The 71,546-nt window shown below is 49.5% G+C and overlaps 2 protein-coding genes across 2 annotated transcripts in view; one reads left to right on the top strand and one right to left on the bottom strand.

Annotated features, from left to right (window-relative positions):
• Nucleotides 1–20,380, top strand: part of LOC145339725 (cold shock domain-containing protein C2-like) — a 26,236-nt gene extending 5,856 nt beyond the window's left edge. Inside the window, exons 2-4 of the mRNA XM_080184248.1 lie at nt 10,495–10,683; nt 14,598–14,720; nt 16,656–20,380. Coding sequence (XP_080040374.1) covers nt 10,517–10,683; nt 14,598–14,720; nt 16,656–16,818 — 453 coding nt within the window. The 5' untranslated portion in view covers nt 10,495–10,516 and the 3' untranslated portion in view covers nt 16,819–20,380. The remainder of the gene's footprint in view (nt 1–10,494; nt 10,684–14,597; nt 14,721–16,655) is intronic.
• Nucleotides 20,381–56,220: 35,840 nt separating this feature from the next.
• LOC145339726 (phosphomannomutase 1-like) lies at nt 56,221–71,251 on the bottom strand (the record flags this gene model as incomplete). Its single annotated transcript, XM_080184249.1, has 4 exons — nt 56,221–56,928; nt 67,474–67,589; nt 69,542–69,617; nt 71,115–71,251. Coding segments are annotated over 4 exons (437 nt in total), but the record flags the coding sequence as incomplete, so codon positions are not given.
• Nucleotides 71,252–71,546: the final 295 nt, after the last annotated feature.

The following is a 71,546-nucleotide window of genomic DNA, read 5'->3' as shown; positions in this document are numbered from 1 at the left end:
GTAGGGATTCTATGACTGGCCTTACACAATTCCAGTGAAACGGAATTGGAGATCTGGGAATTTTTTGATTAATTTTCCCTTCCTCAGTGGGTGCCAAGGCCAAACTTGACATCCCAAACCTCCTGCAGCAAAATCCGGAACTAGGTCGGAGATACGCTCCGGACCTGGACAGCTCTGCTGCTGATTGGATGAAACCACAGGGTCAACAGGACTGTCCGGAAAATTGACAGAGGGTTTTGTTCTAAACCCCTGCCAACCTTCTTGCTTCATCCTGCCCATTCTCCAGACTCAGCTTCACTGCTGGTGTTGAGTGTGGTGATCTCGAAACCACTCTTCAAATGCAGACGGCCTTTTGTCTAACTTCAGCCCGTATGTCTAAAATTTCAACCCTAACCCCTGCCCTCCCTGCCACAGTCCCAGTTACACCATCCCGAACCTCCGTTCCACCCATCACCTAGCCCCCTCCCCTCAAGTCACTGCCACCTGGGGCAACAGTGGTAATAATGTCCCTGGTCTAGTAATCCAGAGGCCCATGTTCATGCTCTGGGGATACGGTGGCGCAGAGTTTAGCACTGCTGCTTCACAGCTCCAGAGACCTGGGTTCGATTCCCAGCTTGGGTCACTGTCTGTGTGGAGTCTGCACGTTCTCCCCATGTCTGTGTGGGCTTCCTCCAGGATCTCCAGTTTCTTCCCACACTCCAAAGATCTGTGGGTTAGGTTGATTGGCCGTGCTAAGTTGCCCCGTAGCGTTCATAGCGAGGGGGATTGAATATAAAAGTAGGGAGGTCTTGCTGCAGCTGTATAGGGCATTGGTGAGGCCGCAGCTGGAGTACTGTGTGCAGTACTCCAGCTGCGCAAGGATATTTTGGCCTTGGAGGGAGTGCAGAGGAGGTTTACTAGGCTGATACCGGAGTTGAGGGGGTTGAGCTATGAGGAGAGGCTGAATAAATTAGGCTTGTACTCGTTAGAGTTTAGAAGAATGAGGGGAGATCTCATTGAGACGTATAAGATGATGAATGGGATGGATAGGATAGAGGTGGAGAGACTCTTCCCGCTCAAAAAAGACAGTAGGACTAGGGGGCACAGCCTCAAGATAAAGGGGAGGCGGTTTAGAACAGAGTTGAGGAGGAACTTCTTCACTCAAAGGGTGGTGAATATCTGGAATTCTCTGCCCGTTGAAGTGGTGGAGGCTGCCTCGCTAAATATTTTTAAGAAGCGGGTTGATGGGTTTTTGATAAGAGAGGGGATTAAGGGTTATGGGGAGAGGGCGGGAAAGTGGAACTGAGCCACGACAGATCAGCCATGATCTTATTGAATGGCGGGGCAGGCTCGAAGGGCCAGATGGTCTACTCCTGCTCCTATTTCTTATGTTCTTATGTTCTTATGTTCTGAGATGCGTAGGTTAGAGGGCTTAGCAAGGTAGATATATGGGGTGACACAGAGCGGGCCTGGGTGAGATTGTTAACGGTGCAGACTCGATAGGCTAAATGGCCTCCTTCTGCACCGTAGGGATTCTGTTATTCTATGACACTGGTTCAAATCACACTGGAGCAGCTGGTGGAATTTAAATTCTGTTAATAAATATGGAACCGAAAGCTAGTTTCGATAATGGTGACGACGAAATTGTTAACAATTGTCTTAACTCACCTAGTTCAAGAAATCTACCATCCTTACCCAGATGGGGTGACACGGTAGCACAATGGTTAGCACTGCTGCTTCACAGCTCCAGGGGCCTGGGTTTGATTCCCCGCTTGGGTCGCTGTCTGTGTTTGCACATTCTCCCCGTGTCTGCGTGGGTTTCCTCTGTGTGGTCCAATTTCCTCCCACAGTCCAAAGATGTGCGGGTTAGGTTGATTGGCCATGCTAAGAAATTGCCCCTTAGTGTCCTGAGATGTGTAGATTAGCAGGTAAAATAAATAAGGATATGGGGGTAGGGCCTGGGTGGGATTGTGGTCGGTGCAGACTCGATGGGCCAAATGGCCCCTTTCTGCACTGTAGGGTTTCTATGATTCTATGATACCCAGCCTGGCCTACATGTGACTCCTGACCCATAGCAATATGGGTGATTCTCAACTGACCCCGAAATGCCCAGCAAGCCTATCAGTTCAGGGGTAACTAGGGATGGGCAGTAAAGTTGGCCTTGCCAGCGATGCCCGCATCCATGAAAAAATATACGCAATCTCAGCCTGACTATATTTTAAAGATTTATTCTTGGATGTGGGCATTACTGGCAGGATGTACATTCGTTGCTTATTCCCAGTTGCCCGTGAGAAGGTAATGGCAGTTGCCCACCTGCATTGAGAAGGTGGTGGTGAGCCGCCTTCTGGAACCTCCGCAGACCATGTGGTGTAGGTACATCCACTGTGCTGTTAAGTAGGGAGTTCCAGGATGTGGACCCAGTGATGGTGAAGGAACGACGACATATTTCCAAGTCAGGTTGGTGAGTGACTCGGAGGGGAACTTGCAGGAAGTGTTGTTCCGAGGTGTCTGCTGCCCGTGTCTTCCTAGATGGTAGCGGTCCTAGGGTTGGAAGATGCCTTTGAAGGAACCTTGGTGAGTTGCTGCAGTGCGTCTTGTAAATGGTGCACACTGCTGCTACTGAGTGTCGGTGGTGGAGGGAGTGAATGTTTAAGGTGCTGGAGGAGGTGCCAATCAAGTGGGCTGCATCGTCCTGGATGTCGTTGAGATTTATGAGTGTTGTTGGAGAGTATTCCATCACACTCCTGACTTGAGCCTTGAAGATGGTGGACAGGCTTTGAGGAGTCAGGAGGTGAGTTACTCTCTGCAGATCTCCCAACCTCTGACCTTCTCTGGTAGCCGCAGTAAGAAATCTTACAACACCAGGTTAAAGTCCAACAGGTTTATTTGGTAGAAAAAGCCACTAGCTTTTGGAGCGCTGTTCCTTCATCGGGTGACCTGATGAAGAAACAGCGTTCTGAAAGCTAGTGGCTTATGCTACCAGATAAACCTGTTGGACTTTAACCTGGTGTTGGGAGACTTCTTACTGTGTTTACTCCAGTCCAACGCCAGCATCTCCACATCATGACTACCTTCTCTGGTAGCCACAGTGTTTATATGACTGGCCCAGTTCCGTTTCTCGTCAATGGTAACCCCAGGAAGTTGATAATGGGGGATTCGGAGATGGTAATACTATTGAATGTCAAGGGGCGATGGTTGGGTCCTTTCTTGTGATACCTGGCAGGTGACTGGCTGTGACCCATGTGTGATTCTTGTGGAGACAAGAGTGTCAGCAATCTTCTTTATTCATTCGTGGGACATGGGCATCGTTGGCTGGCCAGTATTTAGTGCTCATCCCTAGTTGCCCTTGGAGGGCAGTTGAGAGTCAACCACATTGCTGTAGATCTGGAGTCACATGTAAACCAGCTAAGGATGGCAGATTTCCTTCCCAAAAGGGCTTTAGTGAACCAGATGGGTTTTTCCTGACAATTGACGATGGATTCATGGTGATCAGTAGATTCTTAATTTCAGATATTTTTTACTGACTTCAATTTCCGTTATCTACTGTGGTGGGATTCGAACCTGGGTCCCCAGAACATTAGCTGAATTTCTGGATTAGTAGTCCATCGATAATACCACAGGGCCATTGTCTTCTCCTTTGGAGAATCCTCTTCTAAGGGAAGCTGTTTTGAGATTGCTCATCGCCAGGGGTTACGGGAGGAGCATTCCCAGCCAACTGTCCCTAAAAACCTACTCGCAGTCCTCTGAAGCTGACTATCTGAAGCAGGCAAGTCATTGACCACCCAAGGAAGGGCCTGTTTAGGATTGATGGCATGAGCACCTGTGTTTACCAACCCCAGTTTGAAGCAGTTTCCGACTCGTTAATGAGAATTTAGCCAAGTGGCAGATTTGAAGCCCATGTCTCTATCTCTCTCGCTTGCTCTGTCTCAGGGGTCACGACCTCTGGATAGGGTGTCAGCCATTTTGGACTGAAATGAAGAGAAACTTCTCTCACACAGAGTTGTCAATCTGCCCCACAAAGTTGTAGATGTCATTGAGTGTATTCAAGGCAGAAGTCGATTAGGTTCTTGTGAAGGTAGAGTTGAGCTAGAAGATCCACCATGATCTTATTGAACTGCGAAACAAGCTCCTATTTCTTATGTGTGTCTCTTTGTCTGTATGCTACTCTAGTATCTTTTTATCTGAAACATAGAAACTAGAAGCAGGACTAGACCACTCGGCCCTTCGAGTCTGCTTTGCCATTCATTATGATCATGGCTAACCATTGAATTCAATATCCTAATTTTGTCCCCCGCCTTCATCCTCGATATCCCTTCATCCCTTTAGCCCCAAGAGCGAAATCTAATTTCTCCTTCAAACCAGACAACGTTTTAGCCTCAACTACTTTCTGTGGGAGTGAATTCCACACATTCGCCACTCTCTGGGTGAAGAAATTTCTCCTCACCTCAGTTCTCAAAGATTTACCCCTTATCCTCAAACTCTGACCCCCTAGTTCTGGACTCCCCCACCATCAGGAACATTCTTTCTGAATCTACCCTGTCTAACCCTGTTAGAATTCTATAAGTTTCTATGAGATCCCCCCTCTCACTCTTCTAAACTCCAGTGAATATAATCCTAACCGACTCAGTCTCTCCTCATGTGACAGACCTGCCATCCCAGGAATCAGCCTGGTGAACCTTCACTGTGCTCCCTCTATAGCAAGGACACCCTTCCTCAGATAAGGAACACTTGGGACTCTCTCCCTAACAGCGCTATGGGTGTACCTACACCACAAGCATAGCAGCGGTTCAAGAAGGCGGCTCACCTTCCCAAGGGGCAGTTAGGGATGGGTAATAAATGCCGCCCTAGCCAGCGACACCCACATCCCATGAATGAATAAAAGAAAATCATTCTCTGTCCATCAAACTCTCTAATTGCCTCTCTCGCTCTCTCTGTGAAACCAAGTTGTTTTCTTTCCAGCTGTTTTGTGTTAAGAGAGCATCTGCACACAGTAGATTAGAAACCGGAGGGTTAAAGAGTTTAGCTGCTGCCAAGGTTAATCCCTCGATGGAGAGAGAGCCTGAGAGTCTGAGACTGCGGCATGGATTTGAATAAGCAGACGCAGTCCGGGAGGACCCTGGCACTGGCTCAGCCACCAGATCTCAGCTGTCCTGTCATCTGAAAACTTTGTCCTTTTGTCCTTCCTGAAAGATTCTTACTCTCCTCTCTCTCCTGATTTGCTCAATTCCTTGTGTTATTTTAAAATCCCATTTCCCTGTCTCTTTCCCAAATATGCTGTCTTTCTCTGTCCTCCATTCCTTGTGTTCCCTGTCTTTTACTGTGTCTCTCTTTCTGTCGTGTGTGTGTGTGTGTGTGTGTGTGTGTGTGTGTGTCTGTCTGTCTGTCTCTTTCTTTCTCTGTCTTATGTGTGTGTCTCTCTTTCTCTGTCCTGTGTGTGTATCTCTCTCTCTGCCCTGTGTGTATGTCTCTCTCTGTCTCTCTCTGTGCCCTGTGTGTGTATCTCCCTCTCTTTTTCTGTCCTGTGTGTGCATGTCTCTCTCTGTCTCCCTCTCTCTCTCCGTGCCTTGTGTGTATCTCTCTCTCTTTCTCTGTCCTGTATGTGCATGTCTCTCCCTGTCTCTCTCTCTCTCTTTGCCCTGTGTGTATCTCTCTCTCTTTCTCTGTCCTGTATGTGCATGTCTCTCTCTGTCTCTCTCTCTCTACCTTTGCCTGTGTGTGTCTCTCTCTCTTTCTCTGTTCTCTCTGCCTGGTGTTCTCTCTCTTTATCCTATTTGTACATCATTTTCTTTTTCTCTTTTCTGTGTGCTTCTCTCTTTTCCTGTCTTTTCTTTCTCTCTCTGTCCTTTGAGCTTGAACTTTCCTCCCCCATGTTGGAGGGCAACACTGAAAGCTTCACAGGCCCTGCCCACCACCTGCTACATCCCCTGAGCCAGGAAACATGGCGGGTTGTGACCTGGCACACACTTAAAGTGACATTGGTTTGGCCATTCTGATGTCAACTCCAAATACAATTTTCCTGTAGGTTGCTATTTTCATGAAAGTGAGTGGGTTCCTGGGAGCTGTGGGAACCATGCCAGGAAAGTAACTCCAGGAAACTTGGGGGAAGCCTGCTGTGGAGTTTGGAATCTTGATAAATCTGTTTAAAAGCTCCCGCCAACTACAACTGCCACAATTAGATGCTGCTTGAAAAGAGAAATATGTTTTCAATTCAGTAATTGGTCACAAGATTCTTTCCTTAAAAGATAAAAGACCATTAAATTGACCAGCACTGCACAAGGGTTGACATGCATTAGAGTACATTATCCATAGGATAAATTCCTCTTCTGCATTTTACAATATGAAGAATCATATATGAATCCATGCAGTGGATCCTGTGGTTTGATTTTCACAATAATATTATGTCCTGACAGTTGCTGAGCCTTTAGCGCACTCTTCCAGTATTCACTAGATACAGATCCAATGAACTATATAACACTAGTAAATCTTTGAAATGCTCACAAAACTGTCAAAATAAGCAAACAGTTGTTCAAAATTCCCATAGAAAAAAATGCCTTTTTCAAGCTCTTAAAACTTCCAATCTAACATAACCACCCATGCTCCCATTTAAAAAAGCTTTAATCCACTGAACATCTCCCATTCTGATGAAGGGTTATCTAGACGTGAAACGTTGACTCTATTCTCTCCCCGCAGATGCTGTCAGACCCGCTGAGATTTTCTGTTTTTAATCTCCCATTCTTGTCCAAATAAACAAACATTGAGAAATTACCTGAAAGAATGATAAACTTACAACAAGCTCATAAAACTGTCAAGCAAGCATAGCCAGCAGTCCCCTTTGCAGAACATTAAAATGTTTATCGATCTTTGAAGTGGTTTTTCATTTTTTTTTAAAGAACGCTTTTTGCTTATGTGAACAGAATTAGGAGAGCTTGAGTGAATTAAAACCCTTTTCAATTGGATTATGAATGGCTGTGTCTTATTGACAGTTTTATGAGCTTGTAAGAGGAATTTTTCCAAGGGAATTTTCATTGCCTGTTTGCTTATTTTGACAGTTTCAGGAGCATTTCAAATGCTTGCTGATGTTTTTTTGAGCCTCGTAGAACTAGATTGTATGCCCAGTGGATGCTGGAGCAGTAGGTATGGAGAGTGCGTTGGGGGGGTGATACTGGAAGGGGCATGGGGGTATGGAAAGTGTATGGATGGGCTATGGGGTAGAACAGGCATGGGATTATGGAGCGGGTATGGTGTGGGATGGGGGAGAAATGAGTGCTAGATTGAATTGAACCAGGCTGATGGCCCAGTGAAAAGGCAGACCTTATAACCTTCCCATTTCAGCATTGACCCATCTCCGTTGCTGACTTGGGTCTGTTTTGGGAGGTATTGGGCCCAGGTCCAGCCCACTCCAGCTTCTTCAGGATGAAAATTCCTGGAATGGGCTGGCTTTCAGAAGTTAGGAACCTGATGTTGGGAAATGCACGACTTGTGTTTCTAGAAACGTAGAATCGCTTCAGTGCAGAGTGGGGCCCATTCAACCCATCAGATCTGCACTGACTCTCCAAAAGAGCACCTTTCCCAGGCCCAAACCCCAGCCCTAGCCCTATCACTAAGGAAAGTTAGGCCTTTTATGACACCTTCTCTGTTCTTTATCCATTGCTCTCTGTGCATTCTTTCTGTCTGTCTTTTCTCACTCTATCTTCTATCTCTCTCTACCCTCTCTCTCTCTCTCTGTCTTTTCTCTCTCTCCATCTCCCTCTCTCTCTATCTGTCTTCTCTTTCTCTTTTTCCTCTCTCTCTCTTTTCTTTGACTCTTTCTCTCTCAGCTTTTTCTCTCTCTCTGTCTTCTCTCTCTCTGTTTATCTCTCGCTCTCTGTACATTCTCTCTCTGTTCTTTCTCTCTCTGTATTCTCATTTTCTATCTCTCTTCTCTCTCGCTGTCAGGTCTTTCTCTCTCTCCCTGTTCTTTCTCTCTCTCTCTGTCTTCTCATTTTCCCCTCTCTCTCTTCTCTCTTTGTCTCTCCCTGTCTTCTCTCTCTCTCTGTCTTCCCTTTCTCTGTCTCTCTCCTCACTCTTTTCTTTGTCTCTTTCTCTGTTCTTTCTCTCTCTCTGTTCTTTGTCTCTTGCTCTCTGTGTATTCTTTCTCTCTCTCTCTGTCTTTCTGTGTGTGTCTTCTCTCTCTCCCTATCTCTCTCTGTCTCTTGGCTTTTGTCACTCTCTCTTTCTGTGTGTCCTTTGTCTCTGTCTCTCTCTCTCTCTGTTATTTCTCTCAATTTCTCTCTGTCTTATCTGTGTGTGTGTGTGTGTGTGTGTCTTTTTTTTCTCTCTCTATTTTCTCTCTCTCTGTTTTCTCTCTGTCTCTGTCTGTCTGTCTCTCTTTCTGTCCCTCTCTCTCTCGTTCTCTGTCTTGTGTATGTGTGTGTGTCTCTCTCTCTCTTTTTCTCCATCTCCCCCTCTCTATCCTTTCTCTCTCTCTTCTCACTCTCTGGCCTTTGTTTCTATCTCTATCTCTGGATGGGATTCTCCCCCCCCCAAAAAATTTGAAGTGTCAAATTTGTGTAAGAACTGGAGTAAATTCCACTGCTTTTTTGCTGTGGGATTTTTCAAAATGAATCTTGCACACTCTGGGCATCAGAGTGCCCCAGCCTGAATCTCATTAACAATCAGTGGGCAGGGACTATTGCTACTGGAGTGGCCGGCAGCGTAACACTGAGTGTGGGCCACTGCACGGACACCGATCAGAATGGAGATCACTGGGCCAGCACAGCACATCGTACCCCATCGATGCCCCCCTCCCCCCCCCGCCCCTCCCCCCCACCCCCAACCTTGCAGGCCTGATCTGCCCGACTGAAGCAAAACTCAAAACAGCAAAATAAATGTAACCACGCAACCAAAATGTTATTTCCAGAGCAAGTTTTTTCAAGTCAAGGTTTATTTGTAAGTCACAAGTAGGCTTACATTAACGCTGTAATGAAGTTATTGTGAAAATCCCCCTAGTCGCCACACTCCGGCGCCTGTTCAGGTACCCTGGGGGAGAATTTAGCACGGCCTAACCAGTACGTCTTTCAGACTGTGGGAGGAAACTGGAGCACCCGGAGGAAACCCACACAGACACGGGGAAAAGGGGCAAACCACTGTGTCACCATGCTGCCGCTACGCTGCGTTCTGCAAAGAAATGAACCATCGAGGAAAGGATTTGCATCTAGTTTAGCAGTGCCCCACAGGGCTGGGGATCACTCTGCGTGTAACTGATTCTCCATGTGCTGACACGTGAGTCTACAGTGTGTCAGCATGACTGACACACTAGCAGCACGGTGGCACAGTGGTTAGCCCTGCTGCCTCACAGCTCCAGGGACCTGGGTTCGATTCCTGTCTTAGGTCACTGTCTATGTGGAATTTGCACATTCTTCTCGTGTCTGCATGGTTTTCCTCCAGGTGCTCTGGTTTCCTCCCACAGTCCAAAGATGTGCAGGTTAGGTTGACTGGCCATGCTAAAAAATTGCCCCTTAGAGTCCTGAGATGCGTATGTTAGCGGGATTAGTTGGTAAATATGTAGGGATAAGGGGGTAGGACTTAGGTGGGATTCTGGTCGGTGCAGACTCGATGGGCCAAATGGCCTCCTTCTGTAGGGTTTCTATATGCCCACTGGTCCATTGCCCTGCTGTGTTGGCACGATGATGCGATCACTCTTTCCCAGCTCGATGAGAGAGGCCGTGTTAAGGAGGCAGGTTGGGAGAATCCAAGGGGAAATGGATCTGCGCCAGGGTAGTGTACGTTTGCCAATGACAGGAAAACTGCAAAGGTCTTGTAGGCGGGGTATCGTTGGGGCCCAAGGAGAATGGGACCGGCAGGACGGGGGGTCGGGGAGGGGGCAATGGCACTCGAACGCCTCCTTGTGGTCAACTATGGGAGGGGACTGTTGGTCCACCACCCCCCAACTCCCTGAAGCCTGTCCACCATCTACAAGTCAGGAGTGTGACGGAACACTCCCCACTTGCCGGGATGGGTGCAGCTCCAACACTCAAGGAGCTCGACACCATCCAGGACGCAGGCGGCACAGTAGCACAGTGGGTTAGCGCTGCTGCTTCACAGCTCCAGGGACCAGGGTTCGATTCCCGGCTCGGGTCACTGTCTGTGCGGAGTTTGCACATTCTCCTCGTGTCTGCGTGGGTTTCCTCCGGGTGCGCCAGTTTCCTCCCACAGTCCAAAGATGTGCGGGTTAGGTTGATTGGCTGTGCTTAAAATTGCCCCTTAGTATCCTGAGGTGTGTAGGTTAGAGGGATTAGTGGGTATAATATGAAGGGATATGGGTGTAGGGCCCGGGTGGGATTGTGTTCGGTGCAGACTCGATGGGCCGAAGGGCCTCTTTCTGCACTGTAGGGTTTCTATGATTCTATGACAAAGCAGCCCCGCTCGATAGGCACCCCATCCACTACCTCAAACATGGGTTGGTCTGAAATTGGGGCAGGGAGGGAGACAGGAGCAAACTGGATCCTAATGTTGGTGCCTCTGACTCTCCCACAGACAGGAATCCTCACACAGCGCCATGTCGTCTGAGCAGGGGGAGACTTCACCCTCACAGCCACCCCACTCTCCAGTGTCGCCGCCTCTATCCTACTTCCGCGACAGCATCAAGACGTGGGAGCGGAACAGCTCTCTCCTGGCGGACCTACCCAGCCCTCTCCCCACCAAACGTACCCGCACCTACTCTGCGTAAGTATCCCGGGGGCCGCAGCGTTACTGACCAACAGCTCCCATCGGCCTGGGAGCTTCTCACACATTGAGGTTCTTGTTTATTCGATGCGTGTCGAGTAGTCTGTGCACCGAGCAGATAATATACCCAACAGGGGATTTGAATGTGTCATCACTATTCTGTGTTCAGTATTTTAGACTTTTAGCCAATTCTGTGTTACTACAGTTCTTTCACACTGACTACATTACAATTCGCAGTTTCTGTATTCCATTATTACACAAAACAAATGCAACTCATCGCGAGATGAACTCAACTTGCCCTTTATCAGTAACTTTACTTCACAGATTGTCTCCTTTATTTAAAACTCTTTTCCCCATTGGTCCATTTACAACTCCCTTTATTTCTCATCTCGTTTCCCCTATAGGCAGCACGGTGACACAGTGGGTTAGCACTGCTGTCTCACAGCGCCAGGGATCCGGGTTCGATTCCCGGGGGCACGGTGACACAGTGGGTTAGCACTGCTGCCTCACAGTGCCAGGGACCCGGGTTCGATTCCCGGTGGCACAGTGGGTTAGCACTGCTGCCTCACAGCTCCAGGGACCCAGGTTCGATTCCCCGGCAGCACAGTGGCGCAGTGGGTTAGCACTGCTGCCTCACAGCTCCAGGGACCCGGGTTTGATTCCCGGGGGCACGGTGACACAGTGGGTTAGCACTGCTGCCTCACAGCGCCAGGGACCCGGGTTTGATTCCCGGGGGCACGGTGACACAGTGGGTTAGCACTGCTGCCTCACAGCTCCAGGGACCCGGGTTCGATTCCCGGTGACACAGTGGATTAGCACGGCTGCCTCACAGCGCCAGGGACCCAGGTTCGATTCCGGCCTCAGGTCACTGTCTGTGTGGAGTCGGCACGTTCTCCCCGTGTCTGCGTGGGTTTCCTCTGGTTACTCTGGCTTCCTCCCACACTCCAAAGATGTGCAGGTTAGGCAGGATTGGCCATGATAAATTGATCCTAATGCCAGTGGGATTAGCAGGGTAAATACGTGGGGTTATGGGAATAAAGCCTGGGTGGGATTGTAGTCGGTACAGACTTGATGGGCCAAATGGCCTTCTTCTGTACTGTAGGGTTTCTATGATTGGTTCTTCCAGCACTTCAGCTAAATTATTTACTCCTTTGGAATCAACAGATCAGCTTGGCTCAGCACCAGGAGACCCGCGTGTAGACACCCAGACTGAGGCCTGAGACAAGCCTGTAATGGTGTCTCCAGCCTCGGAGAATCATAGAATCCCTACAGTGCAGAAGGAGGCCATTTGGCCCATCAAGTCTGTACTAACTCTGTGACAGAGCATCCTAACCAGCAACCACATATTTACCTTGCTAATCCCCCAAACCTGCACATCTTTTAAACACTAAGGGACAATTTACCATGGCCAATCCATCGAACCAGTACATCTTTCGACTATGGGAGGGAATCGGAGCAGAATCATAGAATCTGTACGGTGCAGAAGGAGGCCATTTGGCCCATCGAGTCTGCACCGACCACAATCCCACCCAGGCTCTATTCCCGCAACCCCACGTATTTACCCTGCTAATCCCTCTAACCTACACACCCCGGGACAATTTAGCACGGCCAGTCCACCTTACTTATACAGCTTTGGAATGTCGGAGGAAACCAGAGCACCCGGAGAAGACACGGGGAGAACATGCAGGTTCCGCACAGACAGTGACCCAAATCCGGGTCCCTGGCGCTGTGAGGCAGCAGTGCTAACCACTGTGCCATCAGTGCCAGAGGGACCTTAGGGTTCATGTCCTGAAAGCAGTAGTATCGGTAGATAAGGTGGTTAAGAAGGCATTTGGGATACTTCTCTTTGTTAGCCGAGGCATTGAATGTAAGAGCAGGGCAGTTATGATGAAGCTGTATAATACAGCTAGAATACAGTGTGCAGTTCTAATTGCCACACTATAGAAAGGAAATGAACATAGCCTTCCTCTGGTATGGCAACTAGAACTGCACACTGTATGTTCATATCCTTCCAATAGAGAGAGTGCAGAGGAGAGTCACCAGGATTCACTGGGGTGGAGCTTCTCAGCTATAAAGAGGGGGTTAGACTGGGGTTGCTTTGTTGTTTTCCTTACAGCGGGGAAGACTGAGGAGGGAGCTGATTGAGGTGTACAGAAATTGTCAGGGACATAGGTAGGACAGATAAGAGAAACTTTTCCTCTTAGTAGAGGGGTCAATAACCAGGGGGCATAGATTGAAGGTAAAGGGCAGGGGATTTGAGGTATAACTTTTTCACCCAGAGGGTGGTGGGAATCTGGAATTCACTGCCTGAAAGAGTGATAGAGGCAGGAACCCTCCAGATTTTAGAATCGCTTTGATGAGCACGTGAAACGCCGTTGCACACAAAGCTACAGACCAAGTGCTAGAAAATGGAGTCATGATACTGTGCTATTTTGCTATATTTTGTGTGTAAGGTGGGGAAGCTATAAGAGGCACAGTTTTGTTCCAAGAGTCAACCTGTCTGGGAAATCATAGAAGATAGGGGCAAGAGGTGGCCATTTGGCCCTTTGAGCCTGCTCGAAGCAGGCAGTTCGAGGATAACAACTGATTTTTAGATAGGAATTTGTTACTTTGTAGAGTTAATGGACCTTTTATTTATTTAAGTTCTCTTGTGATTTTAGTAAAGCTATGCAGACTCACGTGAGTTTTGGTTAGGTTGACGGACAGGGACAGAATCATGTGATTGATGGGAGGCACGAAGCTTGCAAAAAAAAGTTTCATTTTCATTTAAAACCAAGAGCACTTCCTGCCTAAAATGGTGGAAGACAACAGTGTCTCTGTCTTTCTCTCTCTCTCTCTCCCCAGAGGCTTTCGAAAAGCTCCAAGACTGTTCACCTAAGTCACAAGCAAATATGCCTGTGTTTTGCTAACTAAATCATAAAGAGGGATTTAAGTCTAAAAGAGAAATATTGGTTGTTTGGAACTATTAGTGATAACCTAGCAGTTAAGAATTGTATTTTGCCATGTTTAAGTATTGTTCATTTGTTAAATGTTAAGCTTAACTCATTTGTTACAGTTAAGCTGTGTTATTAAACAAAATTTGTCCTGCTAAAAGCTTCCTAGTTTGTCAGTAGAATCGTGCCTGGAGTGAAAGATCCTATCCTCACTCTAATACCAAAACAGAAAATTGTTGGGGTTGACTTTGACTCCATAACATACCCTGGGATTTCTGATCTGGTATCCTAACCATGGGGTTAGAATAGATGGGCGCTTAATTTCATTTGATTTGATTTATTATTGTCACATGTATTAGCATATAGTGAAAAGTATTGTTTCTTGCTCGCCATACAGACAAAGCATACCGTTCATAGCGAAGGAAATGTGAGAGTGCAGAATGTAGTGTTACAGTCATAGCTAGGGTGTAGAGAAAGATCAACTTAATGCAAGGCAGGCCCATTCAAAAGTCTGACAGCAGCAGGGAAGAAGTTGTTCTGAAGTCGGTTGGTGCGTGACCTCAGACTTTGATATCTTTTTCCCAACGGAAGAAGATGGAAGAGAGAATGCCCAGGGTGTGTGGGGTCCTTAATTATGCTGCTTTGCCGAGGTAGCAGGAAGTGTAGACAGAGTCAATGGATGGGAGGCTGGTTTGTGTGATGGATTCACAACCTTTTGTAGTTTCTTGTTGTCTTAGTCAGGGCAGGAGCCCAGACCAAGCTGTGATACAACCAGAAAGAATGCTTTCTGTGGTGCATCTGTAACAGTTGGTGAGAGTCATAGCTGACGTGCCAAATTTCCTTAGTCTTCTGAGAAAGTAGAGGCTTGATTGATGGCACAGATATAATGGGCTAAAAAGCCTCTTTCTATACTGTAAAATGACTCTTATTCCCAGGAACTTTATGTATTTGTGATGTTGACACTGGTCTTTCCTCTTCCAGCTCTGCACGGGCAACGCTCGGACCCCTGTCCAAGGGAAAATGCAAGTGTTTCTCCAGGTCACAGGGTCATGGGTTCATTACACCCATGGATGGGAAAGAGGACATCTTTGTACACATCTCCGAGTGAGTTAATATAGTGTCAGCTCTTCATATATTTCAACTTTGGGACGGAAGGTACTGGGGGTGGGGGAGGCGAGGGGGAGGGGGGAGACGGGAGGGCGGGGGGGGGGGTTCGGGGGGATGTGTAGTTTGTGGAGTACGTGGAGGGTTCATCAGCCTTGAGTTACACATTGTGAACAATTTATTCACATTGACGTGACTGAGAGGTTGTGACAGCTCCAGTAGGAGGCAGTCTTGAACAAGTTTCTCTTCCATGCCCCACCCACCCAACTACCCCATGGCCACAGTTTAACTCATTCCCACATGAAGCAAAAAGGCAGTTGCCCTCAACAGGCCCATGTACCATTTGTGCAATTAAGCAAAACGGTGGACAGAAATCTGGGAGAGGTGGTGGTATCATGGTATTGTCACTGGATGAGTAATCCAGAGACCCAGGACAATCCTCTGGGGACCCAGGTTCGAATCCCACCATGGCAGATGGTGAAATTTGAACCTGGAATTGGAAGTCCAACAATGATCATGAAACCATTGCTGTAAAACTCTTTCTAGAGGCAATTAGAATCCTCCGCCTGTTCTCCGTCTTCCTTGACTGTTCTTCGGTAAATTTTCCCTCCTCCCAGTATACTAGGAGTGAACTTGTCAAGTCAATCCTTCGAATTTGGACACAAGTTGGATGACACTTTGGGTTTCAGGCCTGGTCACTGGCCTCCCAAGTATTACATAGAACCCTACAGTGCAGAAAGAGGCCCTTCGGCCCATCGAGTCTGCACTGAATACAATCCCACCCAGGTCCTACCCCCATATCCCTACATATTATACCCACTAATCCCTCTAACCTCTGCTACCCTGGACACTAAGGGGCAATTTCTTAGCATGGCCAATCAACCTAACCCGCACATCTTTGGACTGTGGGAGGAAACCGGAGCACCCGGAGGGAAACCCACGCAGACACGAGGAGAATGTGCAAACTCCACACAGACAGTGACCCGAGCCGGGAATCGAACCCAGGACCCTGGAGCTGTGAAGCAGCAGTGCTAACCCACTGTGCCACCGTGCCACCCACAGCTAGGTTCTGTACCATGTATAGCCCATGTTGGGACGCTGCAGTTGGAGCGGGGTGAGTAGATACCCGATGGCCCCAGGATCCCGGGTGCCCCCACAGAAACCCCCTCCCCCGGTTGGTGGACACGCCCTGGTCCTTTACCTGAGTACGTCCCCCCCCCCCGCCCTGCCGAGGTGTGGGGACCAACACGAGAACATCTCTCTTTTCCTTCTCACTCTTCGTCTTCTCCCTCCTTCGCCGTCTCTCTTTCCTTTCTCCGCTCGCTAGTTTATAGCCTGGGCTGTTTGGACCCTCAGTTGATTCTCCAGCCGCCTTCCCTCTGCCTTTTTGTTTTCATATTGCCACCATCATTCCCACTGCAAGTATCAAACCATACGTACTGTTCTTCCCTGAGCTGTCTCAGTGCCAAGTGATGAGCCCCACAGGGCAATCTTGTGTAATAAAGACCAAATACTGTGGATGTTGGGAATCTGAAATAAAAACAGAAAATTCTGGAAATCTCAGCAGGCCTGACAGCGGCTGCGGAGAGAGAAACAGACTTAACCTCCGCACAGAAACATAAAAAATAAGAGCAGGATGAGGCCATTCTGCCCTTTGAGCCTGCATCGCCATTCACTAGTGAGATCTTCCGGTCTTGCCAAGGACTACAGACTTTTGCACACCGCCGTGGGCAGGATTGGGAGAGGGGTGGGGAGTAGACTCCGGCGGGACTGGGAGATCCTGCTGGGGAGGGGGAAACCTTGCCCGTTAACTCCGCTTCTCTCGCCGCGCGTGTGGCCAGCCTCTGTCGGACGTCACTGCTGTCTCGTTCATCGCCGCCTACCGTAACCGAGCCCTCTGACCAAGTCTTCCCATCTCCCTTTCTCTCCCTCCAGCATCGAAGGGGAGTACGTGCCGGTGGAAGGAGATGAGGTCACGTACAAGGTTTGCGCCGTCCCACCCAAGAATCTGAAGTACCAGGCCGTCGAGGTGGTCATCACTCACCTGGCCCCGGGCACCAAACACGAGACCTGGTCTGGGCAGATTATCAACTCGTGAGGGAGGCCGGGCCTGAGGGGTCGGGCCCAGGAGCCCGACAAGCCAGCCCCACTGACAGGGCCTCCATAATGCAGCATAACATAAGAAGAATAAGTGTGGGGAAGAGTTTGTGATTTGTGAGCTGTGTATTGTCATAGACTTTAAAGGTTCTGGATTTGAAAAAAGAATTATCTACAATACAGGGTGGGAAAAGGGGAGTGATTGTGACAGCCCTTTCTTTATTTTCACCACAGTTCACTTGCCGCGCTAACTATGGAATATTCTCGCTTAATTTAAGCTTTTGGGCTGGATCTTTTAGTTGAAGATAAATTGAGTGGAATCCGTTCCTTTTGCTTCCCAGTGACAGAGTGGACTCATTCGAAATTTAAGATTCATTTGTCACAGTCCAGCTACTTAGGACAGGACAGGAGGGGCCATTCAGCCCCTCAAACCTGTTCTACCCCATTCACTGGCTCACCTGTGTCTCAACTCCATCTGCCCGCCTTGATTCTGTAAACCTTAATACCCCCGTGGAGTAAAGATCTATCAGTCTCAATTTTGACATTTCTACTTGGCCCCCAACAGCTCTTTGGAGAGAGAGTTCCAGGTTTCCACTTTGTGTTTGCAAACATACAAATTTCGGACCCGAAACACCACCCCTCTATCAAAGATGATCTGATTGTGGTCACGTCTTCTCCTTCTTCTCTACCCCCATGGCCTTCAATACCCCCTTGCCAATCAAGAATCTATCTACCTCTGCCCTAAAAATATTCATTTGACCTGGCCTCCAAGTGCCTCTCTTGGAAAGAGAGCTCCTCAGGTTAACAGAGAGAGGTAGATGAGACTCAGAGGCCGGAATTTTACTGCCTTGCCCACCACGGGAATCGGAGTGGGTGAGAGGCGGACAATGGGAAGGTCCGTTGACCTCAGGTGAGATTTTACGGTTTTGGGACGAGCGAGGCTGTAAAATCCCATCCAGAGAGAGAGAGAAAGAGATAGCGAGAAAGACAGAGAGGGAGAGACACTGTGAGTGAGATAGAGTGAACGAGAAAGAGCCAGAGAGAGGAGTGAGAGAGAGACAACAAGAAAGAAAAAGACAGAGAGAGAGAGCGAGAGACGGTGAGAGAGTGAGAAAGAGGGAGAGAGTGAAAGGGAGAGACAGAGAGAGAATGAGAGAGAGGAAGAGACTGTGAGAGAGTGAGAAAGAGGGAGAGAGTGAGAGGGAGATTCAGTGAGAGAGAGAATGAGAGAGAGGGAGAGACAGTAAGAGAGGGAGAGACAGTGAGAGAAAGAAAATGAGAGCGAGGGAGAGACAGTGAGAGAGAGAGAAAGAGGGAGATTCAGTGAGAGAGAGAATGAGAGAGAGGAAGAGACAGTGAGAGAAAGAATGAGAGAGAGGGAGAGACAGTAAGAGAGGGAGAGACAGTGAGAGAGAGAAAATGAGAGAGAGGGAGAGACAGCGAGAGAGAGAGAAAGAGGGAGAGAGTGAGAGGGAGATTCAGTGAGAGAGAGAATGAGAGAGAGGGAGAGACAGTAAGAGAGGGAGAGACAGTGAGAGAAAGAAAATGAGAGCGAGGGAGAGACAGTGAGAGAGAGAGAAAGAGGGAGATTCAGTGAGAGAGAGAATGAGAGAGAGGAAGAGACAGTGAGAGAAAGAATGAGAGCGAGGGAGAGACAGTAAGAGAGGGAGAGACAGTGAGAGAGAGAAAATGAGAGAGAGGGAGAGACAGCGAGAGAGAGAGAAAGAGGGAGAGAGTGAGAGGGAGATTCAGTGAGAGAGAGAATGAGAGAGAGGGAGAGACAGTGAGAGAGAGAGAAAGAGAACAAAAAAAAGAGATGATGTGGAGGTGCCAGCATTGGACTGGGGTGGGTACAGTAAGAAGTCTCAAACCCCAGTTAAAGTCCAGCAGGTTTTTTTGGTATCACAAGCTTTTGGAGCACTGCTCCTTCATCCAGTGAGTGGGTGAGTGACTCACCTGAGGAAGGGGCAACGCTCTGAAGGCTTGTGCTAGCAAATAAACTATTGGACTTTAACCTGGTGTTATAAGAGAAAGAGAGACATGGAGAGAGAGAGAGAAAACGAGAGAGGGAGAAATAGAGTGTGAGAGACAGACAGGCAAAGAGACAGACAGAAACAGAGAGAAATAGAGAGAGAGTGTGAGAGACAGAGTGTGAGAGAGGCAAAGAGACAGAGAGAATTCAAAATTAAGAAACAAATTCTTTTCATCTCTCTCCTAAATGGGAGGTCCGTTATTCTAAAACTGTGTCCCCTCCCTCCCCCCTTACCTCTCCCGCAAGGAGAAACATCCTCTCAGAATCCACTCCATCAACTCCCCTCAGGATCTGACCTGTCAAAATCTTCAATAAAATCACCAATCCCGCGTGATTTTAACATCGCCCTGAATGGTCTGACGCTAACTTTGACGTTATGCCTCCTTATTGTGAACTCGTAACACCGTCGGAAATAGTTTCTCTCTCTCTCGACCCCTAGCAAATCCTCTAACCATCTTGAAAACGCTTCGATGAGATCACCCCTTAGTATACTCAACACGACTAGTTTAGGAAAAGCAATGGAAAATACTCGTCCTCCCGCTGCCATTTCCAGGAGCATCGAGGCCCCATTTTTGTCTGAGTCTCGGTGGCGGGTTTAGCTGTCTGTGCTACTGCCTGATGGAGGAGTTACAGGAGCCTGAGGCTAAAACCTGAACAGAAAACCTCACAAAACCGCTGAGGCAACCAGGAAAGGGTTTTTATATCAGCCTGGTTCCGTCAGGTGGTGCAGTGATAAAGCCTAATACTTTGGGGACCTGGCTTCAAATCCCACCACGGCAGCTGGTAGAATTTAAATCCGATTAATAAATTTGGAATACGAACTTGTCTTGGTAACGATGACCCTGAAACTATCATCAACAAACACATCTCGTGCGCTCTAAGGTCCTTTGATTGTGGTGTATGAAGTATTGTTCCTTGACACTCCTCTCAATGTCAGTCAGAGAGAGTCAGACCCAAGGACCATGTCATTTGGGGAGGGCTTTTCCAGTCCTTCCCACTGACAGGATTTTCCCATCCCACCAGTCGATCCCCCCCCCTCCACCGCCCTTACCAGCGGGGCTGGTGAACCAAGCAGATGCCCATTGGCTTCGACAGGACTGGAAGATCTGGCCAGTGGCCAATAGCTCAGTGTGGGGGAAACCCACCAGGAGAGAGGGATGGGGTGTTAAATCCCAGCTTAGACTATGTGTCCCGCTCGAGCTCCGAAGCCAACCAGAATTATTATTTTTTCCTTGAGAAAGCTTTTAGAACAATTTCTTAAATGGATTGTAATTTCCTGGATATCCTAAGGGTCTGGGTGAAACTTGTCCGTAAATATTCTCTCAACAAGAGTGGGAACTACTGAGTTTTTGTTATAGAGGTCAAAATGTGACAATTGCTGTTTTAATCAAATTTATTACACTAAGAAAGCAAGCAATTGTGCTTCATAGAATCCCTACAGTGCAGAAGGAGGCCATTCAGCCCCTTGAGTCTGCACTGACAACAATCACACCCACCCCCTACCCCTACATATTTACCCTGCTAGCCCCCCCCCCCCCCCCCCGATGCTAAGGAGCAATTTAGCATGGCCAGTCAACTTAATCTGCACATCTTTGGGTGTGGGAGGAAACCCACGCAGATACGGGGAGAATGTGCAAACTCTACACAGACAGTGACCCAAGCTGGGAATTGAACCCAGGTCCCCAGCACTGTGAGGTAGCAGTGCTAACCCACTGTGCCACCGTGCCGCCCAACCATGCTGGTTATTAAAGTTTAATGTTTAAGGTTTTATTTATTAGTCACAAGTAAGGCTCACATTAACACTGCAATGAAGTTACTGAAGTTAACCAGTGCCACCGTGCCGCCCTATTATTCAGACGCTATAAACCACAAGCTGGATAAATCCTGAAAAGAAATGATAACCAGTTACTTCAATTAGAAGATCCTAGGTTTTAGGCTTGTTATAAGTATAACATTTCTAACTAAACTACAGATACCCGTCAAATATTAAAGTAACTTTTCCCCACGATCCCCGAATGCGTGAGATTTACTTAATCCAGAATGGGTCAAATCTGCGGGAATCGAATGAATCTAAAGATTGGGATGGGATATCTGGTGATGAATTTTGGGGTTGTACAATTAATGATCATTTGGAAAATGTCCATTTAGTCGGCAACAGAGCAGCCCCTAATTAACGTCCTGTATCTGGTGAAAGGGCCTCCTGTTATACTGTGAGCCCCAGTTCGGTTTTGAGGATGTGTCTTTCTGAATTTGTTCCTGGGAGTTGGACTTTCGGTAACAGTCGGGTTGGTCAATGTTGTTTAGCCCAAGGTACGTGTCCATCAAGATAATGTTACGTAAGTTCTCTTCTTTTACCTGATTGTCATTCTAATTATCTGGATAGTGTTGTGTATACCATTGTAATGGGGAAGAACCATAGAATAGTTTCTAGGTCTGTGTATTTCTTATCAATGAACTCACTTTGTTGTGAAGGGTACTGTTCTCACAAGCTAGTTTCTGCCTCATTAAAATATGTTTTGTCCAATGTAACTTTTAACCTAACATTCCTGTATTAATTCCTTATTATTTTAATCCATTTTCATTTGCATAATTCCTTTACAATAGGGAGGGAAATCTGCCGTCCTTACCCCAGTCTGGCCTACATGTGACTCCAGAGTCACAGCAATGTGGTTGACTCTCAACTGCCCCTCTGAAATGGCGGAGCGAGACACTCAAGGGGCAATTAGGAGCGGACAGCAAATGGAAGATAATTTTTTAAAAATCTTTTGTTGAGTTGTATGGAGAGGCTGGATAGACTGGGACTTTTTTTCCCTGGAGCGTAGCAGGCTGAGGGGTGATCTTATAGAGGTTTATAAAATAATGAGGAGAACAGATCAGCGAGATAGTCAATATCTTTTCCCAACGGTAGGGGAGTCTTAAATTGGAGGGCATAGGTTTAAGGTGAGAGGGGAGAGATAGAAAAGGTCCAGAGGGGCAATTTTTTCTCATAGAGGGTGGTGAGTGTCTGAAACAAACTGCCAGAGGCAGTAGTACAATCCTATCTTTTAAAAAACACTTAGACAGTTACATGGGTAAGTTGGGTGTAAAGGGATGCCAAATATGGGCATTTGGGACTTGGTTAATGGTAGAAACTGGGCAGCATGGGCAAGTTGGGCTGAAGGGCCTGTTTCCCTGCTGTAACTATGACTCTAAGACCCTGGTTGCTCTTCAATAATCCCCACATGGAAGACGCAATTTCTCTGTTTTGAATCTGCTACCCTTATCCAATACCTCTGACCTCTTGTTCTAGATTGCCCCACAAGAGGAAGCATCCTCTCCACATCTACCACTTCCCATCACGTCATGAATCGAAAGTAATTGATTGGCTGTGAAGAGCCTCAATGATGTGAAGAGTGCTATCTAAATGAAAAGTAGCCTTCTCCTTCCCCTGGCCTCTCTGTCGTAGCCCTGGACACCACAGTTTTTCCAGCTGTGTGGGATGCCGCTTTGAGGATGGACGTGGCTTCAGGTGGAGGATCTGGGGCAGAGATTGATCCGAGACAGGTGGCTTCCGTCACACGTTGTCAGGTAGAGTGGCGGGTTTGCTGTCCTGGCTGTTGTTGCCTGTAGCCAAGCCATTCATCGTCATGGTGATGAACTCTGGCCCACAAGTGACGTCACCCTTTTCCCTCTGTTGTGGGCTGGTGTCTCCCGGCTGCAGGAGTCGGTGTTCAGGGGGGCACTTTTGTAAAGTTTCTATATTAGTGTCACAAAGTGGACTTACATTAACACTGCAATGAAGTTATTGTGAAAATCCCCTAGTTGCCACACTCCGGTGCCTGTTCGGGTACACCGAGGGAGAATTTAGCACGGCCAGTGCACATAACCAGCACATCTTTCGGACTGTGGGAGGAAACCAGAACACCCGGAGGAAACATATGCAGACGTGGGGAGAATGTGCAGACTCTGCACAGACGGTGATCCAAGCCGGGAATCGAACCCGGGTCCCTGGTTCTGAGAGGCAGTGCTAACCACCATGCCAAGAGACCATTGTGTCACGCTTACAGATGCAAGTTTTGGCCATCTGGCTCCGGGTGCCTCACCGCACAGAAAATCCCAGGGTGCGTGATTCCCTTCCAAGCTGGGGTCCATGGCATGTTTTACAAAAAACCCAAGAAACGCATCTTACTTGCTGCCCACGCCATGTCGGAGAACGTGGAGGCCGGACAAATCTCCATTCTCTGCGGCGGGATGGGAAAATCCCGCCTGTGTGAATGGCGGTAAGGTTGCGGCCATGGAGTGCGGGAAGGCTGTAGGGTTCCCTACCATTTACAGTAGAGGCTACAACCAAGAGCTCTGTTGTAAGTAAACACATGAAGCAGTATCATTAACACTTATTCCAATCAATCTCATCCCTTGAGATTACAATTCTGTTTACAGCTCCTGGCTAGTTATCTCACTGGCTCTGATATTTGATCCAGTTTGTTGTTGATTCACTTAACAATTATTGGAGAGTAATGTCACACAGGGCAGGTTACTGACAGGCTGATATCTATCTCTAGATTGTTTGTGAACCTTCCTTAGTCAGCAAGGTTTATTCTGATATCAGACAATGTTTGATACACTGTTTAGCTCCACCATACATCCATACCGAAATATTTTCTGCAGCTTTTTTGCTTATTTTTCAGTGCTTTGCTATGAATTTATAAATGTTTTTATTGATGTTCTAGTAGTTGGGTAGAATTCCACATCAGATATGTGGGAAAAGTGGTAGCCCATTCTCTAGAATTGCCCCAGAGTCTCCACGAATGAAAAGATCATCTCCAGACACTCACTGGGGACGTCGCAGAGGAGGAGAATGGGGAAGCATCAAACATTTGTCATTTTCTTTGCGTTTTGCATCTAGAAGATTGCAGGAAGGGAAAATATGGCAATTTGACTGAGGATGGGTAGGTAGAGACGTTAAAACCTCCAAGAATACATCCAACCAGAATTGGCATCCCAAATGCAGGAAGTTACCATTCTGCTGTTGGAATCCGAGGGGGTGAGGATACAAATTGCCCCATGGTAATGAATGGGCTTCCTGATCTGGGCAATTGAGCGAAACACGGACAAGTTAGACCCACCCAAACCCATTGTACCACCCGGACAGCTTGGGCACCTTTGATTTTCCATAGAGGGAGATGGGTCAAACAAGGGCAATCGGGACTAGCTGGGCAGGCATTATGGTCAGCATGTACCAGTTGGGCCGAAGGGCCTGTTACCATGCTATATTGCTCTACGACCCTGTCACTGGTTTCCAACCAGGTCAGTAATTGAAATGTTAGGATAAGACTTAGTCATCATCCATTACACAGGATGTTGATGCATCAGCATGTCCTTCCTGCTGCTTAATATACAGTGTCCCTGTTAATACTGGGGGCTGTATCTGTCCTGGGAGTGTTTGATGGGGGACAGTGTAGAGGGAGCTTTACTCTGTATCTAACCCTGTGCTGTACCTGTCCTGGGAGTGTTTGATGGGGGACAGTGTAGAGGGAGCTTTACTCTGTATCTAACCCTGTGCTGTACCTGTCCTGGGAGTGTTTGATGGGGGACAGTGTAGAGGGAGCTTTACTCTGTATCTAACCCCGTGCTGTACCTGTCTTGGGAGTGTTTGATGGGGGACAGTGTAGAGGGAGCTTTACTCTGTATCTAACCCCGTGCTGTACCTGTCCCAGGAGTGTTTGTTGGAGACAGTGTAGAGGGAGCTTTACTCTGTATCTAACCCCGTGCTGTACCTGTCCTGGGAGGGTTTGTTGGAGACAGTGTAGAGGGAGCTTTACTTTGTATCTAACCCTATGCTGTACCTGTCCTGGGAGTGTTTGATGGGGACAATGTAGAAGGAGCTTTATTCTGTATCGAACCCCGTGCTGTACCTGTCCTGGGAGTGTTTGATGGGGACAGTGCAGAGGGAGCTTTACTCTGTATCTAACCCTGTGCTGTACCTGTCTGGGAAATGTTTGATGGCAGATAGAGAGCTTTACTCTGTATCTAACTCTGTATCTATTGTGCTGTACCTGTCCTCGGTAAGTTTAATGGGACAGCGTAAAGGAGTTTTACTCTGCATCTAACCATGTGGTGTACCTGTCCTTGGATTGTTTGATGGGGAGTGTGCAGAGGAATTTTAGACTGTATCTAACCTCATGCTGTATCTGACCTGGGAGTGTTTGAAGGTGACAATATAGAGGAAGCTTTAATCAGTATCTACCCTGTCCTGTACCTGCTCTGGGAGTGCTTGACGGGGAGAGTGCAGATGGAGCTTTAGATTGTATCTAACCCTGTGCTGTACCTATCGTGCGAATGTCTGATGGAGACAAAGAAGCTTTACTATGTATCTAATCTTATACTGTACCTATCCTGGGAGTTTTTGACAGGGACAGTGTAGGAGGAGCTTTCGTCACCGAGGACAGGTACAGCACTGGGTTAGATACATGCTCTCTCTGTACTGGGAGTGTTTGAAGGGGTCAGAGTAGAGGAAGCTTTACTCTGTATCTAACCCTGTGCTGTACCTGTCCTGGGAGTGTTTGATGGGGACTGTGTAGAGGGAGCTTTACTCTGTATCTAACCCTGTGCTGTACCTGTCCTGGGAGTGTTTGATGGGGACTGTGTAGAGGGAGCTTTACTCTGTATCCATCCGCGTGCTGTACCTGTCCTGGGAGTGTTTGATGGGGACTGTGTAGAGGGAGCTTTACTCTGTATCTAACCCTGTGCTGTACCTGTCCTGGGAGTGTTTGATGGGGGGACAGTGTAGAGGGAACTTTACTCTGTATCTAATCCTGTGCTGTACCTGTCCTGGGAGTGTTTGATGGGGGGACAGTGTAGAGGGAGCTTTACTCTGTATCTAATCCTGTGCTGTACCTGTCCTGGGAGTGTTTGATGGGGGGACAGTGTAGAGGGAACTTTACTCTGTATCTAATCCTGTGCTGTACCTGACCTGGGAGTGTTTGATGGGGGACAGTGTAGAGGGAGCTTTACTCTGTATCCATCCGCGTGCTGTACCTGTTCTGGGAGTGTTTGATGGGGGGACAGTGTAGAGGGAGCTTTACTCTGTATCTAATCCTGTGCTGTACCTGACCTGGGAGTGTTTGATGGGGGACAGTGTAGAGGGAGCTTTACTCTGTATCTAACCTCGTGCTGTACCTGTCCTGGGAGTGTTTGATGGGGGGACAGTGTAGAGGGAGCTTTACTCTGTATCTAACCCTGTGCTGTACCTGTCCTGGGAGTGTTTGATGGGGGGACAGTGTAGAGGGAACTTTACTCTGTATCTAATCCTGTGCTGTACCTGTCCTGGGAGTGTTTGATAGGGGGACAGTGTAGAGGGAGCTTTACTCTGTATCTAACCCCGTGCTGTACCTGTCCTGGGAGTGTTTGATGGGGGGACAGTGTAGAAGGAGCTTTACTCTGTATCTAACCCCGTGCTGTACCCGTCCTGGGAGTGTTTGACAGGGACAGTGTAGAGGGAGCTTTACTCTGTATCTAACCCCGTGCTGTACCCGTCCTGGGAGTGTTTGATGGGGACAGTGTAGAGGGAGCTTTACTCTGTATCTAACCCCGTGCTGTACCTGTCCTGGGAGTGTTTGATGGGGGACAGTGTAGAGGGAGCTTTACTCTGTATCTAACCCCGTGTTGTAACTGTCCTGGGAGTGTTTATTGGGGAGAGTGCAGAGGAAGCTTTACTCTGTATTTAACCTCATGTTGTACCTGTCCCAGGAGTGTTTGAAGAACAGTGTAGAAGAAGCTTTACTCTGTATCTAACTCTGTGCTGTACCTGTCCTGGGAGTGTTTGATGTGGACAGTGTAGAGGGAGTTTTACTCTGTATCTAACCCTGTGCTGCACCTGTCCAGGGAGTGTTTGATGGAGACAGTGTAGAGGGAGTTTTACTCTGTATCCAACCCCGTGCTGTACCTGTCCTGGGAGCGTTTGATGTGGACAGTGTAGAGGGAGCTTTACTCTATATCTAACCTTGTGCTGTACCTGTCCTGGGAGTGTTTGATGTGGACAGTGTAGAGGGAGTTTTACTCTGTATCCAACCCCGTGCTGTACCTGTCCTGGGAGCGTTTGATGTGGACAGTGTAGAGGGAGCTTTACTCTATATCTAACCTTGTGCTGTACCTGTCCTGGGAGTGTTTGATGGGGGGACAGTGTAGAGGGAGCTTTACTCTGTATCTAACCCCGTGCTGTACCTGTCCTGGGAGTGTTTGATGTGGACAGTGTAGAGGGAGCTTTACTCTGCATCCAACCCCATGCTGTACCTGTCCTGGGAGTGTTTGATGTGGACAGTGTAGAGGGAGCTTTACTCTGTATCTAACCTTGTGCTGTACCTGTCCTGGGAGTGTTTGATGTGGACAGTGTAGAGGGAGCTTTACTCTGTATCTAATCTTGTGCTGTACCTGTCCTGGGAGTGTTTGATGGGGGGACAGTGTAGAGGGAGTTTTACTCTGTATCTAACCCCGTGCTGTACCTGTCCTGGGAGTGTTTGATGGGTGCAGTGTAGAGGGAGCTTTACTTTTCGTAGTTTTGTAAGGGGGAGGTTGTGCCTCACAAATTTGGTGGAGCTTTTTGAGGAGGTGAGAAAAACGGTTGACAAGGTAAGGGCCGTGGATGTCGTCTATATGGATTTCAGTAAGGTGTTTGACAAGGTCCCTCATGGCAGGTTGGTGCAAAAGGTTAAATCTTATGGGATAAAAGGAGAGGTGGCTAGATGGGTAGCGAACTGGCTTGGCCACAGAAGACAGAGGGTAGCAGTCAAAGGGTCTTTTTCCGGCTGGAGGTCCACAGTGGTGTTCTGCAGGGCTCTGTACTGGGACCTCTGCTATTTGTGATATATATAAATGATTTGGAAGAAGGTGTAACTGGTGTGATCAGTAAGTTTGCGGATGACACAAAGATGGCTGGACTTGCTGATAGCGGTGAACAGTGTCGGACAATACAGCAGGATATAGATAGGCTGGAAAATTGGGCGGAGAAATGGCAGATGGAATTTAATCCAGATAAATGTGAAGTGATACATTTTGGTAGGAGTGATGTAGGGGGGAGCTATACAATAAATGGCAGAACCATCAAGAGCATAGACACACAAAGGGATCTGGGTGTGCAAGTCCACAGATCCTTAAAGGTGGCAATGCAGATGGAGAAGGTGGTGAAGAAGGCATATGGCATGCTTGCCTTTATAGGACGGGGTATAGAGTATAAAAACTGGAGTCTGATGTTACAGCTGTATAGAACGTTGGTTAGGCCACATTTGGAGTCCTGCGTCCAGTTCTGGTCACCACACTACCAGAAGGACATGGAGGCTTTGGAGAGAGTGTAGAGGAGGGTTACCAGGATGTTGCCTGGTATGGAGGGTCTTAGCTATGAGGAGAGATTGGGTAAACTGGGATGTTCTCCCTGGAAAGACAGAGAATGAGGGGAGACCTAATAGAGGTGTATAAAATTATGAAGGGTATAGATAGGGTGAACAGTGGGAAGCTTTTTCCCAGGTCGGAGGTGATGATTACGAGGGTTCACAGGTTCAAGGTGAGACGTATAACTCCGATATCAGAGGGATGTTTTTTACACAGAGGGTGGTGGGGGCCTGGAATGCACGGCCAAGTAAGGTGGTGGAGGCGGACACGCTGGCATCGTTTAAGACTTATCTGGATAGTCACATGGACAGACTGGGAATGGAAGGATACAAACGAATGGTCTTGTTGGACCAATGAGCGGCGCAGACATGGAGGGCCGAAGGGCCTGTTTCCTGTGCTGTATTGTTCTTTGTTCATCTAACCCTGTGCTGTATCTGTCCTGGGAGTGTTTGATGGGGATTGTGTAGAGGGAGCTTTCCTCTGAATTTAACCCTGTGCTCTCTCTGTCGGTCCTCGGAGTGTTTGAAGGGGGACAGTGTAGCTTCACACTGTATCCATCTCTGTGCTGTACCTGTCCTGGGAGTATTTGACAGGGACAGTATAGAGGGAGCTTTTCTCTATATTGAACCCTGTGTTTGTCCATGGAGTGTTTGATGGGGATGGTGTAGAGGAAGCTTTAATCTATACCTAACCCCGTGCTGTACCTGTCCTGGGAGTGTTTGATGAGGACAGTGAAGAGGGAGCTTTACTCTGGATCTAACCCCGTGCTGTACCTGTCCTGGGAGTGTTTGATGAGGACAGTGAAGAGGGAGCTTTACTCTGGATCTAACCTGTGCTGTACCTGTCCTGGGAGTGTTTGATGGGGGACAGTGTAGAGGGAACTTTAGACTGTATGTAACACCATGTTGTCCCTGTCCTGGGAGTATTTGTTGGGGACAGTGTAGAAGGAGTTTTATTCGGTATCTAACCCTGTGCCCTACTTGTCCTGGGAGTGTTTGATGGGGAGAGTGCAGAGGGAACTTTAGACCATATCTAACCTCATGCTGCGCCTGTCCTGGGACTGTTTAATGTGGACAGTGTAGAGGGAGCTTTAGACTGTATCTAACACCATATTATACCTGTGTAGAAGGAGCTTGATTCGATATCTAGCCCCATGTTCTCCGTATCCCAGAAGTGCTTGATGGAGCAATGCAGAGGGAGCTTCAGACTGTATCTAACCCTGTGCTGTACCTGTCCTTGGAGTGTTTGATGGGAAAGTGTAGAGGGAGATTTCCTCCATATCTAATGCCGTGCTGTACCTGTGCTGTGAGTGTTTGATGGTGAGTGTACAGAGGGTATTTTAGACTGTATCTAACCCCATATTGTACTTGTACTGAGCATTTTGATGGGGACAGTGTAGAAGGAGCTTTATTCAGTTTCCATCTCTGTGCTGTACCTGTCCTGGGAGTATTTGATGAGACAGTGTGGAGGGAGCTTTACTCTGTACATAACCCTGCATTGCACCAATCCCAAGAGTGTTTGATGGGGGATAGTGTAGAGGAAGCTTTATTGTCTCACTAACCCTGTGATGCATCTGTCCTGGGAGTGTTTGATGGGGGGACACTGTAACGGCTGCTTTACTCTGCATCAAACCCTGTGCTGTACCTGTCTTGGGATGTTTGATGGGGAGAGTATGGATGGAGCTTTTGCCTATATTTAACCTGTGCTGTATCTGTCCTGGGAGTGTTTGATTGGGGCAAGTGTAAAGGGGAGCTTTATTCTGTATCTAACGTTGTGCTTTACCTATCCTGCGAGTGTTTGATGGGGGACCGTGCAGAGGGAGCTTTAGACTGTATCTAACACCATGTTGTACCTGTCCTTGGTGTGTTTGTTGGGGACAGTTTAGAAGGAGCTTTTTTCAGTATCTAACCCCGAGGTGTTCCTGTCCTGGGAGTGTTTGATGGGTCAGTACAAAGGGAGGTTTAGATTTATCTAACCCTGTGCTCTACCTGTCTTGGGAGTGTTTGATGGGAACAGGGCAGAAGGAGCATTGGACTATATTTAATCCCCTGCTGTACCTGTCCTGGGAGTGTTTGATGGGGACAGTGTAAAGGGAGGGTACTCTATGTCTAACCCAGTGCTGCACCTGTGCTGGGAGTGTTCAATGGGACAGTGTAGAGGGAGCTTTACTCTGAATCAAATCCTGTGCTGTACCTGTCCTCGGAGTGTTTGATGGGGACAGGGTAGAGGGAGTTTTACTCTGCACCTAACCCCGTGCTGCAGTTGTACTGGGAGTGTTTGATGGGATTGTATAGAGGGAGCTTTACTCTGTATCTAACGCTGTGCTGTACCTGTCTTGGAAGTCTTTGATGTGGAGAGTACAGAGGGAGCTTTAGACTATATCGAACCCCATGCCCTACCTTTCCTGGGAGTGTTTGATAAGGAGAGTGCAGAGGGAGCTTTAGACTGTAGCTGTCTCCATGATATACCCATCCTGGGAGTGTTTGATAGTCGGTTGGACTAAAACCTGGTGTTGTCAGACTTTTTACAGTGTTTGATAGGGACAGTGTAAAGGAAGCTTTACTCTGTATCTAACCCCGTGCTGTACCTGTCCTGAGAGTGCTTGATAGGGGATCGTGTAGAGGGAGCTTTACTCTGTATCTAACCCCATGCTGTACCTGTCCTGGGAGTGTTTGATGGGGGACAGAGTAGAGAGAACTTTACTCTGTATCTAACCCCATGCTGTACCTGTCCTGGGATGTTTGATGGGGCAGTGTAGAGGGAGCTTTTCTCTATATCCAAACCTGTGGTGTCCCATTCCTGGGAGTGTTTGATGGGGACAGTGTAGAGGGAGCTTTATTCCGTATCTAACCCCGTGCTGTACCTGTTCTGGGAAATTTTGATGGGGAGTGTACAAATAGGGCTTTAGACTGTATCTAATCCTGTGCTCCAACTGTCCTGGGAGTGTTTGATGGGGGACAGTATAGAGGGAGCTTTACTCTGCATCTAACCCCATGCTGTACCTGTCCTGGGAGTGTTTGCTGGGGAGAGTGTGGAGGGAGTTTTAGACTGTATCTTACCCTGTGCTGTACCTTGTGCTGGGAGAGTTTGATGGCGACAGTGTAGAGGGAGCTTTACTCTGTATCTAACCGTGTGCTGTACCTGTTCTGGGAGTCTTTGATGGGGGACAGTGTAGGGGGAGCTTTACTCTGTAACTAACTCTGTGCTGTACCTGTCCTGGGAGTGTTTGATGGGGGCAGTGTAGGGGGAGCTTTACTCTGTAACTAACTCTGTGCTGTACCTGTCCTGGGAGTGTTTGAGGGGGACAGTGTAGAGGGAGCTTTACTCTGTATCTAATGCCATGGTGTACCTGTCCTGGGAGTGTTTAATGGGGAGAGTGCAGAGGGAGCTTTAGACTGTATCTTACCCTGTGCTCTGCCTGTCCTGGGAGTGTTTGACAGGGAGAGTGCTGAGGGCTCTTTAGACTGTATCTAACCCCATGCTGTACCTGTCCTGGGAGTGTTTGATGGGGACATTGTAGAGGGAGCTTTACTCTGTATCTAACTGTTTGCTGTAGCTGTCCTGGGAATGTTTGATAGGACAATGTAGAGTGAGCTTTACTTTGTGTCTAATGCCATGGTGTACCTGTCCTGGGAGTGTTTGATGGTAAGAAGTCTCACAACACCAGGTTAGACTTCTTACTGTGTTTACCCCAGTCCAACGCCAGCATCTCTACATCAGTCTTTGATGGTGACAGTGTAAAGGGAGCTTTACTCTGTATCTAACCCCGTGCTGCATCTGTCCTGGGAGTGTTTGATGGGGACAGTGCAGAGGGAGCTTTACTCTGTATCTAACCCCGTGCTGTACCTGTCCTGGGTGTGTTTGATGGGGGGACAGTGTCGAGGGAGCTTTACTCTGTATCTAACCCCGTGCTGTATCTGTCCTGGGAGTGTTTGATGGGGGGACAGTGTAGAGGGAGCCATTAGTAAAACTTGGCAACAGGAGGGGCAGGACTGGCAGCTCAATGTTCCAGGGTTCTGATATTTCAGATGTGATAGAGGCAGTGGGATGAAGGGTGTGGGGGGGGTGGCATCGCTAGTCAGGGAAAATTTCACAGCAGTGCTCAGACAGGACAGATTAGAGGGCTTGTCTACCGAGGCCATATGGGTGGAGATGAGAAACAGGAAGGGTATGACCACATTAATGGGGTTGTATTATAGACCACCCAATAGTCAGCGAGAATTGGAGGAGCAAATCTGCAGAGAGATAACTGACAACTGCAGGAAACATAAAGTTGTGATAGTAGGGGATTTTAATTTTCCATATATAGACTGGGACTCCCATACTGTTAAAGATCTAGATGGGGTGGAGCTTGTAAAATGTGTTCAGGAAAATTTTCTAAATCAATATATAGAGGTATCAACTAGAGAGAATGTAATATTAGATCTCCTATTAGGGAATGAGTTAGGACAAGTGATGGAAGTGTGTGTAGGGGAACATTTTGGTTCCAGTGATCATAATGCCATTCGTTTCAACTTGATCATGGATAAAGATAGATCTAGTCTTCAGGTTGAGGTTCTAAACTGGAAAAAGGCCAAATTTGAAGAAATGAGAAAGGATCCAAAAAGTGTGGATTGGGACAGACTGTTCTCTGGCAAGGATGTGATTGGTAAGCGGGAGGCCTTCAAAGGAGAAATTTTGAGAGTGCAGAGTTTATACGTTCCTGTCAGAATTAAAGGCAAAGTGAATAAGAATAAGGAACCTTGGTTTTCGAGGGATATTGAAACTCTGATAAATAAGAGAGAGATGTATGGCATGTATAGGCAACAGGGAACAGATAAGATGCTTGAGGAGTATAAAAAGTGCGAGAAACTACTTAAGGAAGAAATCAGGAGGGCTAAAAGAAGACATGAGGTTGCTTTGGCAGTCAAGGTGGAGGATAATCCTAAGAGCTTCTACAGGTATATTAAGAGCAAAAGGACAGTAAGGGATAAAATTGATCCTCTCGAAGATCAGTGTGGTCGGCTATGTATGGAACCAGAAGAAATGGGGGAGATATTAAATGGGTTTTTTGCATCTGTATTTACTATGGAAACTGGCATGGATTTTACGGAAATAAGGCAAACAAGTAGGGAGGTCATGGAACCTATACAGATTGAAGGGGAGGAGGTGCTTACTGTCTTGCTGTCCCAGAGTAGATAATTCCCAGGACCGGACAGGGTATTCCCTCAGACCTTGAAGGAGACTCGTATTAAAATTGCAGGGGCCCCGGCAGATATATTTAAAATGTTGGTAACCACGGGTGAGGTGCCAGATGATTGGAGGATAGCTCATGTTGTTCCGTTGTTTAAAAAAGGCTCAAAAAGTAATCCGGAAAATTATAGGCCGGTAAATTTGACGTCAGTAGTCAGTAAATTATTGGAAGGAGTACTAAGAGATAGAATCTACAAATATTTGGATGGACAGGGACTTATTAGGGAGAGTCAACATGGCTTTGTGCTTGGTAGGTCATGTTTAATCTGTTAGTTTTTCGAGAAGGTTACCAGGAAAGTGGATGAAGGGAAGGCAGTGGATGTTGTCTACATGGACTTCAGTAAGGCCTTTGACAAGGTCCCACATGGGAGGTTAGTTAGGAAGGTTCAGTCGCTAGGTGTACATGGAGAGGTAGTAAATCGGATTAGACATTGGCTCAATGGAAGAAGCCAGAGAGTGGTAGTGGAGGATTGTTTCTCTGAGTGGAGGCCTGTGACTAGTGGTGTGCCACAGGGATCAGTGCTGGGTCCATTGTTGTTTGTCATCTATATCAATGATCTGGATGATAATGTGGTAAATTGGATCAGCAAATTTGCTGATGATACAAAGATTGGAGGTGTAGTGGACAGTGAGGAAGGTTTTCAAAGCTTGCAGAGGGATGTGGACCAGCTAGAAAAATAGGCTGATAAATGGCAGATGGAGTTTAATGCAGACAAGTGTGAGGTATTGCAGTTTGGAAGGACAAACCAGGTAGAACATACAAGGTAAATGGTAGGACACTGAAGAGTGCAGTAGAACAGAGGGATCTGGGAATACAGATACATAATTCCCTAAAAGTGGTGTAACAGGTAGATAGGGTCGTAAAGAGTGCTTTTGGTACACTGGCCTTTATAAATCAAAGTATTGAGTATAAGAGTTGGAATGTTATGGTGAGGTTGTATAAGACATTGGTGAGGCCAAATTTAGAGTATTGTGTACAGTTTTGGTCACCTAATTATAGGAAGGATATTAATAAGGTTGAAAGAGTGCAGAGAAGGTTTACAAGGATGTTGCCGGGATTTGAGAAGCTGAGTTACAGACAGAGATTGAATAGGTTAGGACTTTATTCCCTGAAGAATGAGGGGAGATTTGATAGAGGTGTATAAAATTATGATGGGTATAGATAGAATGAATTTAAGCAGCTTTTTCCACTGAGGCTAGGGGAGAAAAAAAACTAGAGAACATGGGTTAAAGGTGAAGGGGGAAAAGTTTAAAGGGAATATTAGGAGGGGGGGTTCTTCACACAGAGAGTGGTGGGAGTGTGGAATGAGCTGCCGGATAAAGTGGTAAATGCGGTGTCACTTTTAACATTTAAGAAAAACTAAGGTACATGGATGAGAGGGGTGTGGAGGGATATGGTCCAGGTGCAGGTCAGTGGGACTAGGTAGAAAAATGGTTCGGCACAGACAAGAAGGGCCAAAAGGCCTTTTTCTGTGCTGTAATGTTCAACGGTTCTATGAAGCCTACACTGCATCTAACCTCGTGCTGTACCTGTCCTGGGAGTGTTTGATGGGGGACAGTGTAAAGGGAGCTTTACTCTGTATCTAACCCCGTGCTGTACCTGTCCTGGGAGTGTTTGATGGGGTCAGTGTAGAGGGAGCTTTGCTCTGTATCTAACCCCGTGCTATACCTGTCCTGGAAGTGATTGATGTGGGGACAGTGTAGAGGGAGCTTTACTCTGTATCTAACCCCGTGCTGTACCTGTCCTGGGAGTGTTTGATGGGGGACAGTGTAGAGGGAGCTTTACTCTGTATCTAACCCCGTGCTGCACCTGTCCTGGGAGTGTTTGATGGGGACAGTGTAGAGGGAGCTTTACTCTGTATCTAACCCCGTGCTGTATCTGTCCTGGGAGTGTTTGATAGGGAGAGTGCGTAGGGAGCTTTAGACTGTATCTAACCTGTGCTGTACCTGTCCTGGGAGTGTTTGAAGGGGGGGACTGTGTAGAGGGAGCTTTACTTTGTATATAAGCCATGCTGTACCTGACCTGGGAGTGTTTGATGGGGAGAGTGCGGAGGGAGCTTTGGACTGTATCTAACCCTCTGCTGTACCTGTCTTGGGACTGTTTGATGGAGAAAGTGTAGAGAGAGATTTATTCTGTATCTAGCTGTGTGCTGTACTGTCCTGGGAATGTTTGGTCGGACAGTGTAGAGGGTGCTTTACTCTATATTTGACCGTGTTCTGTACCTGTCCTGGGAGTGTTTGATGGGGACAGTGTAGAGGGAGCTTTACTCTGTATCCAATCTCGTGCTGTACCTGTCCTTGGAGTGTTTGATAGGGAGAGTGCGGAAGGAGCTTTAGACTGTATCTAACCCCATGGTGTACCCATCTGGAGTGTTTGATAGGGGACAGTGTAAAAGAAGCTTTACTCTGTATCTAACCCTGTATTGTACCTGCCCTGGGAGTGTTTGATGGAAGACAGTGTAGAGGAAGCTTTACTCTGTATCTAACCCCGTGCTGTACCTGTCCTTGGAGTGTATGATGTGGACAGTGTAGAGGGAGCTTAATCTGTATCTAACCTCGTGCTGTATCTGTCCTGGGAGTGTTTGATGGGGAGAGTGCGGAGGGAGCTTTAGACTGTATCTAACCTGTGTTGTACCTTTCCTGGGAGTGTTTGATGGGACAATGTAGAGGGAGCTTTGCCTTGTATCTCACCCTGTACTGTACCTGTCCTTGGAGTGTATGATGGGGACAGTGTAGAGGGAGCTTAATCTGTATCGAACCCCGTGCTGCACCTGTCCTCGGAGTATTTGTTGGGGACAGCGTAGAGGGACCTTTACTCTGTATCTAACCCTGTGCTGTACCTGTCCTGGGAATGTTTGGTGGGACAGTGTAGGGGGAGCTTTACTCTGTAACTAACTCCGTGGTGTACCTGTCCAGGGAATGTTTGATGAGGGCAGTGTAGAGGGAGCTTTAGACCGTATCTAACCCCATGCTGTACCTGTTCTGGGAGTGTTTAATGGGCTCAGTGTAGAGAGAGCTTTATTCAGTATCTAACCCTGTGCTGTATCTATCCTGGGAGTGTTTGATGGAGATAGTGCAGAGTGAGCTTTAGACTGTATCTAACCCCATGCTGTACCTGTCATGCAAGTGTTTGATGAGGGAGAATGTCAAGGAACTTTATTCTGTGTCTGACCCTGTGCTGTATCTGTTCTGGGAATGTTTGATTGCAAGAGTGCAAAGGGAGCTTTACTCTGGATCTAACCCTATGCTATACCTGTCCTGGGAGTGTTTGATGGGGCAATGTAGAGGGAGCTTTACTCTATATCTAACCCATGCTGTACCTGTCCTGGGAGTGTTTGATTGGGGCAGTGTAGAGAGAGCTTTACTCTGAATAGGGAATTAGTATTAGACAAACTAATGTGGCTGAAGACAGTTAAGTCTCCTGGGCCAGATGGCTTGCATCCTGGGATCCCAAAAGAAGTAGCTACAGAGAGAGTGGATGCATTGATTGTGATTTTGGAAAAATCCTTGGATTCTGGAGAAGAATCAGAGGATTGGAAAACTGCACCTGTTCAAAAAGGGAGGGATGCAAAACGTGAATAACTGTGGGTCGATTAGCCTAACATCTATTGTTGGAAAAATGTTGGAATCAATTATTAAGAAAGTGATAATGGCACATTTGAAAAATCATAATCTAATCAAGCAGGGTCAGCATGGTTTCATGAAAGGGAAATGGTGTCGAACTAAATTATAAGAATTTTTCGAGTTCACTTGAGCAGAGTGGTTAGAGGGGAATCAGCAGATGCATTGTACTTGAACTTTTAGAACCTGTCTGACAAGGTACCTCACAGAAGGTTAGGTCATAGATAAGAGGCTCTGGTGTTGTCTGTGTATATTAGCATGGATAGAGAATTGATTATTGGATAGGAAACAGCGAGTGGGGATAAGAGGTTCTTTTTCAGGTTGGTGGCCTGTAACCAGTGGCCTTCCACAGGGATCAGTGCTGGGACTGCAACTGTGTACAGTAATATATATTAATGACTCGGAGGAAGGAAGCAAATTTACTGGAGCTAAATTTGCACATGACACAAAAATAGGTGGAAAGGCAAGTTGTGAGAGGCATAGAAACAGTTTACAGAGAGATATTGATAGGTTCAGTAAGTTGGCAGATGGACTATAATGTGGAAAATGTAAGTTGTTCATTTTGGAATGGAGAACAAGAGAACAGAGTATTATTTAAATGGAGAAAAACTGAAGAAAGCTGAAACACAAAGGGACTTGGGGGAACTTGTGCACAAAATAGAGAAAGCTAGCACACAGGTACAGCAGGTAATCAGGAAGTGGTAGGAAAGTTGTTGGAAAAAATTCTTAGGGATAGGATGTATATGCATTTGGAGCGTTGCGATCTGATTAGGGATACGCAGCATGGCTTTATTAAGGGGAGGTCTTGTCTTATGAATCTGGTAGAATTTTTTGAGGAGGTGACAAAAACGGTTGACGATGGGCGAGCCATTGATGTCGTCTATATGGATTTCAGTAAGGCGTTTGACAAAGTCCCTCACGGTAGGCTGGTAGAAAAGGTTATGGCACATGGGATACAGGGACAGGTAGCTAGATGGATTGAAAACTGGCTGGGCAACAGGAGACAGAGAGTAGGAGTGGAAGGGTCCTTTTCTAGCTGGAGGTCTGTCACCAGTGGTGTGCCACAGGGCTCAGTACTGGGACCTCTTCTATTCGTAATATATATAAATGACTTGGAAGAGGGCGTACGTGGTGTGATCAGCAAGTTTGCAGATGACACAAAGATGGCAGGATTGGCGGACAGTGAGGAGGATTGTCAGGTGACACAGCCGGATATAGATAGGCTGGTATATTGGGCAGATAGATGGCAGATGGAATTTAATCCTGACAAATGCGAGGTGATGCATTTTGGAAGGAATAATGTAGGGAGGAGTTACATGATAAAGGGTAGACCTATTAAGAGTATAGAAATGCAGGGGGACCTGGGAGTGCAAGTGCACAAGTCTCTGAAGGTGAGAAGGTTGTGAAGAAAGCTTATGGTATGCTAGCTTTTATAGGAAGGGGTATAGAGTATAAGAGCTACAGTTGAACAGAACTTGGAGTTGTACAGCATTTGGAGTACTGCATCCAGTTCTGGTCACCTTACTACCGGAAGGACGTGGAGACCCTGGAGAGAGTGCAGAGGAAGTTTACCAGGATGCTGCCTGGTATGGAAGGACTGGGTTATGAGGACAGATTGGGTAAACTGGGGCTCTTTTCCTTAGAAAGAGGGAGATTAAGGGGGGATTTTGATAGAGGTGTATAAAATAATGAAGGGTATAGATAGAGTAAACAGTGGCAGGCTTTTTCCTAGATTGGAGACAAATATCACAAGGGGCCACGAGCTTAGGGTGAGGGGGGAGAGGTATAATTTGGATGCTAGAGGGAGACTTTTCTCACAGAGGATCGTGGGGGTATGGAATGCACTACCAAGTAAGGTGGTGGAGGCAGGCACACTGGACTTATTTAAGGTTTACTTAGATAGACACATGAGCGAAACAGGGGTGGAGGGTTATAGGAGACTGTTTTACATAAGGATCAGAGCCTCGGGACGTTCCAGGAAATCTAATGCTACACGTGTTGATGTTTTTGTCTTTTACTCCGCGGGGTGTGTCGGTCCACCTTGTTGTCTAATGAGGGGCATACACACGGTGGGTCGTGCGTGGGCTGCTCTTGGATGTTTCGAGAGTAGCCTAGTACTTCGCGTCGTTTGTGTGTGCATAAAACTGGACCAGCAGATGGGCACCATGACAGCTCAGTGACTATCACTGCTAGCTGTGCAGATACATGGATTTGGGCCTGTGTCTGTGGGAGTTTGCGCATTCTCCCTGTGGTTGTGTAGGTTTCCTCCGGGTGCTCCGGTTTCCTCCCACACCCCAAAGATGTGCTCTTAGGCTGATTGGTGTAACAAATTGTCCCGAAATTATTCTCCCCTGAATCTGGTTTCCAATGGGGGCACCATAAACATAGACATGGGTCAAGGGTGGAGGAGGAAAAACACATTGTTAAGATGGCGGCGCGGGCTCGTTGGGCCGAAGGGCCTGTTTCCCGTGCTGTGTTGTTGTTTGTTCTTTGGTAATGGAATGTTGGCCCTTATTTCAAGGGGGTTGGTGTATAAGAGTCGGGAAGTCTTGCTGCAGCTGTACAAGGTGCTGGTGAGACCACATCGGGGGCACTGGGAGCAGTTTCAGTTCCCTTATTTAAGTATATTATTCCATTGGAGGCCGTTCGGAGAAGATTCACTGGGATGATCCCAGGATGGAGGGATTGTCTTATGAGGAAAGGTTGGGACTCGACCCATTGGAGTTTAGAAGAATGAGAGGTGATCTCATTGAAACATACAGGATTCGAATGGGGCTTTGACAGGGTCAACGCTGAGAGGGTGTTTCCCCTGATGGGGGAGTCTCGGACCAGAGGGAACAGTCTCAGAATAGAGGGGCCCCAATTTAACACTGAAACGAGGAGGGATTTCTTCTCTCGGAGAGTTGGGAGTTTTTGGAACTCCTTGTCAGAGAGAGCTGTGGGGGGCAGAGTCCTTGTGGAGATTTAGGGCTGAGATAGATTTTTGATCAGGGTTACAGGGAAAGGGCAGGAAAGTGAGGAATGTCGGATCAGCCGAGATCCTATTGAATGGCGGATCAGGCTCGAGAGGCTGAATGGCCTCCGCCTATTCCTATTTCTAATGGTCTTTAAGAATCTAACCTCGTGCTGTACCTGTCCTGGGAGTGTTTGATGGGGACAGTGTAGAGGGAGCTTTACTCTGTATCTAACCCCGTGCTGTACCTGTCCTGGGAGTGTTTGATGGGGGGAACAGTGTAGAGGAAGCTTTACTCTGTATCTAACCCCGTGCTGTACCTGTCCTGGGAGTGTTTGATGGGGGGACAGTGTAGAGGGAGCTTTACTCTGTATCTAACCCCGTGTTGTACCTGTCCTGGGAGTGTTTGATGGGGGGACAGTGTAGAGAGAGCTTTACTCTGTATCTAACCCTGTGCTGTACCTGTCCTGGGAGTGTTTGATGGGAGACAGTGAAGAGGGAGCTTTATTCTGTATCTAATCCCTTGCTGTAACTGTCCTGGGAGTGTTTGATGGGGGGACAGTGTAGAGGGAGCTTTACTCTGTATCTAACCCTGTGCTGTACCTGTCCTGGGAGTGTTTGATGGGGGGACAGTGTAGAGGGAGCTTTACTCTGTATCTAACCCCGTGTTGTACCTGTCCTGGGAGTGTTTGATGGGGGATAGTGTAGAGGGAGCTTTACTCTGTATCTAACCCTGTGCTGTACCTGTCCTGGGAGTGTTTGATGGGGGGACAGTGTAGAGGGAGCTTTACTCTGTATCTAACCCCGTGCAGTACCTGTCCTGGGAGTGTTTGATGGAGGACAGTGTAGAGGGAGCTTTACTCTGTATCTAACCCCGTGCTGTACCTGTCCTGGGAGTGTTTGATGGAGGGCAGTGTAGAGGGAGCTTTACTCTGTATCTAACCCCGTGCAGTACCTGTCCTGGGAGTGTTTGATGGGGGACAGTGTAGAGGGAGATTTACTCTGTATCTAACGCCGTGCTGTACCTGTCCTGGGAGTGTTTGATGGGGGACAGTGTAGAGGGAGCTTTACTCTGTATCTAACCCCGTGCTGTACCTGTCCTGGGAGTGTTTGATGGGGGGACAGTGTAGAGGGAGATTTACTCTGTATCTAACCCTGTGCTGTATTTGCTCTGAGTTAATTAAATTGATAGGATAGTGAGAGCTTTATCCATCTAACCATGTTATACGTGACCTGGAAGTGTGGACCTGATTTGGGAATATATCCCCCAATGGATAGAAAACTGGTTGGCAGACAGGAAACAGAATAGGAATATATGGATCTTTTTCCAAATGTCAGGCAGTGACTAGTGGGATACCGTAGGGATTGGTGCTGGGATCCCAGCTATTCACTATATATATATTAATGATTTGGATAAGGAAACCAACAGTAATATCTTCAAATTTGTAGATGACACAAAGTTGAGTTGGAGGGTGAGCTGTGTGGAGGATGCAGAGATGCTTCTTCAGACTGATTTGATCAGTGGAGTGGGTATCTGCATGGCAGATGCAGTTTAATGTGGGTAAATGTGAGGTGATCCACTTTGGTAGCAGAAACAGGAAGGCAGATTATTACCTGAACGGCTATGGATTTGGGAGAGGGGAGTGTGAAACGAGACCTGGGTGTCCTCGTACACCAATCGCTGAAACTTACAGGATACTGCGAGACCTGGATAGAGTGGACGTGGAGAAGATGTTTCCACTAGTAGGAAAAACTAGAACCAAAGAGGGCACAACCTCAGGGTAAAGGGACAATCCTTTAAAACAGAGATGAGGAGGAATTTCTTCAGCCAGAGAAACTGTGGAACTCTTTGCCGCAGAGGAGGCCAGGTCACTGAGTGTCTTTAAGACAGAGATGGATAGGTTCTTGATTAATAAGGGGGATCGGGGTTATGGGGAAAAGGCAGGAGAATGGGGGATGAGAAAAATATCAGCCATGACTGTTTGGTGAAGCAGACTCGATGGGCCGAGTGGCCTAATTCTTCTCCTATGTCTTATGGTCTTGTGAAGGGAAGCATGCAGGTACAGCAGGTGGTAAAGAAGGTAAATGGTATGTTGGCCTTCATTGCGAGAGGTTTCGAGTACAGGAGCAGGGATGTGTTGTTGTAATTATACAGGGGCCTTGGTGAGGCCACACCTGGAATACTGTGTGCAGTTTTGGTTTCCTTATCTGAGGAGGGATGTTCTTGCTTTAGAAGGAGTGCAGTGAAGGTTTACCAGGCTGATTCCGGGGACTGATACATGAGGAGAAATTATATTTGCTGGAGCTCAGAAGAATGAGGGGGGATCTCATAGAAACTTACAAAATTCTATCAGGATTAGACAGGGTAGATGAAGGAAGGATGTTGGGGGTGTCCAGAATCAGGGGTCATAATCTGAGGATATAGGGTAGACCGTTGAGGATTTGATTTGATTTATTGTTGTCACATGTATTAGTATACAGTAAAAAGTATTGTTTCTTGTGCACTATACAGACAAAGCATACCATTCATAGAGAAGGAAATGTGAGAGTGCAGAGTGTAGTGTTACAGTCACAGCGAGGGTGTAGAGAAAGATCAACTTAATGCGAGGTAGGTCCATTCAAAAGTCTGACGGCAGCAGAGAAGAAGCTGTTCTTGAGTCGGTTGGTGCGTGACCTCAGAGTTTTGTAACTTTTTCCCGATGGAAGAAGGTGGAAGAGAGAATGTCCGGGGTGTGTGGAGTCCTTAATTATACTGGCTGCTTTTCCCCGAGGCAGTGGGAAGTGTAGACAGTCAATGGATGGGAGGCTGGTTTGTGTGATGGATTGGGCTACATTCACAACCTTTTGTAGTTCCTTGCGGTCTTGGGCAGAGCAGGATCCCAGACCAAGCTGTGATACAACCAGAAAGAATGCTTTCTGTGGGGCATCTGTAAAAGTTGGTGAGAGTTGTTGAGGACATGCCAAATTTTCTTAGTCTCCTGAGAAAATAGAGGCGTTGGTGGGGCTTTCTGAATTCTAGTGTCAGCGTGGAGGGACCAGGACAGGTTGTTGCGATCTCAACACCTAAAAACTTGAAGCTTGAAGTGTGAGGTAGGTCCATTCGAAAGAATGACAGCAGGGGAGAAGCTGTTCTTGAGTGGGTTTGTGGGTGTAATCTTACCAGCTCACCGCTCCAGTCCATCAGTTTGGTGAACCAGGAAAATCACAGGTGGGGCTAAAAAAAACAATTTTCACTGGGCTCAAATTGGATTGCTATTCTCCTCGCCCTGTTTGCCAGCGGATATTGACATTGCACCCAGAGAGGGCTCCTGCATGGCATCTTCCAGCCTCCTGGAACCTTCTCCCCCCTCCGACAAGATGCCACGCTGATGAGAATCACCACTGCTCTCCATCGGTAAAGACCAGGCGCCATGCCAGGGAGAATCAGGGACCATTGAAGCCCCCAGTTTGTCAGCAGCATGGTCGGGCAGTACCCATCAGACAATGCCAGTCTGACACTGCCCACCTGACACCCTGGCACTGCCAGGTTGGGCAGGGGCAGTACTAAGGGGTTGAGCCTATGGGGATGGGGATATCTCGGGAGGCCATGCACAAAGATAGGTGGAAGGAGCTTATGCAGGGGGCGGGGTGGGGGGAGGCGGTGGGGGGGGTGGCTGTGCAAGGGGAACGTGCGGGGGAGTGGGTGTCGGGGTCTGCCAGGGGACTTATCGGGAGGGTCCTGATGCCATCAACCTGCATTGATGTAGTGGGGGGGGGGGGGGTGAAGAGAAGCCACTGATGATTAAGGGGGGGGGTGTCCCGATGTCTGTTGTGGTGGGGAGTGGGAGGAGGTCTCTCGGCAGCTCAGGGCGCCCAGCGCAATAGCGCCCGAGCGCTCTGAAACCAGTTTTTTTAGTGAGCATAGACTTCCCCAGCCGCATGACCCCCCCCCCCCCCACACCCCCCACACCCCGCACCCTCCCACTATCGATGCAAAGCTCTCAGCTGTCAGTAAAATGGGCAGAGTGCGGGGAGTTTACAGTGCCAAACTCACCCCAAAAAACACGTGCGGAACACTCCAGTTTTCAGATTTTTAGCACAGTATTTTACCCTGGAATTTCACCCGTTTCCGGGGGAGAAGCGGTGGTAAAGTGGGGTGTAGGGCGAATAGTGCGATTGGTGCCGATTTTCACCACTGGTGCCATTTTACCAGTGAGGGTCCGTTCCATTTCCACTTAACCTCACGTCCCCCCAGGAAGGATAGACCCATCGATTGTTCGAGTCGAACTTTGACCCTACCGTTGGGGGCATTACCCGTAGTCCCGCCCAATGAGGTGCTCCGGTGGGAACTGCTTTGCTCTCGGACACCGAGCAGTGTTGCCGAATCCGATTGGGTATAGACCCCGAGGTTTCGTCATGTCCACCCCACACTCTTGTCATTGGTCCATCTTATAGAGGGCTATAAAATAATGAGGGGCACAGATCAGTTAGATAGTCAATATCTTTCCCCAAAGGTAGGGGAGCCTAAAACTAGAGGGTGTAGGTTTAAGGTGAGAGGGGAGAGATACAGAAGGGTCCAGAGGGGCAATTGTTTCACACAGAGGGTGGTGAGTGTCTGGAACAAGATGCCAGAGGTAGTAGTAGTAGAGGTGGGTACAATTCTGTCTTTTAAAAAGTGTTTAGACAGTTACATGGGTAAGATGGGTGTAGCGGGCCAAATGTGGGCAATTGGGACTAGCTTCAGTGTTTAAAATAAAGGGCGACATGGACAAATTGGACCTGTTTCCATGCTGTAAACCTCTGTGACTCTAAGATTCAACCCCTGGCACACAACCTTCCTGCAGCCTGGCAATGACGATCTGCTTTCCCCCCATTACCCACTCCCCCCGCAGAACTCCAGGCCCATCCTGGAGAATTGGCCACGCGACCTCTGAAATCTTGGCGATGGCGGATCTGAGACACAAGTTCAATTCTTGAGAGGAACCTGCTTAAAACTTGGGTTACTGGGGAAAGAGCTTTGGAACAAAAAGGATTAAGATACGGCGCAGAATGGTGGATTGTGATAACTGAGTATTACAGAGTGAGACAGGGCTCAGGATGTATGTAAATGTCAGGAATATTGCGTTAAAATCTAGCTTAAAGTTTAAGTTTATTTATTAGTAAGGTTTACATTAACACTGCAATGAAGTTACTGTGGAAATCCCCTAGTTGCCACACTCTGGTGCCTGTTCAGGTACACTGAGGGAGAATTTAGCACGGCCAATGCATCCTAACCAGCACGTCTTTCGGACTGTGGGAGGAAACTGGAGCACCCGGAGGAAACCCATGCAGACACGGGGAGAATGTGCAGACTCCACGCAGACAGTGACCCAAGCCAGGAATCAAATGCGGGTCCCTGGCACTGTGAGGCAGCAGTGCTAACCCACTGTGCCACCGTGCCGCCAAAATCTAGCCCAAATCTAGCTGCATCCTCAGGGAGTTTGGGGAAGAGAGCCAGAGAACTGGTTCAATCCCCAATGTGAGTCTTGTGTTACCAGAGAAGCAAACCTTGTGTCGTTGGCTAGATCACCAACTCTGAGGCCTGGACTGATAATCTGATAAGAAGCGTTCAGGTCCCACCTCAGAAACTGGGACGATTAAAACATAATTAAATAAACTGGAATAAAAAGCTATCAGTAATGGTGAAAATGCAATTATCGGATTGCTATCTGGTTCACTAATGTCCTTTAGGGAAGGAAATCTGCCGTCCTTGTCTGGTCTGGCCAAATTGAGATGCCCCCCCAGTGGTAGCTTTCCATCTGTGAAGACAATAGTTTGCAACTAAGCATCCCCTGCTGGGGATCAGGAGTTCCACTCTGCCAATGGCTGTCTCTGCCCTATTTACTGCAGAAGATGACAGTGGGCTCAGAAGATGCACGATTCGCTGTCGTCTGGGGCCTCTTCTGGGCTAGCTGAGGTTTTTGTTCCTGCTTGTCTCTTAAGACTTACCTGGATAGTCACATGAGCAGACTGGGAATGGAGGGATACAGAAGAATGGTCTAGTTGGACCAATGAGCAGTGCAGGCTTGGAGGGCCGAAGGGCCTGTTTCCTGTGCTGTATTGTTCTGAAGCTCGTCCAGTTGCCTCCAGACATGATGGCCGCCAGCGACTGCCTCCTAGTTGTCAGGGTCAATGTCAGCTTCGTATCCCACTTACAGGTGTCCTTAGGGTGGAGATATGGACACCCAAGAGGTTGTGACAATTAGAGTTGACTCTGATATGGCCTAGCAAGCTCCTCACTTCCAAAAAATTGGCTCATCTGAACTCCCACCTCACCCCCGTGAAGGGGGGTAACGGTTTTGTGAGCTGAATCCACATCTCGTGAATGACTAAGGTGGGAGACGATGGCCTGGTGGTATTCTCGCTTGGCTATTAATCCAGAAACTCAGCTAATGATCTGGGGGACCCGGGTTCGAATCCCGCCACAGCAGATGGTGGAATTTGAATTCAATAAGAAAAAATCTGAAATTAAGAATCTACTGATGAAACCATTGTCAGAAAAAAACCCATCTGGTTCACTAATGTCTCTTTAGGGAAGGAAATCTGCCGTCCTTACCTGGTCTGGCCTACATGTGACTCCAGAGCCACAGCAATGTGGGTGACTCTCAACTGCCCTCAGGGATGGGCAATAAATGTTGGCCAACCAGCGATGCCCGTGTCCCATGAATGAATAAGAAGAAAATAAGCCCACCGGGAGGGGGCGAGGGTACCCCCACAGCTGGTTCCAGTGATTCTCACCACCCCCACACCCGTGGGTGACAGTTGACGATCACATTGAGCCTGTTTGTGATGCCATCTCTCCATAATGGTTGGTAAGGTAGCCAGCCGTTTCCATAGGGACCATGCCCAGGGACCAAAAGATGTGGGAGGGATTTGTGGTGGGCACGGGGGTGGGGGTTTGAGGGGGGGTGGGGGGAACAGGGGGGGAGGCAAGTGGTAGCGGTAGAAAAAAGTTGAATTGGGATGGGGAGGCGCCGAACTTGGACACTGGGTGAAGCCCTTCCTCGGCTCCAGGGGCCAATCAACCTCATTCCTGTGCGACCCCCACCTCCCCCTCTGCTTCCCCACCCTCCCTCCATTTCCACTTTTGCCTTTGAGATCCAGTCACGTGTTACGTTGTGGAGTTGAGCTATTGTGGATGTTCACTGTTCATTGCCAGTTAAGAATGAGTGAGAGTTTCCTCGGCTTCAACTGTTAATAAAATGCAATAATACGCACCAATCGAGCTCCGTCTGTTCATTCCACCCGCACCGTCCCTCAACAGAGAGCCGGATTGGTCAGCCGGCCTGGGGGCATTGGTCAAGCAGAGATGACCCTTGACCCTTTTCTGGCGAAGCCCCCTCTGCTGGCAGAATGGGTAAGTACACCACTTGCTCCGGCAAGGCTCGGGATGTACCAGGCTTCGAACCCTCAGCTGGCCGAGGTGAACAAGGTCCCGCCATAGTGGATAGGCCACAGCCAATCAGGTGTGCCGCTTGTGTCGGTGAGATTGACATGGATTGCTAATCTGCATTTCCCCACCCCACCTTCCCCACCCACCCTGCCAAACACTGGCAATGGGTGAGGCATGAGTACCAATTGTCGCCCACCAACGTTCAAAGTCAAGGAGGGCATGGGTCTAAATTCCAACCCAGAAACCTGTGCTCCAAATCTAGACTGGCACTCCCAGTGCAGTACTGTGGGAGTGCCGCACTGTCAGAGGGTCAGTGCTGAGGGAGTGCCGCACTGTCAGAGGGTCAGTGCTGAGGGAGTGCCGCACTGTCAAAGGGTCCGTGCTGAGGGAGTGCCGCACTGTCAAAGGGTCAGTGCTGAGGGAGTGCCGCACTGTCAGAGGGTCAGTGCTGAGGGAGTGCCGCACTGTCAGAGGGTCAGTGCTGAGGGAGTGCCGCACTGTCAAAGGGTCCGTGCTGAGGGAGTGCCGCACTGTCAAAGGGTCAGTGCTGAGGGAGTGCCGCACTGTCAGAGGGTCAGTGCTGAGGGAGTGCCGCACTGTCAGAGGGTCAGTGCTGAGGGAGTGCCGCACTGTCAGAGGGTCAGTACTGAGGGAGTGCGGTACTGTCAGAGGGTCAGTGCTGAGGGAGTGCCGCACTGTCAGAGGGTCAGTAATGAGGGAGTGCCGCACTGTCAGAGGGTCAGTAATGAGGGAGTGCTGCACTGTCAAAGGGTCAGTACTGAGGGAGTGCCGCACTGTCAGAGGGTCAGTGCTGAGGGAGTGCAGCACTGTCAGAGGGCCAGTGCTGAGGGAGTGCAGCACTGTCAAAGGGTCAGTGCTGAGGGAGTGCCGCACTGTCAGAGGGCCAGTGCTGAGGGAGTGCAGCACTGTCAGGGGGTCAGTGCTGAGGGAGTGCCACACTGTCAGGGGGTCAGTGCTGAGGGAGTGCAGCACTGTCAAAGGGTCAGTGCTGAGGGAGTGCCGCACTGTCAGAGGGTCAGTGCTGAGGGAGCGCCGCACTGTCAGAGGGCCAGTGCTGAGGGAGTGCCGCACTGTCAGAGGGTCAGTGCTGAGGGAGTGCCGCACTGTCAGAGGGTCAGTGCTGAGGGAGTGCCGCACTGTCAGAGGGTCAGCGCTGAGGGAGTGCCGCACTGTCAGAGGGTCAGTGCTGAGGCAGTGCCGCACTGTCAGAGGGTCAGCACTGAGGGAGTGCCGCACTGTCAGAGGGTCAGTGCTGAGGGAGTGCCGCACTGTCAGAGGGTCAGTGCTGAGGGAGTGCCGCACTGTCAGAGGGTCAGTACTGAGGGAGTGCCGCACTGTCAGAGGGTCAGTGCTGAAGGAGCGCCGCACTGTCAGAGGGTCAGTGCTGAGGGAGTGCCGCACTGTCAGAGGGTCAGTGCTGAAGGAGCGCCGCACTGTCAGAGGGTCAGTGCTGAGGGAGTGCCGCACTGTCAGAGGGTCAGTGCTGAGGGAGTGCCGCACTGTCAGAGGGTCAGTGCTGAGGGAGTGCCGCACTGTCAGAGGGTCAGTGCTGAGGGAGTGCCGCACTGTCAGAGGGGTCAGTGCTGAGGGAGTGCCGCACTGTCAGAGGGTCAGTGCTGAAGGAGTGCCGCACTGTCAGAGGGTCAGTGCTGAGGGAGAGCCGCACTGTCAGAGGGTCAGTGCTGAAGGAGCGCCGCACTGTCAGAGGGTCAGTGCTGAGGGAGCGCCGCACTGTCAGAGGGTCAGTGCTGAGGGAGCGCCGCACTGTCAGAGGGTCAGTGCTGAGGGAGTGCCGCACTGTCAGAGGGTCAGTGCTGAGGGAGTGCCGCACTGTCAGAGGGTCAGTGCTGAGGGAGCGCCGCACTGTCAGAGGGTCAGTGCTGAGGGAGTGCCGCACTGTCAGAGGGTCAGTGCTGAGGGAGTGCCGCACTGTCAGAGGGTCAGTGCTGAGGGAGTGCCGCACTGTCAGAGGTGCCATATTTTGAAAGCAGCAGTCTCCCCTGACCCTGTCAGGTGATCGATGCTGTGATAGTATTGGGGGGGGGGGGGGTGTAGGTTTACTCCCCCTCCCTCCTGTCTAACCTGATATCTCACCTCCTGCAATCACATTCCCCACTCCTTAACACAGTGCTGTATTGGGATCTTACTGTGCATGTTTCTATACTGGACCTCTGACCACACTGCAATAGGGGACGCACAGGCTTTAAAACACCTTAACAGGTGCCGGGGGCACAAGGGTAAGTATACCCCCCACCCTGGGGGAGGGGACATGGCCAGTCAGTGCCAACCTGGGCCAAGGAGCAATGCCAGGTGCAGGCTCTCAGTGGGGAGGGGTCCCAGTTATGTGTGGGTGTGGGGAGGAGGGGGGTAGCAGGCAGTGTTGGGGGGGGGGAAACGCCTGCAATAACTCCAGGGTGGTGTAGGGCTGTTGGGGTGGGGGGTGGGAAATCACCCCCTCCTCCAGTGATAGTGCCCCGATGGCATGGGGGTGGGGGTGGGAGGAGACCCAGTTTGTGCTCCATGGGTTGGTGGGGGGGAGGAGGGGGTGAGAGGGGAGGGCGGTGTTTAATTCCGAGGTTGCTCGCCGGGTCCACCAGGGTCCGTCCCACCCGCTCACTCAGAGGGACAGGAGCTCTGGAGGGGGAACTGGTCGGAGCGGTTACACAGCGACACTCCGGATTACAGTCCCAGTCTGACACAGTGTAAAAAACCCACCTGTCATCGAAACCCCTTCTCCAGAGTCACTCTGTGCTGTGTTACTGTCCACTGTTTGTGCTGGGGAATGACAGCGAGTCAATGATTACTGATTCAGTGACATTTTCCCCGGAGATATCGGTCTGTTATAACCCAATAAACATTCCCTTACTGCCAGACACTCCCCATATACACACGATTACATACACACTCCCATAGACACACACACACATACACAGTCACATACACACACACTCAAACACCCACACATGTATATACACACACACATACAGTCACACACATATACACTCGATTAGATACACACTCCCATAGACACACACATACACAGTCACATACACACACACTCAAACACCCACACATGTATACACACACACATACAGTCACACACATATACACTCGATTAGATACACACTCCCATAGACACACACACATAAACACAGTCACATACACACACACACTTTAATACCCACCCATGTATACACACATACAGTCGCACACATATACACAGTCACACACATATACAGTTACATACACACATATACATATCACACTCATTCACGGACACATACGCACCCACACACATATACACATCACACTCACTCCCCCCCACATACACACATATGCACAGTCACACACACACCCACATACTTTAATACCCACCCATATATACACACATAGTCACACACATATACACAGTCACACACATATACAGTTACATACACACATATACATATCACACTCATTCACAGACACATACACACCCACACACATATACACATCACACTCACTCCCACACACACACACATTAACACAGTCACATACACATACACACACATACACATCACATATACTCCCATACATGCACAGATGTATATATACACACACACATATACACACTATTAGATACATTCAAATATACACACATATACACACACAACACATATATTCACTATTAGATACACACACACCCCTATGTACACATATACACAGTCACATACACACTCACATATACACATATGGGTTTCTTCCGGGTGCTCCGGTTTCCTCCCATAATCCAAAGATGTGTGGGTTAGGTGGATTGGCCATGCTAAAATTTCCCCTTAGTGTTGGGGGATTAGCTAAAGTAAGTACATGGGATTACGGGAATAGGGCCTGGGTGGGATTGTGGTGGCTGCGGACTCAATGGGCCGAATGGCTTTCATAGAAATTTCATAGAAACCCTACAGTGCAGAAAGAGGCCATTCAGCCCATCGAGTCTGCACCAACCATAATCTCACCCAGCCTCTATCCCCATATCTCGACACATTTTCCTGCTAATCTCTCTAATTTATACATCTCAGGGCACTAAGGGACAATTTTAGCAATGGCCAATCCACCTAACCCCCACACCTTTGGACTTTCTTCTTGCACTGTAGGGATTCTATTGTATGGAAACATAAACACACATATACATATACACATCTCACATATACACGCACGTCTATACATATATATATATACACATACACACATATGCACATCACCACACATACACACACACTCCCATATATACACACACATACATATACAGACACACACATACGTATATATAGACATCTCACATATACACACACACATATGTAGACATCTCACATACTCCTGTATACACACACATTCCCATATATACACACATCTACATATACACACACACACATACATATATATAGACATCTCACATACATACACACACACACGTTAAGAATCTAATCATTAACTACTTTATAAACAGGTCATTGTCATGGTATCCATTCCTTCGCTGTTACCATGGTGAATTGTGCCTTCTGGAATATTCTCTCCACTTCCCGCTGTGGATAGCTTTGAAACTGTGTGATTTATGTTAATCTTTAATAAAATTAAAATTAGATTGAGTGGCCGGCAGATTAATGGCCATTTCTGTACCAGCTGCTCTGTGCCATCGGGGGGGGGGGGGGGGTGGGGGGGGGGGGTGGGGGGGAAGGTTGGTTTGGCCATGGGGGCAGAGCGCTCGCCCGTTACGGTCCAGCTCGTAATCACTGCCGCACTGAGAGAGCGAGGGCTCCTTCGTAATGTCCATCCCAGCGTTCCCTCTCGGGACGGAAGGACGGAGCTCAGGAGGAACCCGGTCTCTGTCTCCGGGGCAAAGCAGCTTGACGGGCCTCCCGTTTCCCCCACCATCACCGTCCATGCCCCCCAGAGACCCCCCCCCCCACCTCAACCCCCACCCCCCCCGCAGCCCATCCCGCAGCGCGCAGAGCTCCCGCCGCTCCGAGGGAGACCAGCCCTGTCCACCATGTCGGACACAACTGTCCAAAACTCCACGGACATCACCCTGCTGGCCTGGACCATCCACCGAGAGACTGGTTTCTCCCTGCCCTGGTTCCACCAGGGGGTTGGGGGAGGAGGAGGTGGGGGAGGGGGAGGGGGGAGGAGGAGGGGAGGAGGAGGTGGGGGAGGGGGAGGGGGAGGAGGAGGGGGAGGAGGAGGAGGGGGAGGGGGAGGAGGGGGAGGAGGGGGAGAGGGAGGGGGAGGAGGAGGGGGAGGGGGGAGGAGGAGGAGGAGGAGGAGGAGGGGGAGGAGGAGGGGAGGGGGGGAGGGGGAGGGGGAGGAGGAGGAGGGGGAGAGGAGGGGGGAGGAGGAGGAGGGGGAGGAGGAGGAGGGGGAGGAGGAGGCAGGGTCAGAGAGAGAGAAGGTCAGGGAGAAGGGGCTTGGATGAGAGAGTTGGAGAGAGGGGGGATCAGAGTGGGGGGCAGAGGGGGAATTGGGGGGGGGGGAATGGTGGCAGAAGGTCAGAGTGGGGTGGGGGAGGGGACGGAGGGGGGGGGGTCAGGTGGAGCAGCAGTGGGAGAGGGGAGTGGGGATAGGGAAGGGGGGGAGCAGGAGGGTGTGGGGGGAGGGGAAGGATGTGGGGTAAGGTATAGGCAGAGGGGGTGAGGGGAGGGTGGGCATAGACAGAGGGTGTGAGATGTTGTGGGGGAGTGGGGAGGGTGTGGGGGAAGGGGGAGGTGTGGGGGTGGGGAGAGGGGGAAAGTAATTAGACGGAGTTCAGGTGGGAATCGGGGCGGGGGATTGGGAATCGGGGCGAGGGATTGGGAATCGGGGCGGGGGGGATTGGGAATCGGGGCAGGGGGGATTGGGAATCGGGGCGGGGGGATTGGGAATCGGGGCGGGGGGGATTGGGAATCGGGGCAGGGGGGATTGGGAATCGGGGCGGGGGGATTGGGAATCGGGGCGGGGGGGATTGGGAATCGGGGCAGGGGGATTGGGAATCGGGGCGGGGGATTGGGAATCGGGACGGGGGGGATTGGGAATCGGGGCGGGGGGGATTGGGAATCGGGGCGGGGGGATTGGGAATCGGGGCGGGGGGATTGGGAATCGGGACAGGGGGATTGGGAATCGGGGCGGGGGGGATTGGGAATCGGGGCGGGGGGATTGGGAATCGGGGCAGGGGGGGATTGGGAATCGGGGCGAGGGATTGGGAATCGGGACAGGGGGATTGGGAATCGGGGCGAGGGATTGGGAATCGGGGCGGGGGGGGGATTGGGAATCGGGGCAGGGGGATTGGGAATTGGGGGCGGGGGGATTGGGAATCGGGGCAGGGGGGATTGGGAATCGGGGCGGGGGGGATTGGGAATCGGGGCAGGGGGGGATTGGGAATCGGGGCAGGGGGATTGGGAATTGGGGGCGGGGGGATTGGGAATCGGGGCAGGGGGGATTGGGAATCGGGGCGGGGGGGATTGGGAATCGGGGCAGGGGGGGATTGGGAATCGGGGCAGGGGGATTGGGAATTGGGGGCGGGGGGATTGGGAATCGGGGCAGGGGGGATTGGGAATCGGGGCGGGGGGGATTGGGAATCGGGGCAGGGGGGGATTGGGAATCGGGGCGAGGGATTGGGAATCGGGGCGGGGGGATTGGGAATCGGGGCGAGGGATTGGGAATCGGGGCGAGGGATTGGGAATCGGGGCGAGGGATTGGGAATCGGGGCGAGGGATTGGGAATCGGGGCGGGGGGATTGGGAATCGGGGCGGGGGGATTGGGAATCGGGGCAGGGGGATTGGGAATCGGGGCGGGGGATTGGGAATCGGGGCGGGGGATTGGGAATGGGGACAGTGAGTTGGGAATAGGAGCAGGGGGGGGTTGATTGCTTTGACCTGGTGCCTCAGGGGAGGCTGGAGAATTCCCAATCCCAATCTCAGCCTACCTTTGGAACATTGAAAATGGAATCGGATGGGTGGGGTTTGGGGGGCGGGCGGTGGGGGTGGGGGGGCTGGTTGCTTTGACCTGGTGCCTCGGGGGAGGCTGGAGAATTCCCAATCCCAATCTCAGCCTACCTTTGGAACATTGAAAATGGAATCGGATGGGTGGGGTTTGGGGGGGCGGGCGGTGGGGGTGGGGGGGCTGGTTGCTTTGACCTGGTGCCTCAGGGGAGGCTGGAGAATTCCCAATCCCAATCTCAGCCTACCTTTGGAACATTGAAAATGGAATCGGATGGGTGGGGTTTGGGGGGCGGGCGGTGGGGGTGGGGTCGGGGGGGGCGGGGTGGGGTCGGGGGGGGTGGGGGTGGGGGGGTGTGGTGGGAGTGGGGTTGGGGGGGTTGGGGGGGGCGGGGGGAGGTGGGGTGGGGGGTGGTTGGGGGGGGGTGGGTTGGGGGTGGGGGGGGGGGGGGCGAGTCCCACAACATCCCGATGGTGGGGGTAAGGAGGGGGTGGCTCTGATTTCACAGAATCACAGAACACAGCAGAGGCCCTTCAGCCCATCGAGTCGGCACCGACCCAGGGGAAACACCTGACCTCCCAGCTCATCCCATTTACCGGCACGTGGCCCACAGGCCTGAATGTTACGGTGTGCCAAGTGCTTCTGTGACACTTTGCTAAAGGATGTGAGGGATCCCGTCTCCCCACGTCTCCCTCAGTGAACCCGAACGGGTGCCGGAGTGTGGTAACTCGGGGTTTGGGGGGGTGGGGGGAGGTTTCCACAGTAACTTCATTGCAGTGTAAATGTCAACCTACTTTTGACATGAATAAATAAAGAACTGAGGCTTTGAAAGAAATTAAAACTATTTTTATTGAACACGTTAATTAATTATCTCTTAAAAACTTATTATTTTACTGTCAGATATAAAAATATTGGCGAGGTGTTTGAGTTGATGTGGTGAATTTGCCCAGTCAGAGATCCTGATCTCCCAGTAACCACCGTACCAAACCCCCTGAGATGGGTGTCCATAAGGTCAACTCCTATCAGTGTAGACCCATTGCTCAAGCTTTCCTCCTGAAACTGTTGCACAGTGAACCTGCTCTGAACCCGCTCCTGATACAACTAATTCCCCTCCTTAAATAAGGAACCCAAAACTCTCCACATCATTCCCGGTGTAGTCTCATCAATACTCTGTACAACTGCAGCAAAACCCCAAACCCCCCCCCCTTCGCAACCAAGACCAACTTTTCATTTTGTCATCGCTGCAATTGTCTTGTGAACTCTGTACAAAGACAAAGCTCGTGGTCCATGTCTTGGCTTTCACTGTCAGCCTCACAGCGCCAGGGTTCGATTCCTGGCTTGTCTGGGTGGGGTCTGCACGTTCTCCCCATGTCTGCGTGGGTTTCCGCCGGGTGCTCTGGTTTCCTCCCGTACTCCAAAAGGATTGGCCGTGCCAAATTGCCCCTTAGTGTCCCAAATTGTGTAGGTTAAGTGGATTGGCCCATGGTAAATGTATGGGGTTATGGGGATAGGGTGGGGGAGAGAGCCTGGGAAAATACTCTATCAGAGAGCCGGGGGTGGGGGGGGGGGGTGGTGATGGGCCAAATGGCCTCCTCCTGCACTGTAGGGGGCGCTATGATTGTGTTGAGCCTCAATGCTCCCCTCACTCTTCCTCCCCTGCCTTCTCCACCTTGCCTGAGGGGGTGGTTACCCTCAGGTTAAATCAGCTCGCTCTCCCCTCCCCCCCCCCCCCCCCAGTCAAAGGGGAGAGCAGCCTATGGTCACTATGGAGACTTTACCTCACCTTAGAAACTACAACACCCCCCCACCCCCCTTCCACCCCCACCCTATCATCCATTCAAGCCTTAACTCAATCTCTCCCACATTCTCAGGAATTCCTCATTCCCACAACCTCCAGATTGAATTAAAGAAGAACCCCAAAACCCGGCAGCCAACAGCCACCACCCATTCGACCTTCTTTAAGCAGCTTTCCAGTTCTTTGGTTATTTCTTAATAGTGTAAATAGATTGTGCAAAATCATGCATGGTTGTCGCACATTTCCTGTGCTTTGTGTCCCAGTGTTACAATCTTTGGATGTTGTTTCATCAACACCTCCCCCCCATTGTAGGTGCCTATGTCAACATTTCCCCTTCATTGACCAATGTCACGGTGCAGTGCCAGCTTCTGGCCACTAGGTAGCTCTGCAGAGCAGGGTTCTGAAATTTCTCTTCCAACTCGGGCGCCATTTTGCGCACCCGCAAACGAGAAACTACATCTGACCACGGGCAACAAAGAAAATCGTTTCGGTCGCACAGATATGGAGTTGTATTGAGTGACGTTGTGCAGTGATATCCCACATTTCAGTGCAGTTGACGTGATTCCGCTATTTGTCCATTCACCTCTCCGCGAGGTCCAACGTGGATCGAGAGCCGGGTGGGCCTGTGCCTCATTCGCACAGAAAAAGCTCCTTGCATATCCTGACCGTGTCCTCCGGGGACGTCACTGTGTGTCCGATGGTCCTGGGATCATGGAAGATCTCGTGGTCGTTTCCGCCCTGTGTGGACAACGCAAAGCCCAGTCAGTCCTCCGTCCCCTCCCCCTCTCCTCCTCAATCCTCTGCCCTGGGGCTCCTCACAGGGGTTGCCACACTCCAGAAGGGTATCACTGATGGGAGTTTTCCCATCGTATCCACCATCATAGCGGGCGGTGGTAGGTGGGGAGGGCGACCATGTAAAGCTCCATTGACTTTGGGCAGGATTTTCCGGATTTGGGAGGACTGCAGGGCTGGAAACTCCTGCCCACTCTCTCTGTGTGAGTTTAGCCACAGAGGTTTACAGCATGGAAACAGGCCCTTCGGCCCAACTTGTCCATGCTGCCCCTTTTTTTCCAAACCACTGAGCTAGTCCCAATTGCCCGCATTTGGCCCATATCCCTCTATACCCATCTTACCCATGTAACTGTCTAAAATTGTACCCGCCTCTACTACTACCTCTGGCAGCTCGTTCCAGACACTCCCCACTCTCCGTGTGAAGGAATTGCCCCTCTGGACACTTTTGTATCTCTCCCCTCTCACCTTAAACCTGTGCCCTCTAGTTTCAGACTCCCCTACCTTTGGGAAAAGATATTGACTATCTAGCTGATCTGTGCCCCTCATTATTTTATAGACCTCTATAAGATCACCCCTCTACGCTCCAGAGAAAAAAGTCCCAGTCTATCCAGCCTCTCCTTATAACTCAATCCATCAAGTCCCGGTAGCATCCTAGTAAATCTTTTCTGCACTCTTTCTAGTTTAATAATATCCTGGATGGAAATCAGACATCGAATTCTATAGTGCAGAAGGAGGCTACTCGGCCCATCGAATTTACACCGATCACAATCCCATCCAGGCCCTATTCCCCATAAACCCATGCGTTTACCCCAACTCGTTCCCCCTGACACTCAGGGGCTATTTAGCACGTCCAATCCACCTAACCCGCACACCTTTGAACCTTCACATGTCGTTGGACTGGAACCGGTATGGAGATAGTTCGCACGGACGGATTGCTGGGATGAAGGGGGTTTGTTCTACGAGGCGAGCTCGAACGGGTTGGAGCCGTGTGCATTGGAGTTTAGGAGAACGAGAGATGATCTTACCGAAACAACTCTGAGGGGGCATTGGCAGGGTAAATGCTGAGGGGATCATGGGAAAACCTAAAACTAGGGGGTGGTGGGGGGGGGGGGAACAGCACCATTTCAAAAGATGGGATTCTCCCATTGAAGATGGGGATGAGGAGGAGCGTCAGAGTCTTGCTAATGTTTGGAATACAGTTGCAGCGAGACTTCCCGACTCTTACACACCAATCCCCTTGAAATAAGGGCCAACATCCCATTACCCTTCCTGATTACCTGCTGTACCTGTGTGTTAGCTTTCTGTGTTTTGTGCCCAAGTTCCCCCAAGTCCCTTTGAGTTTCAGCTTTCTGCAGTTTTTCTCCATTTAAATAATACTCTGTTGTCTTGTTCTCTATTCCAAAATGAACAACTTATATTTTCCACATTATACTCCATCTGACAACTTTTTGCCCACTTACTGAACCTATCAATATCTCTCTGTAAACTGTCTCTATGCCTCTCACAACTTGCCTTTCCACCTATTTTTGTGTCATCTGCAAATTTAGCTCCTGTAAATTTGCTCCCTTCCTCTGAGTCATTAATATAAGTTATTGTACACAGTTGCAGTCCCAGCACTGATCCCTGTGGAAGGCCACTGGTTACAGGCCACCAACCTGAAAAAGAACCTCTTATCCCCACTCGCTGTTTCCTGTCCATTAATCAATTCTCTATCCATGCTAATATACATCTCCAACACCACAGCCTCTTATCTTTTGTGAGGTATCTTGTCAGACAGGTTCTGAAAGTCCAAGTACAGCACATTTACTGATTCCCCTCTACCCACCCTGCTCGAGACTTCCTCGAAAAACTCTAATAATTTAATTTGACACAATCTCCCTTTCATGAAACCATGCTGACCCTGCTTGATTAGATTATGATTTTCCAAATGTGCCATTATCACTTCCTTAATAATTGATTCCAACATTTTTCCAATAAATATTAGGCCAATCGACCCACAGTTATTCATGTTGTGCATCCCTCCCTTTTTTGAAAAGGGGCAGGTTTCCAATCCTCTGATACTTCTCCGGAATACAAGGATTTATGGAAAATCACAACTAATGTATCCACTCTCTCTGTAGCTGTTTCTTTTGGGATCCTAGGATGCAATCCATCTGGGCCAGGAGACTTATCTGCCTTTAACCAACCCCCCCCCCCATTACTTTGTCTAATATTACTTCTCTAACAATGGTGATTGTAATAATTCCTCCCCTCTATCTTATTATTGGGATGTTTGAAATATCTCCCATCCTAACCACTGATGCAAAATATCTGTTTTAACTCCGCTGCTATTTCCTTGTTCCCTGTAACTATCTCCGAGATTCATTTTCCAAGGAGCCAGTGTTCACTTTGACCTCTCTCGTTCTTTGTATCTATTTAAAGCAGCTCTTATTGTCAGTTTCTATATTCCTGGCTAGTTTGCCGGGTAGTTTATTCTCTCCCTCTTTATCACAGGATGATCAGAGGGTGAGATAGGGTGGACAGTGAGAGCCTTTTTCCTCGGATGGTGATGGCTAACACAAGGGGACACAGCTTTAAATTGAGGGGTGGTAATTATAGGACGGATGTCAGAGGTAGGTTCTTTACTCAGAGGGTAGTAAGGGCGTGGAATGCCCTGCCTGCAGCAGTTGTGGACTTGCCAACTTTAAGGGCGTTCAAATGGTCAGTGGATAGGCATATGGATAACATTGGAATAGTTTAGGTTAGAGGGTCATTAGATTGGTTCCACTGGTCAGCACAACATCGAGGGCCGAAGGGCCTGTACTGCGCTGGAATGTTCTATTATTATCTCTTTAATCCTCCTCTGCTGGATTCTGAATTTATTTTTGGAGCTATCACTGACTTTTCCTCCCTTTATATGCTTTTTCTTTCAACGTAATGCTCTCTTTGACTTCCTTGGTTGGCCATGGTTTCTTTATCTCTCTCTTAGAGTCTTTCCTCTTTATTGGGATATATTTTTGCTGAGGGCCCTGAGTTCACACCCTTAACTATCTGTCCCTAGCTGCTGACTCTCTTTTCTACAAATCCATTTCTTGTTTTTTAAAGTTGCTACGTCACGTTGCGATCTCTCACTGTTAGTTTGATATCTAACACATTCCTCCCACCTCCCCCCCACCCCCAGTTAGGGTGGCACAAGGGCACAGTGGGTTAGCACAGTGCCAGGGACCCGGATTCAATTCCCAACTTGCGTCACAGTCTGTGTGGAGCCTGCACATTCTCCCCGTGTCTGCGTGGGTTTCCTCTGAATGACACAGAAGACATTGAATCCTTACAGTGCAGAAGGAGGCCATTCAGCCCATCGAGTCTGCACTGACCACAATCCCACCCAGGCCCAGAGTCTTGTAACTTCACATATTTACCCTGCCAAACCCTCTAAGATCAATTTAGCACGGCCAATCAACCTAACCCGCACATCTTTCAGACTGTGGGAGTGCCTGGAGGAAACCCACGCAGACATGGGGAGAATGTGCGGACTCCACACAAACAGTGACCTGATCGGGGAATCAAACCCGGGTCCCTGGTGCTGTGAGGCAGCAGTGTTAACCACTGCGCTATCGCAAGTGCCCTGGTCCAAAAGATGTGCTGGTTAGGGTGCATTGGCCATGCTAAATTCTCCCTCAGTGTACCCGAACAGGCGCAGGCGTGTGGCAACCAAGGACTGGAACACTACATTCTGCACTCTCTTGTTTCCTTCTCTCTGAATGGTATGCTTTGTCTGTACAGTGTGCAAGAAACAATACTTTTATCATTTATATAGATGATCTGGAGGAGGGAACCGAGTGTATGGTGTCGAAATTTGCTGATGACACCAAGATTGGGGGAAAGGCAAATTGCGCGGAGGGTGTGGAGAGTCTGCAGAAGGATCTAGATAGGCTGGGCGAATGGGCCAGGAAATGGCAAATGGAATTTAATGTTGGCAAGTGTGAGGTGGTCCACTTTGGAAGGAAGAATGGTAGGAAGGACTATTACTTACGTGACGAAAAACTGCAGCAGGCGACGGTGCAGAGGGACCTCGGGGTCCTTGTGCATGAGTCGCAAAAACCCAGCTTGCAGGTGCAGCAGGTGGTCAGGAAGGCGAATGGGATGCTGGCCTTCATAGCGAGGGGGATTGAATATAAAAGTAGGGAGGTCTTGCTGCAGCTGTATAGGGCATTGGTGAGGCCGCAGCTGGAGTACTGTGTGCAGTTTTGGTCGCCGTACTTGCGCAAAGATATTTTGGCCTTGGAGGGAGTGCAGAGGAGGTTTACTAGGCTGATACCGGAGTTGAGGGGGTTGAGCTATGAGGAGAGGCTGAATGAACTAGGCTTGTACTCGTTGGAGTTTAGAAGAATGAGGGGAGATCTCATTGAGACGTATAAGATGATGAATGGGATGGATAGGATAGAGGTGGAGAGGCTCTTCCCGCTCAAAAAAGACAGGAGGACTAGGGGGCACAGCCTCAAGATAAAGGGGGGGCGTTTTAGAACAGAGTTGAGGAGGAACTTCTTCACTCAAAGGGTGGTGAATCGCTGGAATTCTCTGCCCGTTGAAGTGGTGGAGGCTGCCTCGCTAAATATTTTTAAGAAGCGGGTTGATGGGTTTTTGATAAGAGAGGGGATTAAGGGTTATGGGGAGAGGGCGGGAAAGTGGAACTGAGCCACGACAGATCAGCCATGATCTTATTGAATGGCGGGGCAGGCTCGAAGGGCCAGATGGCCTACTCCTGCTCCTATTTAGAACATAGAACATAGAACACTACAGCACAAACGAGTTGCTCTGATCACATCAACACCTACCAACCTACAGACCTATCTATAACCCTCAATCTCATTAAACCCCATATACTCATCCAGAAGTCTTTTAAAAGACCCCAGCGAGTTCGCCTCCACCACCACTGACGGCAGCCGATTCCATTCACTCACCACCCTCTGAGTGAAAAACTTACCCCTAACATCACTTCTGTACTTCCCTCCTTGCACCTTAAATCTGTGTCCTCTCGTAGCAACCATTTCAACCCGGGGAAATAGCCTCTGAGAGTCCACCCTATCTATTCCTCTCAACATTTTGTAAACCTCTATCAGGTCGCCTCTCAACCTTCGTCTCTCCAGGGAAAAGAGTCCCAGCTCCCTCAACCTATCTTCATAAGGCATGCCTCCCAGTCCAGGCAACATCCTTGTAAATCTCCTCTGCACCCTTTCAATAGCTTCTACATCTTTCCTATAGTGAGGCGACCAGAACTGCGCACAATACTCTAAATGAGGCCTGACAAGGGTCTTATAAAGTTGCAGCATTACCTCCCGACTCCTAAACTCAATCCCTCGATTAATGAAGGCCAGTACACCATACGCCTTCTTGACCACCTCCTCCACCTGCGAGGCCGATTTAAGAGTCCTGTGGACCCGGACCCCTAGATCCTTCTGCTCTTCAACACTACTCAGACTTCTGCCCTTGATAGTGTACTCGTTCATCCCGTTGGTTCTGCCAAAATGGACGACTACACATTTATCCGCGTTGAAGTCCATCTGCCACTTCTCCGCCCAGTCCTGCATCCTATTTATGTCCTGCTGCAACTTTTGCCATCCTTCCAGACCATCCACAACACCACCGACCTTAGTGTCATCAGCGAACTTACTTACCCATCCCTCCACTTCCTCATCCAGGTCATTTATGAAAATGACAAACAACAAGGGTCCCAGAACAGATCCTTGAGGCACTCCGCTGGTGACTGACCTCCATTCAGAAAAAGCCCCATCCACAACCACTCTCTGCCTTCTGCAGGCAAGCCAGTTCTGGATCCACAAGGCCAAAGGCCCTTGGATCCCATGCCCTCTCACCTTCTCAAGAAGTCTTGCATGGGGGACCTTATCAAACGCCTTGCTGAAGTCCATGTACACTACGTCCACGGCACTTCCTTCGTCAACGTGTTCAGTCACATTATCGAAGAACTCAACTAGGCTCGTAAGGCACGACCTGCCCTTGACAAATCCATGCTGACTATTCCTGATCATGTCAAACCTCTCCAAATGTTCGTAAATCTTGTCCCTCAGAAGCCTCTCCATCAGCTTACCAACCACTGAGGTCAGACTCACCGGTTGGTAATTTCCCGGGCTATCTCTGTTCCCTTTCTTGAAAATAGGAACTACATCCGCAATCCTCCAATCCTCCGGAACCTCTCCCGTCTCCATTGACGACGCAAAGATCATCACCAGGGGCTCTGCAATCTCTTCCCTCGCCTCCCACAGTATCCTGGGGTACATCCCATCTGGTCCCGGCGACTTATCTACCTTGATAGAATTCAAAAGTTCCAACACATCCTCCTCCTTAATATTCACGTACTCAATCTTTTCCATCTGCTGCAAATCCATAACAAAATCTCCCAGATCAGCTTCCACTGTGAATACTGAGGCGAAGTACTCGTTAAGCACCTCTGCCATTTCTTCTGGTTCCACACAAACCTTTCCCCCCTCACCTTTTATAGGTCCTATCCCTTCTCTTCTTATCCTTTTACCTTTCACATATTTATAGAAGGCCTTGGGATTCTCCTTAATCTTACCCGCCAAGGTCTTCTCATGACCATTTCTTATGTTCTTATGTTCTTATGTTCTTTTCACTGTACACTAACACGAATTATAATAATAAACCAAATCAAATCAACTTGGGGATTTTCACATTGCAGTCTTAATGTAATCCTTGTGACACTAATAAATAAAGTTTAACTTTGTAGATCCGATGAAGAGACTCGAAACGTTGCCTCTGTTCTCTCCCCACAGATGCTGTCAGACCCACTGAGATTTTCCAGCAATTTGTGTTTTTGTTACAGATTCCAGCGTTCTCACTGTTCTGTTTATTTCACTTTAACCACTCCCCATAGGAGCGAGCCTCACATTCTCTCTGGGTAAAGAAGTAATTCTCCATTGGATTTATTAATGCCTGACTTATCATAGAACCCTGCAGTACAGAAGGAGGCCCTTCGGCCCATCGAGTCTGCACCGAACACAATCCCACCCAGGCCCTACCCCCATATCCCTACATATTATACCCACTAATCCCTCTAACCTACACATCCCTGGACACTAAGGGGCAATTTCTTAGCATGGCCAATCAACCTAACCCGCACATCTTTGGACTGTGGGAGGAAACCGGAGCACCCGGAGGAAACCCACGCAGACACGAGGAGAATGTGCAAACTCCACACAGACAGTGACCCGAGCCGGGAATCGAACCCAGGACCCTGGAGCTGTGAAGCAGCAGTGCTAACCCACTGTGCTACCGTATCGCCCTAAGAGACTTCTGGATGAGTACATGGAACTTAGTAAGATAGAGGGTTATAGGTAAGCCTAGTAGGTAGGGGCATGTTCGGTGCAACTTGTGGGCTGAAGGGCCTGTTTGTGCTGTAATTTTTCTATGTTTTTATTAGTTACAGCAACAGAAAACCAATAAATTTGTCTTATATTCGTAGCCCCTGGTTTAAATCCCTGCCCCCCCCCACCCCCACCTTTTGCCCCTCTCAGCCAGTAGCTCCCTGAATGAAATTAAGAAATTATTACAGAATTCTGCAAACATTTTGCCCAGGAGAGAAGACTAACCTCTACAGCCCAATCTGGTGATACATTCAGCTCCCAGTGGGGTCAGTGTTTATCTGGGTCCTCAGTCCCACTACCCAGTATCCTACGCTACATTAAGGTGGACAAGTCCCCAGGGCCAGAGGGGATCTATCCCAGGTTAAAGGATAATTGATGAGGGAAGGGCAGTGGATGTAGTTTATATGGGCGTTTGACAAGGTCCCACGTGGCAGACTGGTGCAAAAACTAAAATCACACGGGATTCGGGGTGGCGGCTTGGTTATTGAAGACAGAGTAGATCTGGGTTGGAGATCTGTAGCGAGTGGATCCGCAGGGATCAGTGCTGGGACCTCTGTTGTTTGTACTATATATAAATAATCTGGAGGCAAATGTGGGTGGTCTGATTAGTCAGTTTGCAGATGACACAAAGATTGGCGGAGTTGCTGATAGTGCGGGGGGATTGTCAGTGAATTCAACAGGATATAGATAAATCAGAGACTTGGACACAGAAATGACAGATGGAACTCAATCCAGTCAAATACAAGGTGGTACATTTTGGAGGATCGAATTTAGGTGTGAATTATACTGTAAATGGCAGAACCCTTGGGAACATTAACTTACAGAGGGATCCGGGCATGCAGGTCCATAGTTCCCCAAAAGTGGCAACACAGGTACCCAAGGTGATTAAGAAAGTATGTGGCAGTCTTGCCTTCATCAGCCGGGGCACTGAGTACAAGAGTTGGGAAATCGCGCTGTAGCTACATAAAACCTTGGTTCGGCTACAGTTGGAATATTGTGTGCAGTTCTGGTCACCAGGAGGACATGGAAGCTTTGGAGAGAGTGCAGAGAAGGTTCACCAGGATGTTGCCTGGTCTCGAGGGTGTTGGCCATGAGGAGAGGTTGGATAAACTAGGATTGTTTTCACTGGAAGGACGGAGGCCGAGGGGAGACCTGGTAGAGGGCTACAAAATTACAACAGGGTGGATGGTCAGGGGCTTTCTCCCCAGGGTGTCAATTACACGGGGGGGCACGGGTTCAAGGTGAGAGGGGAAAGTTTAAGGGAGATGTGCGGGGGATGTTTTCCAACAGAGAATGATGGGTGCCTGGAATGCCCTGCCAGAGGAGGAGGTGGAAGTAGGCACACTATCAACATTTAAGAGGCATCTGGATGGGGACATGAATAGGGAGGGAATAGAGGGGTACGGACTGAGTAAGGGCAGAAGGTATTTTTCAGTTTATTTAGGGTATCATGATTGGCACAGGGTTTGGAGGGCCAATGGGCCTGATCTTTGATCCCAGGGCCCTGGTGCTATGATGCAGCAGTGCTAACCACTGTACCCTCATCAACATCTCCACTCCCTCAGCAACTCCCCAACCCCCTCAGCAACTCCCCAACCCCCTCCCCAACTCCCCAACCCCCTCAGCAACTCCCCAACCCCCTCCCCAACTCCCCAACTCCCTCAACAACTCCCCAGCTCCCTCAGCAACTCCCCAACTCCCTCAGCAACTCCCCAACTCCCTCCCCAACTCCCCAACTCCCTCAACAACTCCCCAACTCCCTCAGCAACTCCCCAACCCCCTCAGCAACTCCCCAACCCCCTCCCCAACTCCCCAACCCCCTCCCCAACTCCCCAACTCCCTCAACAACTCCCCAGCTCCCTCAGCAACTCCCCAACTCCCTCAACAACTCCCCAACTCCCTCAACAACTCCCCAACTCCCTCAGCAACTCCCCAACTCCCTCAGCAACTCCCCAACCCCCTCCCCAACTCCCCAACCCCCTCCCCAACTCCCCAACTCCCTCAACAACTCCCCAGCTCCCTCAGCAACTCCCCAGCTCCCTCAACAACTCCCCAACTCCCTCAACAACTCCCCAGCTCCCTCAGCAACTCCCCAACTCCCTCAACAACTCCCCAACTCCCTCAACAACTCCCCAACTCCCTCAGCAACTCCCCAACTCCCTCAGCAACTCCCCAACCCCCTCAGCAACTCCCCAACCCCCTCGGCAACTCCCCAACCCCCTCGGCAACTCCCCAACCCCCTCGGCAACTCCCCAACCCCCTCGGCAACTCCCCAGCTCCCTCGGCAACTCCCCAACTCCCTCAACAACTCCCTCAGCAACTCCCCAACTCCCTCAACAACTCCCCAACTCCCTCAACAACTCCCCAACTCCCTCAGCAACTCCCCAACCCCCTCAGCAACTCCCCAACCCCCTCGGCAACTCCCCAACCCCCTTGGCAACTCCCCAACCCCCTCGGCAACTCCCAACCCCCTCGGCAACTCCCCAACCCCCTCGGCAACTCCCCAACTCCCTCAGCAACTCCCCAACTCCCTCAACAACTCCCTCAACAACTCCCCAACTCCCTCAACAACTCCCCAACTCCCTCAACAACTCCCCAACTCCCTCAACAACTCCCCAACTCCCTCAACAACTCCCCAACTCCCTCAACAACTCCCCAACTCCCTCAGCAACTCCCCAACTCCCTCAGCAACTCCCCAACTCCCTCAGCAACTCCCCAACTCCCTCAGCAACTCCCTCAGCAACTCCCCAACTCCCTCAACAACTCCCCAACTCCCTCAACAACTCCCCAACTCCCTCAACAACTCCCCAACTCCCTCAACAACTCCCCAACTCCCTCAACAACTCCCCAACTCCCTCAACAACTCCCAACAAGTCCTGACCCTCTCGTCAGTACCCCTGGCCTTTCAAATTGCCTCCTGAACACTCCTGACAACCTCAACCCCCTCAACCACACATCCCCGACCCCCCTCAAAAGCTCCTCGATCCCCTCACCTAGCCCTTAGACCTTTACGTGAACACTACCAGCCTCTCATCCCCGCCACCGCCCCCCCCCCACTCCCTCCCCCCCGCCCCCCCCCCCCCCCCCCCCCGCCCCCCCCCCCCCCCCTTACCGGCTCTGTCTCATTTCCAAAGAAGTGGATGGTTTTAATTCCATCCTTTTCCAAGATATCCAGACAGTAGCGTTTGTCCCAACCCTCCGGGAAAATATCAAAACTGATCATTCCTCCTGTGGAAGTGAAGGAGACGGATTAACGATCTCTCGGACGATGCCGAGGTTCTGAGTGCTCACCCTGACCACTTTCCTCCCGCTGTACCCCCCCAGTACGGAGCACTCACTAACCCCCTCCCACCCAACCACATCAATATATTCTCCCCTCCCTCCTGTACTCCACTAGATTACGGGGAGGCAGTGGTGTGATGGGAATCTAGAGACCCAGAACAAAGCTCTGGGGACCCGGGTTCGAATCCCATCGCGGCTGATGGTGAAATTTGAATACAATAAAAATTTTGGAATTAAAAATCTACTGGTGACCATGAAATCATTGTCGATTGTCAGAAAACCCCATCTGGGTCACTAATGTCCCTTTAGGGAAGGAAATCTGCCATCCTTACCCGGTCTGGCCTACATGTGACTCCAGAGCCTCAGCGATGTGGTTGACTCTTAATCACCCTCTGAAATAGCCGTGTGTTGTACCAAACTGCTGGGTACTGGTTGAAGAAGGCGGCTCACCACCACCTTCTCAAGGGGCAATCAGGGACGGACAATAAATACTGGACCAACCAGAGACACCCATGAGAGAGAGAGTGAGTGTGAGAGAGTGTGAGTGTAGAATGAGTGAGTGTGAGAGTGAGTGTGTGAGAGAGTGAGAGTGGTGTGTGTGTGGAGAGTGAGTGAGTGTGAGAATGCGTGTGAGTGTGAGAGTGAGTGCTGAATGAGTGTGATAGTGAGTGTGTGTGTGTGTGTGTGTGTGTGTGTGAGAGTGAGAGTGAGAGTGAGAGTGAGAGTGAGTGAGAGAGTGAGAGAGAGAGTGAGAGTGAGAGAGAGAGTGAGAGAGTGAGAGAGAGTGAGAGTGAGAGTGAGAGAATGAGAGTGAGTGAGTGAGTGAGTGTGATAGTGTTGTGATTATGAGAGTGAGTGAGTGTGAGAGTGAGTGCAGAATGAGTGTGATAGTGAGTGTGAGTGTGAGAGTGAGTTAGAGTGAGTGAGTGAGAATGAGAGTGAGTGAGTGAGTGTGATAGTGTGTTGTGATTATGTGAGTGAGTGAGTGTGAGAGTGTGTGAGAGTGAGTGCAGAATGAGTGTGATAGTGAGTGAGTGTATGTGAATATGAGTGTGAGTGAGAATGAGAGTGAGTGAGTGTGATAGTGTGTTGTGATTATGAGAGTGAGTGAGTGTGAGAGTGTGTGAGAGTGAGTGCAGAATGAGTGTGATAGTGAATGAGTGTGTGTGTGAGTGTGAGTAAGAATGAGAGTGAGTGAGTGTGATAGTGTGTTGTGATTATGTGAGTGAGTGAGTGTGAGAGTGTGTGAGAGTGAGTGCAGAATGAGTGTGATAGTGAGTGAGTGTGTGTGAATATGAGTGTGAGTGAGAATGAGAGTGAGTGAGTGTGGTAGTGTGTTGTGATTATGTGAGTGAGTGAGAGTGAGAGTGTGTGAGAGTGAGTGCAGAATGAGTGTGATAGTGAGTGAGTGTGTGTGAATATGAGTGTGAGTGAGAATGAGAGTGAGTGAGTGTGGTAGTGTGTTGTGATTATGAGAGTGTGTGTTTTCTGATTGGTTATTGTGCTGCCTATGTTTGGCCTCCTGGTATTTGGCGTATTTGAAAATGGAGGAACTTTGCCCCGACTGGAATGTAAACAAACTCGGCATCGACCTATCACAGTTAGCCTTTGGCCAAAGCGGCTGGAAGCCTCGGCCTAGTCAGACTGAAGGGTGTCGGCTCCCAGAGCCTGGGACTAGGCCTCGTTTCCAGGGGCTTGCTGGGAGATTGGCCTGGACTTTGGAGTGTAGGCCCGGTTATAGATTTACCCCGGGATCTCGCTCTGCGCTGCCCTCGAAAATAACTCATCGGAAACCTGGACTTCAGGACTCTGGGTGAAAGGGCAGGAACGAGGAGAGAAGAACAGGCGAGATGAGCAAGGTACACGCCTGACACACAGACATATACAGGTATACTGACCTCTTGTACATTTCACCCCTCTGTCAGCAAACTCCCTCTGCAAAGCTGCGACAAACTTCTCCCTGATCTTTTCTCTCTGCGGCAGTAACAGAGGAAAAGGTGCATTATTTCTCTTCTCCCTGACACCCAGAGACACAGCAACTCCAGCAGGCGTGAGTGTTGTCCCAATCGGACTGCGCTGGGCCCTAGGCTGAAAATACTGGAGACTCAGCGGGTCAGCTTGGAGATCCAGCAACACCCGGGTTAACAATATAACTCAGCCATCGTCCACCAGAGCTGAAGTTCTTTTTTAATTCATTCATGGGCATCGCTGGCTAGACGAGCATTTATTAAACTAGAAAGAGTGCAGGAAAGATTTACTAGGATGCTACTGGGATTTGAGTTATAAGGAGAGGCTGGATAGACTGGGATTATTTTCCCTGGAGTGTAGGAGGCTGAGGGGTGATCTTATAGAGGTCTATAAAATAATAAGGGGCACAGATCAGCGAGATAGTCAATATCTCTTCCCAATTGCCCCTTGAGAAGGTGGTGGTGAGCTGCCTTCTTGAGCAGTCCCTGTGGTGTAGGTACACCCACAGTGCTGCTAGGGAGGGGGTTCCAAGGATTCTTCCCTGAAGGAAGGGCGGATACAATTCCAAGTCAGTGATTCGGAAAGGAACCTCCAGGTATCTGCTGCCCTTGTCCGAGATGGGAGTGGTTGTGGGTTAGGAAGGAGCTGTCTAGCCATCTTTAGCGAATCCAGGTTCTGGGTTTAAAGCAAGGACGGTAATGGGGAAAAGGGGTGGGGGGGACAGAATGGAAGGTGTGGGATAGGATTGCCTGGGACAGGACTGGGGGAGCAATGTCAGCCCCTCTCCCAAGTCAAGGTGCTAAACATTCAAAACCCTCTCCGCTGGGTAGGACATGTTCTCCGTATCCCTGACACCAGATTCCTGAAGCAACTGCTCCACTTGGAACTCATTCATAGAGGTTTACAGCACGGAAACAGGCCCTTTGACCCAACTTGTCTATGCCACCCAATTTTTACCACTAAGCTAATCCCAATTGCCCGCATTTGGCCCATATCCCTCTATACCCATCGCACCCATGTAACTGTCTAAATACTTTTTTTGTAAAGACAAAATTGTACCCACCACTACTACTATGGCAGCTTGTTCCAGGCACTCACCACCCTCTGTGTGAAACAATTGCCCCTCTGGACCCTTTTGTGTCTCTCCCTTCTCAACTTAAACCTATGCTCTCTAGTTTTAGACTCCCCTACCTTTGGGAAAAGATATTGACTATCTAGCTGATCTGTGCCCCTCATTATTTTATAGACCTCTATAAGATCACCCCTCAGCCTCCTACACTCCAGGGATAAAAGTCCCAGTCTATCCAGCCTCTCCTTATAACTCAAACCATCGAGTCCTGGTAGCATCCTAGTAAATCTCTTCTGCACTCTTTCTAGTTTAATAATATCCTTTCTATAATAGGGTGACCAGAACTGTACGCAGTCACGTCAGGAGATTCAGGAGGGCAGTGTGTGTTGAACGGGAGTGGGATCGCACTGTGCCCTCGCCGATCCCCGGGTTACCTTGTCGATCTGGGAGAATTCGATGCGCTCGGCCAGGTTACAGCTCCGCCCCACCGGGGAAATGTTCAACGTCCCGTTACGGAATTCGATGAAGGTGCCCCTGAAAGAGGGTGTTTCGCAGTGTGTCAGTCTCAGCGCTATTCAACCGTGAGAACCGGCACCCTCTCAGCGGAGGCTCAGAAGTACACCACCCCCCCCCAACCCACCACCCACCCCCCCCACCCCCAACCCACCCCCCACCCCCACCCCCAACCCACCCCCTCCCACCCCCCCACCCCCAACCCCCCCCCACCCCCCCCACCCCCCCCCAACCCCCCCCACCCCCCACCCCCACCCAACCCCAACCCACCCCCCCACCCCCAACCCCAACCCACCCCCTCCCCCCAACCCCCCCACCCCCAACCCACCCCTCCCCCACCCTCAACCCCAACC

This window comes from Carcharhinus amblyrhynchos, unplaced genomic scaffold (assembly GCF_965287045.1).
Source record: "Carcharhinus amblyrhynchos unplaced genomic scaffold, sCarAmb.v2.hapA scaffold_636, whole genome shotgun sequence".
Lineage (NCBI taxonomy): Eukaryota > Metazoa > Chordata > Chondrichthyes > Carcharhiniformes > Carcharhinidae > Carcharhinus > Carcharhinus amblyrhynchos.
This window is presented reverse-complemented; position numbering and strand designations above follow the sequence as displayed.